Source organism: Anopheles bellator, chromosome 2 (genome assembly GCF_943735745.2).
Source record: "Anopheles bellator chromosome 2, idAnoBellAS_SP24_06.2, whole genome shotgun sequence".
In the NCBI taxonomy this organism is placed as follows: domain Eukaryota; kingdom Metazoa; phylum Arthropoda; class Insecta; order Diptera; family Culicidae; genus Anopheles; species Anopheles bellator.
In genome coordinates, this window is record NC_071286.1 from 12595911 (window position 1) to 12663298 (window position 67388).

Genomic DNA, 67388 nt, shown 5'->3' on the forward strand with positions numbered 1-67388 from the left:
GTACTTTCAGGAAAAAATAAGAACTAAACCGTGCTGGCTTAAGTTTGTGCGAATCTCGAAATTTTCTTCGAATACCTTTCATCGAGATTTCAATACTTCGTAGTCCTGGAGATTCACCATTTTATTGGGTCAGTGGGACGTCAATTTTGCAGCATTCCTGCCAAACTCACCGCTCAATGCGTTTTCAGTTTCCATTCTATGTTTCCATCTATGTTTGCCCAATACTTTAGGGTTGGGGAGAGATTTGTTGGTTTAATTCTTCGACGAGATTGACCCCATTCAAACGGTACCACAAATCGCTTTTAATTGTCCTAACTGAGGCGAACTGAGGGAACTTTACAATAAATCTGAGGATCTTCCTCTCGAGCGTGGCTAAGAGGGTTTGGTGAGTTTTTGGGCAGAGTCAGAGTTATGTCGGACTACTGGAAGTGTTAAGGTTCTGTAAAATTCGAAGCTTTGGTTACACAGCTTCAACTGTCTCCACACGAGATGTGATCGAAATAGTTTCCTCAGATTGTACGATGTTTGCTCCTAGCATCTTATCGTGAATCTCCTTCGATTTGTAAGCTTCGCTAATATCTAAAGCTGCTCACTTTGCGATAAATGCATACACATTTTGGTGTTCATTGTGTCAGGTCAGGTCCTACGAATCGTTGATGGACCTCAACTACGATCTGTGTCGAATCTCAGTACGGTGGCTTTACAATTTCCCTATCCAGTGTTTATTTATCAGATATCAATTTTATCCCCGTCAAAGTAGCCCCTATCTCAGAGACATCTGCCGATAGAATCGTTAATCTTTAAAGGAAATAATAATAAAAAATTGTTGGACATCAAGTGCAGGCGAAATCGGCACCGCACTGTACGCGTCTCACAAAAAGTGCTAATGGTCGCTTCCTTCTACCGTTTCCATCCGCACGATCTCCTGCCACTGCCAGGCGCTCAGGCGGATTATCCTCGTCGTTTGGAAGCATTCCCTCCGCAAAAACACACTCAGACACACACGAGCTCGCTAGTTGGGAGTGGAGTGCCCCACCCGTGCCGATGTCACTCGAGTGTCCATTTCATGCTCGATTGACAACATATTCACATCCTCGCATCCTTCGCTGCCATACTCTCGGTGTGCTTCGAAATTTGGTCTCCGTCCGTCGGGGACACTCCACTGCTCTGGACAACGGTCCAGTTCCTGCCTGGCCAGCCAGCCGGCCACTTTGTCGCCAAAGTTCTGTTCACTTTTCCTCGTGGACCGGTTTTTGCTGCCGCTTCGTTTTGGGGAAAGCGAAAGGTCGCTGGGTCGCGTGTGGAGTGGAAAATCTGTCATTCGCCGTGGGACCTGCCGTCAGGGAGATTGGCCGCGGTGCGCCCTACAGACATTAGGCCGGGCATGGGTAAACAAAAACGGCATGTACAATGCTATCCAGTGCCTGCCTATGTGTGCCTCCTGCACAATGGATGATAAATAGGAAGCGATAAAACGTGGCGGTTGGAATCATCAGTGTGGTGTGGCAGACCTTCGTTCGCACTTCAACAGTTGTTCGATGGAGCGCGCCCGTCGGTCGACCTACTCACCGTGCCATTCACACGGAAAAAAGGACCTGTCTCTGTAGAGCGTAGCGAGGCGAAGGCAAACGAAGGCACACAACCGAATCGTGTCTGCTGCCGAGCGCCGAATTTTCCAACGTCGGCCATCGGCCTTTCTATCTCTTTCGCTGGGGTTTCGCTCTCTCTTCTTTCCACAGCCTTTCACGTAACGAGGCTGTTGAATTGGATATCCTTTTTCTCATTTTGGATTCCATCTTGAGGGTGCGTGTTTTCCTTATGATTCTCGCTGTACAGTAGGCTCTGCGGTAACGGCTTTCCTTCTTCTCACTCGTCCAGTGTCAGCTCTGTAGAAACGTGTTGAATCGCTTTGAATCTTAGTAGACATGTCGTTCATTCATTCCGTTTCATTCGGCCCGCGACGGAGACTTTTATTTTTAGAGCCACCACCATCGGGAGCCGAGTAGCTCCATTAAGCGCACGGCTGGCGAGTCGCCCTTCGTGCCTCGCCATCATTATCATTACCTACAGGGCTGCCGGATCCTTATGGAAAATTGCGCCCGCAGCGAGTCTGGTCTGCCACTTGACACCGACGCGTTCCCTTGCCGGCGAGATGAGTTCCGGCCCGTCCGGGAAATGGATGGAAGAAAATGCAAAAAGAAAAACAAGCTGCACCATCCAACCACCAACACACACTAGCCGGCTGATTAGGGCAGTCTGATGTGAAAAAAGAGGAAAACGAAAACGCTGGGATGCGGGCAAAAAACAAACAGTGTGTATGCCAAACGAAGTCAAAAAGGTCTGCCCACAAAGTCGGACCCTGGCGGAGACGTGTGTGCCGGTGGGTGGACGCCGCGCGCTGGTACAAAGAATCATATTTACACCTACTCCGTCTCCTTCCCACACAGATACACACGGATGACGTCGGGAAACCACGCAGCGTAAGCAGCGCAGCCACGGGAAATTGTGTTCGAGCCAATTTCTTCCATTTCGAACCGAGGTTTTCCGTAATACTGATGATGCTCTCCTGCTCCTGGCTCGCTCCGCGCAGTCCTCGAGTGCTACTGGCAGGGGCTAGCAGCGGAAATGGCGCAAGGCACCGGAAGATGGATTACAGCATTGCGCCGCGACCACCACAGTGAGGACCACAACAGCGGATTACGCTCCATGCCTGCTGCGATTTGGCGAGCTGTTTTGGTGTCCATTTCGTTCTTCACTTTCCGCATTCCGCAAGTAACTGCCGTTTGTTTTTCTGAAACTTACAGAACTTTTGTGTCCTTCGGAAGGTTTTGTTTTTGAACCTCAAAAAATAACAAGAGACTATGCGACTACGAGACTATTGCAATTCGGAACACATACTTTTAGGCGCTGCTGCAAGTCCAGTATTTCGACTGTTAATGGCGATGTCCACGTTCTGCAAGTAATTTGAAGGTTTCGTGCAGCAACAGAAATCGAACCGCTGTGTGATCCCCGCGTAGCATAGTTACAGGAGTACCTCAACAGCTCCATGTGACGGCGAAAACGTGTGGCGCACTGTGTCCACCAAAGGGACCCTTGCAATGGGGAGGTTTATGTGTGTATGTGTGGTCCGTTTGAGAGTTGAGATTATCAGCAACGCCGCCAACGACGAGGATGAAGAGGCCCGAGAAGGTGGCAATGTGGCGGAAAAATTGTTTCCCGCTTTGCAACAAACATTCGGAATGTAGCAACTCACGCTCGCTCTCTCTCGCTCTCTCTCTGTGGGGGCTCTCTTTCTCGCTCTCGCTCTCCGACTTCCTGCATAGGGTCAGCGCGGGTTTTTTGGTGGCTACTATACTAACTACGCGTCAACGGACGGCACGTTAGTAGGCGACGGCGGCGGCACTAGGGCTCTAGTAGCTGTTGGACTGCTGCCAGCGCTGGAGCTCGTTCTCCATCCGCCGCCTCTCTCTCTGCCTGTCTCTCTCTCTCTCTCTCTCGTTCTGCCTTTCTCTTCGCTCTCTGTCACTCCACGCTTCGTTCGGTGTTGGGGTTTAGTGGCGCGCGTCCTGTGTGTATTACAATCGATTTTGTGAACAACCCAACAGTGTCCCGACCGGCATTCGTTCCCTTCGTTCGCTGTGTTATGAATTTTTGTGTGTTGTTTTTTTTTTAAATATCGCCAACCCCCTGTAGTTACACGTTCGGATTGAGTACTCGGCGCAAACAGTAGTAGTTACAGCAGCGTTCGGTTCGGCTTTCGCGCTCCTTCTCTCGCTCGTCTATCGCTCTCTCTCTCTCTCTCTCCCGTTCAAACTCCCGGTTGGCTACATTTGGCTCACTTTTGAGTGGCCCTCGTCTCGAATGTGTCCCCATTCGTGTGTGCGTGTGCGATAGAGAGACATCCGAAGAACCGCGGCTTCAACCCACCTGATGGCAGCAGTCAGGCGGCAGTCACTCGGTCGGTTGCGGCACACGGGTTGCAACTTTGCGTGATATAACTTTTCCGGCATCGGCCCGCGACTCGGCCCGTGTGGACAACATGTGTGGCCAACTTTGGCTGTTGGCTAAAAGTTAACAGGCTTGTTGTTTAGTGTGCCCCTCACGTGTGCTTGTGTGTTTACTTGTTATTCCGTGGACGCCCGGTTCGGTCCGTCCGATGGAGGTGCCCGGTACCTCGTAACCGATTTCCGGTGGTCCGTGTGCCGTTGCACGCCCACTTCCTCCAGGACCCGTATTTGTGTGCCATAAAAGTGTTCGTTAGTGTGGGGTCAGGGCTACACAAAATAATAAACCATTTGCGCCAAAGCACGTGCGCTTCCGGTTGAAGTGTTCAAGTGGCTTATCGCTTCTCTGTCGGCGGTGGCTGCTGTTGGGGGTTGCTGTGAAGGTATAAAAACGGGATAAAACAGGAACCGCCTGCTGGAATACCGGCCAGTGCCCTTTTGGCGTTATCCTAACCCTCGGTTCTGGACGACCAATTTGGGGCGTTGGATTTGGAAATTTGCTGGGTATGCAAAGCACCCTAGCAATCGCTGGTACTTCAGTGTCCTGCAGAAAGAAGCGCCACTCGTCTTCATGCTAATCCACTCAGCCAAGCACGGACCCGATCAATGAGCTGATTTGGCGGTCTCTGGGGCAGTAAATTGCAGAGATTGCTCTCCGAGAACCGAGAATGTTACTTCAACTGGAAGGATCCACCAGCGAGCGGGTTACGATGGTCGAGCGTTTGCAGAGCACGGGCCCCCACCGTGGAGTGGCCACCGGGGGGAGCAGCGTGTCCTACGAAGGCACGTCCGAGCCGAAGCCAATTTCGTCGAAATTGGGCACCCGGAATGAAGAGATCAGCCCGACGACGGCCGGTCGACCAGTTAACGGCACAACCCGGCTGCACGTTACTCTATCGCTGCCACACGCTGGTGGAGCCACTTCGCCAACACTCACCACCACCAGTGAGGCGCCGGCACGAAAGGTGGACATATTGATCTACCCAACAGGTGAGTTGTTGCCGGGCTCGTGTCCGCCCTTGAAAGGCTACCGTGCTTATCCGCTTGTTCGCCTTGGCCGACAGTCTCACCGGAAACGATCGTCGTCCCGATCCTGTCCTGCATCGTGGGCTTCCCCATCTTCGCGCTGCTGGTCATCTGCTGTCTGCGGCGCCGCGCGAAGATAGCGCGCGAACGTGACCGACGGCGGAACTTCGACCTGAAGGCGAACACCATCACGCTGGTGCGCTTCAACTCGCACCACCGTAAGTACCTGTGGCGTAGTGGTAAATTACGATGTCCTTGTCCTTGTTCTATTTTCTGCTTCCCCACTGCCGGCCGGTAACACTGACAAGTTGAAGGGAGTTGGCATCTCACGTGGGCCGAAGGGCGGTAGAAATTGTTCCGGCGCATAGTTTCTCCGTCGGATCCATCCCATCCGTCCCATCGGATGCCGGTGGCCCATTCCGGAGGCAACACAATTTATAGCTCCGCCTCGAGCGAGCGAATTCTTGAGACCGAATTTATAGACGCCATCGTCCAAGGCTGGCCGGAAGCTGCCAAAAGCGCGTTACGCAACAAACTTCCTGCCTTCAGTTTGGTGCGGGGGGGGCCGATAAGTTTCACACCATCACAGACTTTGCCTATGTGGACCTCAGAGAGAGAGCGAGAGAGAGACGCGACCGGGAAGCCGTGCGTGGCGGATGTGTGGCTTGTGGTGGTAACTCCTTCTAACCGTCGGCGTCGGCGTCGCCATCGGAAACACACTTTCGAGACGGCCAAAACTTTCGGCCACACTTTCGGGCGTCGAATGAAAATAATTAATTAAATTTGGCCACGACAAACTCGCTGCCTCGGCGAACTTTGCGCCATGGTTGAATCAATAGTTTCCGGACTTTTCGGCCGCATCAAGACGTCGGTCGGTCTTCGGTCTCTCGGAGGCGTCGAATTAGATGTCGCCCATTGTCACCAGTGTCGTCGTCGACTGCCTAAGCGACAGATTAGGTGTGGCCCCCCGATGCTTGAGATTGACGAAGGACACCCGACACGGCCCGCAACATGGTGCAGTGTGCTGCGCTCCACAAGCGACACCTTCTTGGCTGGCACCAGTTGGCGGGCGAAAAGGGTTAGTTTGAATATTGGGCCATGAATCACACTTAATGGTAGATAACTCAGCCGGGCCGGGGATTGTGTATTGTGTATTGAGATTTATTATCATGAGCCAACGGAGGAAGACCTTCTCGCTTCTGGTTGGATTAACACGGAGCCTCCCGGGGGCCATGTTTCTCGGTGGGGGTTGTCTGCTGTCGGTGCTAACGAACCCCACCCGAGTCATAAATTGCATAGGAGAAGCGGCCCACGACAAATGATCGGCCCGAGCAGTGCCCGGGCGGCACCTAATGAAGCCATTTGCGAGATGAGTGGTGGGCAAAACAATGTCGGCCAAGCCGAGCCTATAAATAGGATCGGGCAGGACGCACGACAGGACACTGCTGGGGGAGGCCGTCCGTTCACGTCCGTGATTGAAACGTTGCCGTGGCCCCGAATCGGGCCACATTTCCCGAGTTGCCGAGGCTTTCCAATTATAAACCACTTTGCCACCGGTCGACCGGCCGGCCGAGAAAGTTCCAGCAATCGCGCGGGCTAAAAGATGGTCCAGCGATGGTTGGTGTTTAGAAAATCAAGGACACCCTCGCGTTCTCCGTTTGGCGCTGGACGGCCGACCACACGCAGCGAAAACAGACGAGTAAAACAAAAGTCCACCATCTGGCAGAGGTCACCGTGCCGGGACCAACATAACACCGAATGTGCATTAGCGGATTAGAGTGATTCGATTTGGCGCTCAACACGCTCAACTCGTTCGAAGGACCGCCCCGGTCCGGGGCGAGTAAATAATCGTATCACCAAAACTTCGGCCACCGGCTTCTTCGGTATCGGTCGGTTCGGTCGGGGGTCCACTTTGAAGGATGCCAGAATCGTTTTCTCATTACCCCGGGAGGCAGGCAGACAGGCGGACAGGAGAAAAAAGTTGATCCTGGCCACTGGCGATCACACTTACGCTCCACTTGTGCTAACTGCTGGCCGGCCCAAATGAATTGATACTCGTTTCGGCGCGCTATGGCTTTCGACATTGCGCCCATTGCGGGTTGATTTATTGGAATTGTATCGTTTGTTTATTTATTGGGCCTGTGGCGAGTAACGCGAATCTGTGGTCGGCCCACTCCGGGGCGTTACTTTTAAGATAGCGATTCAGGCGATTGAAACTTTGTCAATTCGTTAACAGCGTGACTTTGTGTCCAAATCACACAGCGGTCGGGTCAACTCAAGCAGACAGGGTTCGGGTTCTCGAGTCAATTGGAAAGGTTGCAGAGTCGGGTCGTGACCAGAATAGTTCCAACAAAGCTTCTAAACAGTTTCAAATTCATTCGGATTTTTCGGCAGGAACTTATCTAATGCGACAGAGCTACCTTATTTGCCAAAGAAGGTCATCAGGGCATTTTTCTTCATTGCATTAAGCGAAAATTGCCACTTCGGAGAACACGTTTCGATAAGAAGAGAAGTGTAATGGTCTCAAAAAGGGATTATTTAAAAAGGAAAGAGAGATGTTGAATTTTTTTTTTGAATAATAGTAATTTTTATAAATTTCCAAAGGATCGAAAATACAGAGAGTGTGTCCTGCGAATCAAGATCCTATTCCCTTGTTAATGCAATTAACGCAAGTTTGTGAAAAATTTACATTTTAAGAGCAAAGTTTTCGAAAAACTTTGATGAATTTAAATGAGTAAATGACAAAAAGTAACGTTGAACTCAGAGAATTAAATATTGAGACATCAATAACTGACTTCAGGGATCAAATAAGGATTTTTGGATTAAGGAATTTCGAGGATTTTTCTGAATCCTTAGCCACCAACTGGCGATTGATCGGTGTAACCTTCATCGTCCAGCCTCCGCGAAGATCGCCTGGTAAAGAAGTAGCAAAAACCGCAAATTGAATCCATTACACAACAAATGTAATGATGGTACATTTGTCAAGATAGCTGAAATGAACCGTAGTTCCGTAGTCTGTGGTTTAAAAAAGAATGGGACAAAAGTTGCAATCACATCAAGAGAGACCTAGAAATCGGTTGTTACAAACCGATACTTTATACCCGTGACCGTGAGTCACACCTGTGATTTGTCTGATAAAGGCCCAAGCTTTCATGTTGTTCTTTCAATTCCGTCGCTTTTATATGCGCAATTTATGCGCCAGGCCTCTACGAGGGCTTCACACCCACCCATCAGTATCGTGGCCGTTGCGGGCTTCATGTGAGCCTGTTCGACAGGGAAAAGTGCTGCTCCCAGAGCCCGGCCCTCCTGAAGATGAATGTGTAAATAAATAAATAAATGAGTGTATAAATAAATAATTGATTCACGCTTCATTATGGCTGGCGCCGTTTGATGTGGCGCGAGTGGCCCCGCATAATAATAATGACAGCAATGATGATGAAGGAAAAACGCAGTCACGCAGTCACGATAGGCCGCGGAGGGCACGGGACACGCCAGCTCTGACAGCCTGCGGTACCGAAATGGCAATTACCGAGGCCACCGAGCACACTGCGGGCTGGCAGCAACAGCTGCAGTCGTTTAAGGTGCCGCTGACTCTCGCGAGGTCGAGGCGTCGCGGAGACCACATCAAGACACCCTCCGATCGGTCATGCTTTCTTCTGGGAACCCGGTGTGATTCGCGTTTGTGTTATTTACTCTCTTGGGCTTTCTTCCGCGGAAGCACCGCTATCAATAGTTCTGTGCCGCGTTAGTTGAGCAAATAAATAAATAGACAAATTAAAGACGAGCTGGGGCCGGCCAGCGGAAAGCGTGCGAAACGAGCTAGGCGTCCGAATGAGGTCGTGATTTGCGCCACATTTAGCGTCCTTTACGTGGTCAGAGGATTAAGCGCTTCGACCACAGAAGCCGTGACCGGAGTGGGTGTTATCGTTGTCTGGATGTAAATAGTAATTTCGTTTGGTCTTTGGCCCTCGCCAGGCAATTCGGGTGCTCTCGCCGGAGAATCGGAATGAGGCACGTTCGGAAAGATTAACAGTTTTCAACAAATCCCCGCCGTGGGAGGCGCAACCCAAATGTGGTCATTATTCATGGAGACTCTTCGTCGAAAAGTGGTGTCCGTGCGCCGAACGAAGACTTTTGGAAATGAGATGGAAATAATCCCTAACCAAGCAACTGATACGATTTCCTCGGCAGCGATTTGATTTCGCTTATTCTGCCCTTGCTGTGCGACGAGTTTTGCTTATCATAATCATTTATGCAAAAATGTACTCTGTGCTGAGTTTGCCGGTACGAGCACCGAGTATGGTAGGACCCATTCGCGCATCCGTTTTGTTAATATGACCGTTTTGCGGAGTGAGCAGAGTTGGAATAAACTGGATTTCTGAGGGAACGGCTCTGGAAACGGATGCAAAATGCTAGCAGCGAGGGTTTTTCGGCCGGATGCGAGAATAATTTATGGTGCGTTTATTTTTTTTCTCTTTTAATATGGAATTATGTTTCTGTATTTAAATTTTAGATTGAATTCCCGGAGGAAAAAGCCACCAAAAATAACAGGGAACTGTGTGCACCAAATGGAACGTAGATTGCCTACCTTTTGGCGCTCTGTGGGGATGAACGATAAGCGCCTGGGCCGCCACATTCTTCCGTTACCGTTTTCCGTCATTCCGATCAAAACCATTCATTCTAAAGCTTAGATAATACTGGTTTATGTGGTTTTACTGATGTCACGAACACCGACCCACCAGTATTGATTTTCCTTTTGTTTTCATTGATTTGTGGTCGGCCTTTTTTCGCGTGGCTTGAGTGCAAAAGTGCGCCATAAACAATGAAATCGATAATTCGCTAAAAATAAAAATCTGCGGTTCGCTCAAGTTCAATGATGGGTTTGAGTCGGCGCTCAGAACTGTAGAGGTTCATAAAATGAAATTGGAAACCAACCGATTATCTGGTTCGAGTAGAGGACAACCACATTTCCCGTATCCTAACCGTCATTTTACTTTTCTATCTGCCACATCAGCATTATGTTGGCAATTCGGTTACGGAATGTTGATTGGAGTCCGTTGGCTGGATGTTGACTCGGGCGCGCTCTTCACCCGCGACTCCCACGTGGCCACGGTGCCAAAGCAATGCAAACAACGCAACGCAAGGCCCGTGTTCGGGTCTGTTTGTGCCGAAGCCGCCTTGTTTACTCCATACAGGAGATTATTAGGATTCGAAGAACAAGATCGTCATTCGGTACGTGTTTTGACTCTACAAATTGGCGTGAGTGAAACCCTACACTCGAGGCCACGTTTGTTTGGCGTGTGTCGTTATTTTATGTTAAGCGTAATTTTATCAGGTTTCTTTTGCCTCCACAAACCAACTCTAGCATCAAAAGGTTGAACATGCGATCTAATCGAATTACAAGTAAATGGACTGGAAACCTTCTACTGGAAATCTCTAGCCCTGCCGTCCATTGATCATCCTTTTCAATGATTGATTGAATTTTCCCACAGTCAACAGCCAGCGGTCAATATTGCTGCAGTCCAGAGACAGTCTGAGCCGAGGGTATCCTTCCCTCGACCTCGACACAGTATACGAGGAAAGAAGTGACACGCACGGTAGCACTCAGGTAAGCCGCGTCTTCCTGCCAGCTCAGGTCTAGATTCTTGTTTGACGAAGTTTTCCACTTTCTCCTACTTCTCTTCAGCTCGACTCGCCCGCTGCCAAGATGCTGCTGACCGACTCGGCTCCGGAATCGGACACCGACCACTGCTAGCAGGACGAAAGTCCGATCCGGTTCCGCGGGGAGGAACTGGTCGGAGTGCTCGAACCGGCGCCCCACATCCGTAGGCCTGCCTCGATTAGAAGCTATACGAGCATCAGTGGAGCGATCAGTGTTTTGCCGCCACCACTCGGTAGCTATGGTAACGATCGGGACGACACGGTGCTGGATCTGGTGCGTGGCAAACGGAAACGATTCCGCAACACCAAACACAAACGGTTGGCCGTTTCACACAGCGAAACAAATCTCACTGGCCTGGGGCGACCCGGTGGTCAAACCGGTGAGACCGCCAGCAGCACCGAGGAACCGAAACGGACCTCCCGAACCGGCAGTTCGTTTAAGACGGGCGCGAAGCGTAAAACTCTGCAACGGCAGCGGGAAGTGTGCGACGGTATCCGGGCACCGCTCTGGACGACGCTGACCCACGCGCAGACAATAAGCGACTATGAAATTTAGACTCCTTCCGCCGACCGGACGTACCGGAAACGCCAACAAGAAATATTACACACCAAACAGCGGAGCGGGGCGCGACAGTGTCCTGATTTACGGTTTCGATTTCGACTGATACACGCTTAGGGTTTTGCTTGAACCGTGCCACGGAGGATGCGCCATGAAGTAACGACGTACGACGGGTGGTAGTGCTTTTGTACTCAACATACAGCATGCGGTTTCGGGCGTTCTGTTAGCTATATAAATAGAAAAAATGCTTTAGCTAAAGGTGTGCCAATTCTGATCAGTGTTGTAGCTAAAACGTGAACAGATGTGTAACGAATGTTTTCCAAAACGCAATAATAACGTGGAACGGGTTGCGAACGGTAGGTAAACAGTGTGTTAGACGGCGCTATACGGGCATATTTTAAACTGAAACATCAATGAGAGGCTAACATGGTGACGATGAGAACAGATAACCCTGTTAACGTACTGTACAATTATACATTTACATGTAGTAATTATATAGATATACATTTATCGTATTTACTTTTATCTTACCTAAACACTGTTGCTGTACACAAAATAACGGTTTTCATGTACGATTTGGCCGAGGCTTGTTGTTGATGAGTAAAACGTTACAAAATGATAACAAAAGTAGATATTTAAACCACAAAGCTAATAAATAATTGAGATTTTTTGCATTCATAAATAAACGGTCGTTGCAGCTAAAATATGAAATAAACTTAAAAAGGCGAGTCGTATAAACCAACAAAAAAGACTTGACCGGTGTTAGTTAGGACTCCACGTGGCGCAGCTGAGATGTCGGGTCCGATTGGGTTTCAGAGTGGCATACACGCGTACCGTGTTTTGCCGCCACACGCAACTATACCACCTGCCGGAAGCTAGTTTTACGGTGTGTCGATGTTCAACAAGAAGAAATTATATATACACTCTTGAATGTCTCATAAATGAAGTGTCCGTGTTCGATTAATCCGATTGTTTCATTTTTGAATCCGAAACAGTTTTAATGTAAATGAAATGATCTTTATTCAAACACAGTGAAAAAGAAAATTTATCAGTCCCACAGCTTGTGGAGAAAGTTTCAGACACTCTCCGACGGTTTACTTGTAGAACTCATGCTCAGTTTCATCCTTCTTGATGTTGTTCTTATATCCTTTTTCAAAGTCCTTTGCCAATACGATATACCTTTGGTGGGAAAGAACAAACGAAATTTAACATATTGATAGTCGAACCCCGCGCCAAACTCCTTTCGATACGCACCTATTTTCCCGAACCGCGTGCATTCCCGCTTCCTGGCAGATAGCGTTGATATCAGCACCGGAAATTTTATCCGGACGCGCCACGAAATCCTCCAGATCTACGTCCTCCGAGAGGTTCATCTTGGCGGTGATGGTGGAGAAGATCAGTCGCTTCTGGCGACGATCGGGCAGTGGGAACTCGATCTTTCGATCCAATCGTCCGGGACGTAGCAGCGCCGGATCGAGCGTATCGGCACGGTTGGTGGCCATGATCACCTTCACGTTCGTTGTCTGATCGAACCCGTCCATCTGGTTGAGGAGCTCAAGCAAGATACGCTGCACCTCTCGATCGGCACCGGTCTGAGCATCGAACCGTTTCGTGGCGATCGCATCGATCTCGTCGATAAAGATGATAGCGGGTGAGTTTTCTTTCGCCAGACGAAACACGTCGCGCACCATTCGTGGACCTTCGCCGAGGTACTTCTGCACGAACTCGGAGCCAACGACACTGTAACCGAATAAAGTGGAGCGGATAGGCATGAATTTTAACCTTCTTCTTCCGAACCACAACCGCATTGAACCTACCGAATGAAAGCTGCCGTCGTGTGATGAGCCACAGCTTTCGCAAGCATCGTTTTGCCACATCCGGGCGGTCCGTACATGAGCACACCGCGTGGTGGATCGATACCGATCTGCTTGTAGAGCTCGAAGTGTGTCAGCGGCAACTCAACGGCTTCTCGAATTTCTTGCTTCTGCATATCCATGCCACCGATGTCCGAGTACTGCACGTCCGGTTTCTCGTCCGGCTGCAGCATCGAGATTGAACTGTCCGCTTCCGGTGGTAAGACATCCACCAGCGCGTTGCTGTGTTTGTGCAGAGCGACACTGGCCGATGGTTTCAGCAGCTCCCGGTCGATCGTGGAAAGAATGCGCACGTAGTAATTGGACCCCGTCGTCGAACCCACGATTCCGGTGTTTTGATCGACGGCCTCCAGGAACTGGCCAATCACGAGCGGTACGGACTGGATGCGCTTCACTTCCTCCTGCGCGTGCAAATACTCTTTCTTCAAGTTACGCTGCTCATCCTTGATGTACTCTTCCTGCACCTCAAGGAACTCGAGCATTTTTTGCAGTTTCTGTTGAGCGCCAACAAAGGAAGTTCCAGGTCAATAAAATCTCGAAGCACATCCACCATGAGTGCGAAATTACCTTGTATTTGATGTAAAGGTCCTCTTCCAGCTGCTCCTCCAGTGGGTTTGCTGCGTCCTTCATTGTTCTCGTGTCGGACTCGTCCTATGTCGGTAGCAAAATGGATATCGATTAGCCATCGCAAGAGAAAAAACCTCTGTGACGCTCGGGCGCTTACCTTATCGGGAATAACGAGCTCACTGTCGATCATTTTTGCTACTTTTGCGTGGAGATTAAAAATGAAGACAACACAAGCGATGCAATGACTCGGGCGATTTTTGACAAACTCATCAAGCGCTAGCAACGATGACAGCTTCGCAGGAGTTTGGCAGCGCAAGGTTTATATACCAACAAAGCCGCAATTTTTTTAAATAAGTAAAATATTACGAATCATTTGGAGGAAATAGGAACAAGTGAACAATTAATTATTCAGCTGGAGTTAGATAAAGAAGTGGTAGCATTTATACGCTCGATATTACACACCATCGTTTTTTGTTTCGCTTCAATAGTACTGTTATGTCGACTTTGTCGACATAACCCGGCAGCAACCGGCATAGCTGTCAAACTAAAGCAAAACATTGAGCATGCCGAAACTCGTGTGGAATTGAATCTGTTTTCGCGATTCGTAAGCCCGTTTTGATCGTTATTGTAGTGTCGAGCTTTGTAAACCCATCAGCAAGATGGGGAAAAAGGTTTCCGGCGAGATGCTGGAGCGTTTGCAGGCGATAAACGATGAACTGGAATTCTATATGGCTCTGTTTCGGCTGCCGGAGTCCAACCCAGGTAAGCAACCATTGATAGTGCGGCACGTGCTTGTAGATTCCATGGCGTTCCGACTTTTAATGACTTTTATTCGTTTTCATTGTGGCATTTTGTCAGATGCCGAAGACTGCTCGGAATACCTGCTGGACGACAATGCTGACGAGCCCGTTAGCTTTCCCACGTACGGACCCAACAAACCGGCCGATACCGCTGAAGAGTTGGAAGCACGTGTAGAAGTGATGAAGAACAAAATTATGGCCAAACACTTGGCTCGCCAAAACAAACACACCACCGACTCGAGTAAATCGGAACGGAAGAAGCTAAAGAAGGAACAGATGATGAAGAAAAAGATGATGAGGATTAGTTTGATATCCGCAAAGCAGGAGCAAAAGCGGAATAAACTGATCGAACACAAACCGTTGGTGCTGAAGAAGGAGAAGAAACCGGCACCGACTTTCAATGCGGAGGGTAAAATCGTCTTCTCCAAGTTCCAGCTGGATGAACACGATAAACCGAAAAAAGGTACGGATGGTGACGGGTTCGGTGATAGATTCGAAATTGAAAACTCTCTTTTCGCGTAGGTGTGGAAACGGATAAGAAGAAGCTGCTGAAAAAGGTTATCGACAACAAGAAGCATCTGAACGAGCTGAAGGAATCGGGCGATTTAGAAAAATACGCCGAACTGAAGAAGAAACAAGCGTGGGACAGCGCCATGGCGAAAACCGTCGGCCAGAAGGTAGGTTTTAAATAGCCCACGCTCTTCAAGGTTACGGGTAACACATTCGCGCTTAATTATTTCCCAGGTACGAGACAATGCAGAGTTGCTGGTGAAGAAAATAAAGGAACGCAAGAAGCAGATCAAGAAATCGAAGGAACAGTGGAAAGAGCGCAAGGCCAAGGTCGAACAGCAGAAGGACAATCGGCAGAAGAAGCGGTCCGATAACATCAAGGAGCGTGCGAAGCAGAAGAAGAACAATAAGCTAAAAAAGATGGCCAAAAAGGGTCGCATCATACCAGGGTTCTAGAAATACACGTCTCATCACACTGTGTGGGCGCTAACAGGAACGATTTTTTGCACGTTTCTTTAAACACAGACAATCTTGCTCTCCGTATGAACCGTAGGTTGAATGAACTTTGAGCATATTTGCTTAGGCGTAGTATGTTTCATGTCCCACCCTTCCAACGCACGACTTCTGTCTACGTCATCCGGTTGAAACGCTTCACATGGCCATCACGGGAACGAACAGGTACTACCGGCCGTATCGTTAACTATCTAGAGCGACAAGTCCTACGCTGCTTGCGGTGACATTCCGCGATACCCGTCTTCCAGAGACCGGTTGGCATCTTGTTTGCTTTATATTTAGATAACAGTCTGGTCTGTTTTCCTTATTTATATTTAAAACTCAAAATGACGGCAACCACGGGGTAAACAACGGCGGCGCAGACGCTAGCGGGTGTCTATTTTTACTAGCAAATAGTTTTAAACGGACTCACACACAAAGACTTGGCCGCGACACGTAAATGCAGCAGACGAAGCAGCATGGAAAGATAAGCAAACAAAGCGAAACGTGCCCATACCAGTGCACTTTGCATCCACGGGCCACCGGGGAGCCACCGAATCCGGAAGCCCCGGCTCGACGGGAGAGACCCTACCCTCGGTTTGTCATCCTCCGAAACGCAGAGTCCCCGACTGAAAAGCCCCGCTCCGTTATCATGTTTGCTTTCCGCAGCCCAACGCCACCGTTACAGCAGCAGCATAGCGGAAGGCCGCTCTTTGTGTGTTTTACGCTGTCCGCTTACGTCAAACCGCGGCCGGGTACGGTGTGTACGGCATCGTGTGTACCGAGCGGATAGCGGATAGTGGTGCGCATGCTGCAACGTGTTACCGGCAGCCCGGCTTCGAGGGGAAGACGGCCAGTAATTTGAGCCATCGTCATAGCAGGCTCCGCTGGGCTCTGACGTCATCACGAGTCTCTTCGGCCGTACGGTTGCCTGCCTTGTCTTGCTCTATCGATTGCCAATGGCGACGCGGAAGAGAGAGAGAGAACATGAGAAAGAAACGAAATGAGAGAGAGAGAGAGCGAGGGTGAGAGGAACCATGCGTCTCCATCGTGGTCGGGGAGAATTTGTAGTTTAAAGGACGGAGAAGAAAGCATCACGTGGGAACCGAAGAAAGTAACAGAGCGGGAGATCGGTACGGTGTGTGAGAGAAAGAGAGCGAGACACCGCGCGAGAGGCCGATTGTAAAGTTGGCAGCGGCACGACACCAACACAGCCACGACACGCACATGAACGTGAGTTGAAAAGTTACCGGAAGTGTCTCGCGTTGGTCGAGCTGCCCTTTGGGAGAGATGCCCGTGAACACGGAACCAAAACTAGTTCCAGAGCCACTGGTCCGTGGTTCCGATGTGTTTAGTCGCCCCCGGATTACCATTTCGGTGTTTTGATTACAAAACCAGTTCTGCGCGTTACAGCGCCACGCGGCACCATCGTTCGTAAAATTCGCGCCCGGTACTCGGAATACAATCGTAATGTTTCAATCCGTCGAGCACGTACTTTTACGATAGTACAGCGGACATTATTCTGTCGTGGCCGTTGTGTGTGGGTGTGCGCGAGACTCGGGCGCTCTCTCGATCCTTTTGTTGTTCGCTCGCTGCGCTCTCGTTCGGTCCGCGGCGAAAATCCAGCCACCGTGAACGGCAGCTCCGGACTCAGTTCGCATTAAGCCGTCGGGGCTCGCGGGGAGATCGCAAAGTACTCGGTCCGGGACTCGGTCTGGCGTCTCGTGCTGGTTGTACCGCGCACCGTCCACCATCCGTGGTCCGCGCGTCGGGAGTGGTGGGGTCTCCGCTCTGGAGACTCCGGTGTGTCTGGGCTTCTGCCGACAAGCGGGTGGCCTCCCGTAACACAGACTCGCCCGTGGGTTGCCAGCGAGCCCTGCCCTTTCGTGACGTGTCAAAGTGAACAGCAAAAACCACCAAAAACACCAACAACAAGCGGTCTGCTGGTCTCGTTGTGGCAGTAACACAAAGCAAAGGTAATCCAACCGTGTGCCTATGTGATGTCCGTTCCGGACAATGTGTCTGGGCCAAATGGTTTCGTGTGTTCGGTGAAAAGCAAGTGCATGAAAACCGAGCCGCAATCGGGCAGAGAAAAGTGTGACGCCGGGAGTCTGTCCATGTCCGTGCGGGGCAGTGCCACCACAAAGAAGCCGACCGGACGGCTCGTCCAATTTTCCGTTCTTCGTTCGCTCAACAAGCGGCTCGCTGAACCGGATGGCTTCAACAGGATTGTACTGTTCGGTGGCCCACTAGAAGTCCGGGCCTTTTCCTTCTCTTCGAACCTTCCTAAGCCTTGCAGGCTGTTGTGCGCTTATCGCGAACTGACGGACGGCTCGAATTTCCACTCCAACAGTGTGGCCAGCCGTCGCCCGTTTTCAGCCCATCAGCCAGCCAGCCAGACCGCAGCGCGAGGAGCCGTCTCGACGAATCGGTAATCGATTTTTGCTCTACCACTCGGCAGCACCTGGAACATGGCTACCGTTGCGGGAAGGCAGGCTGGCTGTTTGGCTGGCAGGCTGGTTGGCTGGTACTCTACGGCTAATTCACGACAGCCCCAGAACGCTCTTTTTTCAATCAATTTTCGCTCTCGCTTCACCGTTCCGGGAAACGGTAGCATTACTGGTTCCCTGTCTCTCTCTGTCTATGTTTTTCTCTTCCTTCTAGTAGTATTCTCGCACTCTCTCCAACTGGGTCTCTTGGGCCGGGATATTGGCCACACCAGAACCGTTCCACTGCCGAGACCACCCTCTGCTGGGCTGGGTGAAATCAGGCATGATATGTTGTTACCGTGTATGTAGGCACCGGACGCCAAGAACGGAAGGCCACGCTGGAGGTTGCCCCGTTTCCCATTAACCTAACCACTTCGGCCGCCAGGTCCGCACTCTCGCCTGAATCACTCACCGGAATTCGTTGGCCCCCTGGTTTAGGTGGCTGGATCATGGAGCATCGTCATGGAGGTGCCTGGTGCCTCGTACCGAATCAGTGGAATATTCCAACCCCGGAGAGAAAGAGAGCACTAGAAAGATAGGCGGAGCGGACGAATGGTACGCCGACGTCGTGGACGTGATTGTTTGCAAATTTCTTCGGCGCGCCACCTATCCGGGACTCGCCACCGCCGTGGTATGCGTCAACAAGTTTAAACGCACAGCACGGCTTGTAACACGCTTCTTACGCGACGACTCCGGGAGGGATGAATTCCGGCCGGGCACGGGCTTCTTCGGGTAGAGCCAGCCCGCACGCAGTTATGCAACGTTTAATCGTGATCCGATTTCTTTCTCGTCTCGCGGTGCTTGTTTTCTAATGCAATTACCAAGCACTTGGCGGCAGCTTGGGGCGCCCTGAAAATGGCGTTTATTTCGTGGAAGTCGGCGCGCGAGATGCCCCACGAAAATGGCTTTTCGGAAAGGACCACCGATGGAAAAGCGATCGAAACGACAAAAAGAATCACCGGCTCAGCATCGACTGTCTGGAACGCTCTGACGCAAATGGCCGCACACCGCGCCAGAATTATCGTCCTGATCCGGTGCTCCACATTCTTTCTGCACTGCTCTCTCTTTCTCTCTCTCTCTTTGTCGCTCGACACACTCCGCTGCTGCATCGATCGAGTGATGTGATTGCGCTTACGGTGGACGCACGGCGACCACAGGACCCCACCGCTCCACACTTTACGAGCCCGACGGTGATTCCGGTGTCGGGAGGATGATAATTTACCGGCGATTTCATGCGACCGGCAACGAAACGTTCGGACGTCGACAGCGGCCATACGGATGGTCCGTGATCCGAGACGAAGAAAAAAAAGGAAAACATTACGGTGTACGAGCGTTCTGCCACAAGTCATGCGGTGTCCATACTCACCTACTGCGGGAGCTAAAAATGTGCGAATTTGACTGACCGAGAAAGGGGGCCAATCCAAGCTTCATGTTAACATAACCCAAAACCAACTACACCATGAATGTGTAATGTGACGCTGTCAATGGAGAGGGTAAAGCGCAGCTTGCTAAGAAATGTCTAAATGGAATGAAACTTTGAAATGTTCGCAATGCAAAGGAGGCCTTGAATGGAGCTGAAGAAAACATTCGAAAAACGCCCGTTACGGCACTTTTCAATCCACGTAGCACCATGAACCATGCCGGGTTGGGCCACGGTTTGTTGTCAGTTCCGTACGGCCTTTTTTCTCCACTGTCGATGTATGAAAGGTCGTCGAAAAAATTTGTCCTTTCCCGACACCACCCCCCGAGGCACGCCCCACGATAGAAATCCCATTTTGGGCCGTTCCGTATCCCCGCGCTCACCTCCCCTCGCCCACTGTATGCTTTCGGATCAATTTCCAATTTTCCCATCTCCGACTCCGACCGACCGGCTCTTTGATTGATCACTTTTGGCACCTTCTGGGGATCGGAGCCCCGCGGCTTGTCAATTGCGCCACACACGTGGGTGACGCGCGCGGCCAGTTTTGGGGCTATTTTCGGCCGCCCAACGGAAAGGGCACCCACACATACGCCCGCGCCAATTCCGCTTCCGGGCCAGACATCGGTGTGTGTTTTGTGCCCCTTGCCCCCTTGCTCGGCTCGTCCCGAGTGCTCTTGACACTCGTAATCGCTTCATCGCCGCACCATGCTTGCTGCCGCCCGTAACCTTTTCTCTCCCTCCCTCTCTCTCTCGCATGATTCGAGGAAGATCTTCGCTCTTTTTGCGCGCGCGGAGTCATTTAATCTATGCTTTGTTTACGCCGCTCCGACCGCGATGCCAACCGCAGAACACATCCGCGGTCTCCGTCCGACCCCGATGTCCACATTTCGGTGCCCCCGAACCACATAGCCCACCCGCCCTCCTGCCGGGTCTACCGTTTAAACTGTGGTGTCTGAGTGTGTGTTAGTGTGTGCGGGGGTTTGTGCGGCCAAAACGGATGCCGGGGGGATGCGCAGCGCGGCGCGGCCCAGCCCGTGACGCAGAGTGTGGCGAATGCTAAAATCGTTTACCTACGTCAATGGTGAAACGGTGACTGGCGACGTACGCGAAGTGCGCAAACGAAGTGCAGGGTGCGGGGTGGGCACCGGCACGCGGTCACATACACAGCGCGTGCACAACGCGGCCCGCTCCGCCGGTGACGTGTGCTCTCTCTCGCTCTCTCTCTCACTCTCGCGTGCGCGCTTGCGGAAGTACCCGGTGCATGTGTACATGGCGTGTGCGGCGCGCGCGGCGTAGGACGCGCGCGTTACTTGCGTATGAACCGCTCGCAAGAAGCAGTCCAGCTTCGACGCCGGCCCCAAACAAACCGAGAGAGAGCGTCAGTCCCTGACATTGCCGGTGCAAGGTGTGTGCGAGAAGTGCGCGGTGATCATCAGAATCCGGGGAGTTCGGTGTGGTGGAGCGAAGTGGCCCCCCCCGCCGGGCAGTGGTGTAAAGGGTCACCCCAGTGCGCGTCATCCATGCGGTGCGCCGACCCAAAGCAGCGAATGGAAAATGTGTCACCAAACAATAGAGGGTGAGGGCACCCCCCACAGAATGGTCCAAATTAAGAATGGATTTATTTTTGGCACCCACTTTTTGGGGTTCCATTTTTGGCGCCGTTCATTATCTGCTATCGCCCGGGGGGTGGGTGGGTGTGGGCGCCGCTGACATGACTGCATACAGGTGCCCCCGATGATGATGATGCGGGCTATCGCTCCGGGTGGGCTGGGTCAGACTCGTCCCGCGTCCGCGGCGTAATCGATATTTGATCTTTGGCTCACGCGCGCACAACCGCCGCGTGCCGCGTAACCGAAGGATCGCCGGTGGACTAGCTGCTTCGCCACGCTCGTCCCGTATCAGTTGCGGGCGAGGAGCTCCGGCAGCACCGCGCTGAACTACTTGACGCAAATGAATCGCAGACAGCTCACGCTGGATCGTGATGTTCTTTTTTTTCTGTTGGCCCGCCTCAGCAGCAGCATCACCCGCGGGGGTTGGCTCAAAATGTTGCGAACCCCCGCCTTGGTGTGAATTGTGTGCCCGCGTCAGACAGCGACCGTGTTAACGTAAACATCGGTCCACTTTTTTTGCGTGTGGGCACTGTGCTGCTTTTTGAACCCCCGGTTTGCTACCGTTTGGCTGTTAAATCAATGAAAATATGTGTAGGTACAGTGTTGTGAGTTATTCGGCCGAATGAGCTGTTCGCAGGTTCAGCATGGTGGGAAGTTAGTAACTAAAGAAATTCAAATTCTCCATCCAGTATTTGTTAAAACGAGCAGACCCGTATTAAACATAACTTACTAGTTGTGCAATCAAGTCGATGCACTCGATGGTCCAGGGTTGGAATTAAAGATGTACAGAAGAAACACGAGTAACGTCTTGAACGTAGTAAATGGCCTTTGCAATAATCATGTGAACCGAGGTTACAGCCCGCAGCACTTATCGCGTAGTAACGAGAGGACTGGCGAAAATTCAGTACGAGATACGTGAGCAGCCGTACAATTTGGAGTCATTGAGGTACTAGACTACACCGGCTGCCGATTAATCTTTACTCGTGTAAGACCAAGCTTGAAGTGAAATTCGGTCGACAGTCGAGAAACAAAATAGTGCGAATCCATTATGAATCCCACGAACGTGATGAAAGATTTGGGCCCATTTACTTAATTTGATTTTAACATAGGTGCATTATAGGTGCAGATCTTCCTCGAACGACAATGTTCGCCTTTCCAAAAATCACCTCTTTGGACGGAACGAAGTCAGGGGGGCACGGTATTAGCAGTATTCGAAGAATTGGAAGAATTGATTTATTTTTCAAGAGAATTCAAGAGCCATTTATTCCAAAAATTAAATTGAAACCGATGCTCCAGTGGGGCATTGTTGCTTTATTCGAGCTGATGTCTAAAACTTTATCTTACCAGCAATAATCTAGTCATCTTAGAGGTGCTCGACTAGAGAAGAATCGGTTTTACAGAACGGCAAGGAGCAGTAGAATTTTAAGCTTCTACAATTGCCGATTTTGTTTTTTAAGGATTTTTTGGATCTTTATTATACATAAATGCTTGGTTACATGAGGGTACAGACATATTCCACATTGGGATTGCAGCTATTTAATATTTCTAAGGTATCAAAATGATTGAAATGAAAATATTCTATTTAAATGAAATGAAAATATTCTATTTTCTTCTATTTAAATTACATGTTATGCCACGTGGCGTTGAGTCATTACAAATGCCGATTAATATTCGATAAACACACACGGTTACACTTTTTTTTCGAGACATTCCAGTTTTTCTCAAATTAAATTGAAAAACCAAAACACGATCCACCAAACTTATGGGTTGTGCTACCTAACCGCGAACAACGAAGAACAATCTAGTAACCATAGCGACATTCGATTAGCAGTCAGTTTGCCTCAAAGATTAAAACTTCTCCACTAAACCGCGCACCTGAACATTCATCTAGCTAGCTTCGAAAAATCGATTCCCCAAAGTTGCTCACAAGTGTTAAAATCGAACTCACGCCACTCAACCCGTGGCGCGACGAGGGCAACCGTCTGGGCGAAAAGTAAAGTCCCATCAGGTGCGAATCAGCCCCTGACCACACTGTAAAGCACCGTTTGCCTCGATAATTGCAAAACACCGCACGACGGTCGCAAGCCAATCCAGACGTTGTGTACTTACGCGGGACTACGCACGCCCCGTAACTGTTTGTACGGGGCGCGGGCGCGGTTCCCTGCCGGTGCCGGAGTGGGCCGTGGCCCTCCAACATGCCCACTGCTATTTTGGCCACCGTTATTGACTACTTTTCCATTCGCCTCACTCTCACCGATAAGATAAGCGGCTACAACAGCGGCTAACGTAGCGCGTGAAAGTCTGGCACACGAAGGCTCACGGCCGACGGCCGGGGTGTCTACAGCGAGATACTGCGCTGCACGATGATGACCCCCTCGGCCGGCAAACATCTCTTAAGCGCCAGACAGTTAGTGCCGGTGGCTGTCAGGGCAGCCCGAAGAGTCTCGGTACTTGTCGCGCCATTGGACGTTTGACATAATATCTGCGGGATGTTGATAAAAAAGCAGGTGATAACCACAAGATCCCGCGCGGCGACACAGTGACTCCCAAGGCCATCTTTAAGTTTGTCTCCCCGGCACCACCGATCGATCAATGTTTACTCACATTTTGGTTTTGCATTTTTTATCTCCCCGCACAGTCTAGAATGACCGGACTTGGTGCCGCATCAGTGGTGGCTAGCTCTTGAGCAACCGGTTTGTGGAATACCGCGTCGGCAACAAGAACTGGAACCGGACCTAAACTTTTGTCAATTTTCGTCAAACACGCTCCTCGCGAGCGAGTGAGTCAATAAAAGGGACCGTAGCCCGTAGACCGGGGCGTACCTCATACTCCGGACCGGACTTTTCGCCCCTCGATGGGAGAATATGGCACACTGGCCTCGAACAGCGTCACCGGCAACAGCAGCAGCAGCAGCACCACCACCACCAGCAACCGCAACAGCACGTCCTCGCCCACGTCAATTCTGATGCCGATGGCTATGTCGGTGGCAGCAGCAGCAGCACCTTGCAGCACGGTTCCAGCGATGTCGGTAACTGCCACAGTTAAGCCAACCTTGTCCTCTTCATCCGCGCCCGGAGCGCCCCCAGCATCGTCCTCCGTGTCTCCAGCGGCGGTTTCCGCCGGCAGCAACGTGTCGTGCGGCCACATCCTAGCCTCGGCGTCCTCGTCGTCCGTCGAATCTGACAGCTACCATCACAGTTTCTACCACAGCAAGGCCAGTGGCGGCGGCTCCGGTGGACCGACTGGCGCCAGTGCTTTACCCACCGCCCATCACAACGGAAAGGGGGGCGGCCGGTCAGTGGCGGCAGCAGCCATGGTGGGACACGATACACGCCCGTCGGTCGTCAGCAATGGATCCTCGGTGTCCGGTGGCAGCGGCAACGGTTCCACCGGCGGCACGGCCGGTGGCGGCGGCAGCAGCAGTACGCGCGTCAAGTGTAAGGACCCGATACGCGTTGGTTTCTATGAAATCGAGAAAACGATCGGCAAGGGCAACTTTGCCGTGGTTAAGCTGGCACGTCATCGAATTACGAAAAATGAGGTAAGTAGTCTCGACCGGCCCAATTGGCCATGCGAGAGCACAGCGATGGCTTCTCTTGCCCGGCGACACCGAAGAAAGTGAGTGAAAGTTTCCCCCGCGACGTTCGCTCCTTGAGTGCAGACTTTTCCGAGACTAATTAAATGGCAAAGGTACTTGGGGATTCCAAGAAGCACCAAAGAAAGGAACATTAGAATGGCAACTCGACTAGGCGGCTTACGGCGAACGGTGTGCCCCAGATCCTGGAACCTGGGCGGGGGTTGGTTGGCTTGGGGCTTCTCTTCTCTCGGTCCCCGAAACGGTTGGAAACCCGAAAGGTCAGGGACCATAATTAAGGGGTAGCTATTTTGGGCTGAATTTGAAGCAGTAACGCCCTTACCCGGGGGCATGTCCTTGCGTGGCAGGCCGTCCAAACCGTCGATCCGGTCGGCTGTTGTAGCCCAAAATGCAACAGTGCCATTATTACCCGGAATGTAGCACTGTCAAGAGCCATGCTCCGCTCGATTCGACCAGAACTTGGGGAAATTCACTCGAAATCGTTCTCGGCACACTCTAATTTCACTTCGGTCCGCTCCGCTATCACTTCGCAGGTTGCCATTAAAATTATCGATAAGTCTCAGCTCGATCCGGGCAACTTGCAGAAGGTGTACCGCGAGGTCGAGATTATGAAACGCTTAGATCACCCGCATGTAATAAAACTCTACCAGGTACGTTGTTGGCGTCGGCCCGTGCGGCCGAGCGCTCGGAGTCTCGGAGCAATCGATATGCAGCTAAACCATTCCCCCGTTTTGCAGGTTATGGAGACGCAGAGCATGATCTACATAGTCTCGGAATATGCTAGTCAAGGAGAAATTTTCGGTAAGTTCTGGCACGTAGCAGGGCCGCGGGAAATCGGCGATCAATAATGTCTGGCACAAACTGGATTTAATGGCAACATGTGCCACCACCGGCAGGGTCCAAAACTGTTAAAACCGTAATATATTCATTAATTCGAGCTCGAAATGCAGATCCGCGCGCATAAAGCGCTGCCGGGCAAGTTTTTGGACCTCTAGGTATTATACAGTTACATTTCCATTCGTAATATCCCAATGTGTCTGGCCGGGCCGCGTATCGATTGAGGCCAGACGACAAGGTGGCCAGGGATGCCCGTCAAAATCCGTCGGTTCCGAGTGCATTTTGAGGTTAATTGTCTCACCCCGGTTCTTCGGGTTGCTCGTTTCAGATTATATTGCAAAGTACGGGCGACTTAACGAGCGTGCCGCTAGGAATAAGTTTTGGCAGATCCTTTCCGCCGTAGAATATTGTCACAATAAGGGAATAGTACACAGAGATCTTAAGGTAAGCACTCCGTGGCACCATCGAGACCGCTCGTCGTCGTATTGTTTCCTAATCCCACTCCCGATGCTCGTTAGGCTGAGAATTTACTGTTGGATTCTAAGATGGACATCAAAATAGCTGACTTTGGGTTTTCGAACTTCTACAAGAAGGGCGAACTGTTGGCCACCTGGTGCGGTTCCCCGCCGTACGCTGCGCCGGAAGTGTTCGAAGGGAAACGCTATACCGGACCAGAGATCGACATTTGGGTAGGTGAATCGGGTGCACTGGCTGGCTGGCTGGGCTTGTAGCTGTAACGTTCCAATCTGTGTCTCCCACCGTCTAGTCGCTGGGTGTGGTGCTGTACGTGCTGGTCTGTGGAGCGCTTCCATTCGATGGTTCTACCCTGCAGTCGCTCCGGGACCGTGTGCTGTCGGGGCGTTTCAGGATTCCATTTTTCATGAGCTCAGGTAGGTAGGCAGGCATGGGTGTGGTGTGAGTGATCCGAGACGGAGAGGTTAACCGGTTACGATAATTCGATTGCAGACTGCGAGTCACTCATCCGGAAGATGCTGGTGCTCGATCCTTCGCGAAGGTTTTCGATCGATCAAATCAAGCGGCACCGCTGGATGATGGTGGAGCTGATGGATTCCCCGAAGATCAGCAGTATCGTGATCAATGGGAACACGAGCGACGTCAGTGCGCTAGAGACGGAACCGAACGAACAAATACTGAAGATCATGCAGAACTTGGGCATCGACATTCTCAAGACGCGGGAAAGCTTGAAGGTACGCTCGGGTTTCGTGCGGTTAGCTACCCGCAATGCCAGACTCTAATCCGCTTGATTTGTTCCTTTGCAGCTCCACAGCTACGATCACTACACGGCATTTTATCTACTGCTACTGGAAAGACTGAAGAGCCGCTCGGTTTCGCACGACGGTGCCAGTGCCGGTTGTGTGGTTCCGGCTGCCGGTGTAAAATCGCCCGGAATGCTCGAATCCCAACGCCGACGGCCCAGCAACGTTGCCGAGCAGGCGATGCGGAAGTTGGCCATCAGCTCGCAGCACAAGTATGGACAGCTAGCCTCGTCTCCGAGTTCCAATCAGTTCCGTAATTCCGGTTTTCCCTTTTGCCCATTCCACTTCTTCTCCGTAGAGCTGATCAGTCAAGTTCACCGAAGCATCAGCAAATATCGCCCGCTCTGCACGCGGGTCTGACCAACCAAAGTTCCGAGGCGTTGCACGGTCTGCTGACCGGTGGCTCAAGTGCACCGCCGGTCGCCCTGCCCACCATCGCGCCCGGCGTGATCATGCTGCGGGATACAAGCATCCGGGAGCAGCAGCCGGTCCTCAAGGACAGCTCGTATTTCCGGGGCGTTTCGTACACGTCCAGTTCGGGGTTCGCGGACGCTTCGCTCTACCAGCTGGCCGCGCTCCGTGAGCGGGACTGTAGCTCAACCTACCTGACCGGAACCGGCGGGACCGGGCTGCTACCCCCGACACTCTCCTCGAGTGTGGCCGGTGGTCGCGACACTGGCGCGATCGTACTGCGCGAGTCGGGCATCCTTTCGAACCGCATCTCCTCGACGCGGCTCCTGTCGAGCAACATTGACAAGCGCATCCTGCAGCAAAGCACCGAAGACTGCCGACGGTTGCTGCAGCAGGTGAGTCTACCAACGCTTTAAGGTGCCAGGACTTGCCGACCGTGCCGTGTGTGATCGGGGCGGGTGACCGTCGAGTGCCATTGATTGTGAAACTTCCACGAGCATCTAGGTCAGGGTTTAGGGTTTAGTGTTACGCCACGCACATTGTACCGTAGGTCAATTACACGCGTTTCTTTGTTTCATCAATCACCGAGGCCGAGCAGGAAGGAAATTTGCAATAAATCTTCATGGCACAATGTATACTTTCAACCCCTTTCTTATGAGTTCAAACACACTAACCCGGTTCGGTGGCGCAAGTCACGTGCATGCCCTCGACTAACCCCGAGTTGTCGGTTCAGCGTCAGGATAGTTTCACTTTTTGGTGTACGTTCACTCCGGCGCTTTACCGGCCGGAGAAGAATGTTTGTAACGCTGTCTAAGGATTCGTTTTTGTTATCTCCTCCGTTCCGTCCGTCAGGCTCGCCCTGTGTCGATGAGTGAGTCGAATCGGTACGCGAAACCACCGAGCCACTCGCCAGTGAACAGCGATCTCCACCAGCCGTCCCAAGGGGTGCAATCGGTGGTGTCGTCGGCACCAACGCCACCACCACCACCGGCTCCCCCGCAGTCGCAGCGTTACTCAGACCCACTGAACGGGTTCAGCAAGGAGTACCTATCAACCGCTGTATCGGGCGCGCCATCGAGCGAAACCCCATCGATCAGCGTGCCACCGTTCAAGGACTACATCAACAACATTCAAACCTACTCGTACCTTCAGCACTACGAGCCGGGGTTATCGGTGACGAGCGTGGGCCACCCGGCACCTTCAGCCACGTCCATCACGGCACAGTACAGCTCCAGCACCGACGAAGGCTGTGAGACGGATCTGGGAGGTAGGATCTGGGCTGCCTGTATGGCTTGAACTCATACTGACGGCTTTGCCGGTTTTGCAGACGAGGACGTGCAGCACTCGATCGACAAGTCCATCCAGCGGCTCAACTCGTTCGCCAGCTCCAGCTCGTCCAGTGGCGTCGTGACCAACATCCACCCGAAGAGCCTGAGCCAAAACCTGAGCTGCGATTCGTCGCGCAGCAATTTTTCGACCTTCGAAAGCCTGGATCTCAACCTGTCGGACTGCGCGGAACTGGCCGGCAGTCTGCCGTCGTGCACGGCTACCACCGAGGCGTACGAGAGTGCCGCAAAAGATGAAGGTAGTACGGGGTCCTGCACCCCTATTGCCGCTGGACCTTCTGCTAATGGACATCTTCTTTTTAGCTACGTTTCGTGCGGTCACGAGCTCGGTGTGCATCAACCAGCAGCAGTGTGTGTACGCCATGTCGGACAAGGTGGCCAGCTCGTTTTTGAGGGCGAACACCGTCTACCAGGATGTGCACAACGGTGACCATCGCAGTATTACTCGCTCGCCCGTGGATTTTCGGTAAGTGAACGGACGAACGGACGCCACGTGGCACGAATACTTAATGGCTTGTCTATCGTCTGTGGTGCCGCAGTGAAGGACGCCGTGCCAGCGATGGTCTGGTGACGCAGGGGTTGATAAATGCGGCCGACAATCCTCTCAACTCGCCGGTGGCCTTCAACAGCCAGCGCTTGAACGAGACGTGCAAAGCGAAGGGGGTGCTCGAGTTGCACCTGCTGCAGAAGGAGGCGGCCCAGCTGAAGGTGAAGTACCAGGCGAACGTGCCGCAGGACGAGATCAATGTGCGCCAGATGCAGCACAGCCAGTTCCGGGTGAACCCGCTCGAGAGTCTCATTCTCAAGCCGCTGTCGTCGCACGGTAGCGGCTGTCTGGAGCAGTCCAACGGCTCCGGCGGTGGTGGCTACTACAACAAGGTGGCCGACTACGTGGGCCTCCCGCTGGGCGTTAAGGCAGCGGCGGTGGCAGCAGCGGCAGCAGCAGCGGCCGCATCAGCTGGCGGCGCCGAGGCAGGCAAGCTCGATCCGGAGCAGCTACTGCTGCGGGCGGGCGTCGTGACCCGCTCGGATCAGCTGGCGGCGGCTGCGGTTGCTGTTGCCGCTGCCCAGCAGCAACAGCAGCTACAGCAGAAACCTCCGCTACAGCAGCAGCTGATGCAGCACCGGTTGCTGCAGCAGAAGCGGCAGATCCTGCAGAAGCAGGGCGCCATGGAGACCGGCCTGAGCCGCCGGCAAATGCTGCGCCAGCACAGCTACAAGATCGCACAGCAAACGCAAATCCTGCCGCCGCTACCGTACGGCGAGACGGACGCGGACGGCTACCCGACCCTGCAGCCCGTCCGCGAAACGGCCATCCTTGAAACGGAACCGTCGCCGGGCCATTACAATCACCTGCATCAGGATCCGCTCGAGCTGTACGCCCAGCTGCACACGCATCAACAGTTGCACCATCATCATCATCATCACCATCATCATCAGCAGCAGCAACAGCAGCCCGGTGTGAGCACCTCTTCCGATCGGACCCTCTGCTCGTGGAGCGCCCTGCCCAGCTCGATGAAGACGTGCCAGATCAGCGAGGGAGCGACTCCGTCGACCGACAGCCCCTGGAACGTGGCCGCACTCTACCACCAGGTACATACGACAGAGAAGTAGAGACAGACACGCGCGCTAGTGACGCCGCTGCCACCATCCGTGTGTCCGCGCTACCGCAACCATCATCCATCCATCCATCGCTTGTGTCCGTGGCCTGGTGCGTGGTGGCGTCTCCGGACACGTGCTCTCACTTCCATCCGCCGCCGCATGCATTTGCTTCAAGCTTCGAGCTGCGTAACGCCCAACGGAGCGTAGTATAGAAGGGGCCGTTCTGCCGTTCCTTGCCGACCAGATTGTAGTGGCCACGCCCGTGTACTAATTCCGATGCCTTTATGTTGTAACTAATGGTTTGGTCTCGTTTGAGGCGCTGTTTGTGTCTAGTGGTTGTCACCGAGTAGCACCATACGTACCGCAGTTTTTTACGCTCATTCATTCGTAAGTTGTCTGTAGAACCAGCTCTGTAGAGGGGACGAGTCGGACTCCACTAAGAGAATCGTTTGGCATCGCTGGGATTCAACTTTGTACGTTCGAGAGTAGTAGAGTAGAGGGGCCCGTGGGGCCAACTAGTATCAGTCACCTGTAAGCCACCAGATTCTGTAGTTTATACCAAGCGCGGAGAGCGGAGCGAGCGTTTGTTTGACTCCTTTACTAGACTTGGCCGATTTCTACTCCTAGTTGTAGTAGTTGACCAGATTCGGTTAGTTTTCTGTTGTGTTTGATCGTTTTCATTTTCATACCAATAGTTCATTTTGCTAGTTTCGTTTATGTGTTATATTTGTATTATGTTGTGTTGTGTTGTTAGAACAAGAACCGATCGTCGCGATCGTTTTGGTTTGCCTTCTTTTCGCGGTTGTTGTGCATTTTTGTTTCGTTTGCGCTAGTTAGCGATTGCCTAGCTCGTTCCATACGTGAATCCGCTTTTGGTGTGTTTTCGTTCGAATCAAAACAAGAACTCGGCATCTGCATCTCATACTCGCTTAGCCGCCTAGCGTAGCTCGTAAGAGGCCGTCCTTTGCGAAGCATATCGTGAGAATGATCATATCTCGCTCCACAGAACCTGCAGCCCGGTCCCTCGCTGTATCCGTCGCAGCACTGGATACCGTCGCACTCGGCGTCGATCCCTCACTCGATGCAGCTCCCGCTGAGCGAGAGCCCCATTCCGGAGCTGGCCGAGCAAATGGAGTCTATTTGAGAGGGGGATGAGCACTTCGAGCCGGGTGTCGTGATCCGGACGGAAGCCAGAGCCGAATGAGTTAGTCCGTTGGGAACAATCAGGGCGCGACCGAGCGATCATATAGGTGCGTTATAGAAGCAAAACCGTAGTTAAAATGGCGGTATAGCGAACGAATGGTTTTGTACGTTACGTCTACGTTGCAGTTCCGCCACGGGGCACCGAAAACATAGAGCAATACGATAACGGTTATCTTGATTCGTCCCGCAACGGCAGTGACAGTGCGGACCCGTGTGTCCGAGAGGTTGTTCGTGTAAAAGCTACATTACGCGCACTCCGTACAACGAGCTAACTTTATACTAAAGGTGGGGCCTAGTGTACTGAAGTAAGTCAAAGAGACTGGTCCAGGTCAATTTAGGGGTAGCCTGTGTAATGTGACTGTATTTCCGTACGATAACTTACGAACTCGCAACGTAACGTCAATCACCGCCAGAAGGAGCCGACCGACCGAGGGGTAAGCCTCCGTTTCGCAACATTACGAATTACGCCATTAAGTGTGTTGAAAGCCGCCGGAAGGATCGTCTACCGGGGGAAAGGCACTTGGGAATTTGTCGTATGCAGCAGTGCCATGTTTACTAGTCTCCACTACAGTTTTTTTCAATGACGCAACACTAATATTGATCGAGTAGAGAGTATCGAGAGTAGAAGTAAAACCGATAAACCGAAATAGCACGGAATTAAGTTATTGAAGCAAATCCGCGGCACGGCAAAAAGCAATCAACGCTTGTGTTCATCACCAACAAACATCGGAGTCAAATTAAATAATCCAAACAACTGTTACACGATAAACGTGGGCGCTGGTGGCCGGCTATAGGGATTGGGCAACACTACAGAGTGCAACAGCAACGGTCACGCATTCTTGCAGCTTGTTTTGCCACTTGTAGAAGTCACAGTTACGATTGAACGAGTCGCAGACTTTTGGCTCTCAATCTACACTAAAGTAGGACTGCGCGCGAGGGTCTCATTGGTTTGCTTGTTAGCGGAGTGAAAAGTATTGTACCTTAGAGCAGGTTGTAATAAGTTATTTGAATAATTATGTTCGATTTTATATGATTTTTATGAGTTTTATTCTGTCTAATAATAGTGTTGTTGAACTAACTTATAACACATTTACTTACGATACGTGCGGCTGATCTAGTTTCCTAGCAACACAGCATCAGCAACAAAGTAATCGATTAAAGGTTTTCGGGCGTAAGTTTGTTCACAGTAGGCCTAGTGGCGGGATTGCGCCGCAACACTAATTCCAATTGCGACGTCGGCGAGCCGAAAAGGGACGGGAAAAGGTGGGATGCTTTCGGTAACTTTCAGCTAAGTGGCTAAAGCTCCAATGAATGCCTTTAGAAGCTGTACACAATTCCATACTACCGACCGTAGCAAGGTAACGAACCAACTGCCAAGCAAATAGCATAAAACCTAACGGTTACAACCGGCTCTGGACGGAACGGGAGCAGTTCATGTTGTCGCGGCCGTTTGGGCTGCGCTTCTAAATTCGTGAAACTAGAACATCGACTTCAAAGAGTGTAGCAACTTTTTTCTAACATCGAACAACACGTTTACCACTATACGGTAAGCCAGGTCGGATTCGTTTGCTGCAGTAGAACCAGCGCGGGAAAGGTGTAGTTTAAACAGGGGACAAAGACAAACATAATATCCAACAATATGGAGTAGCGACCATGTAAAAAAAGGCACCACGTGGAGAGCGAATAGATGCGAAAGAAAAAACGCTTTCAATCGCTACAGGCACTGACGGAGCATAGTGAAGTTGAGAAACACGCCAATTTATAACTCTAGTCATATCAGTCGTACACCTGCACATTTACATTAGACAAGCGTGGAAAATCACACATACACCCAAAAACAGACTTTACTATCCGTAGAACATATTCAGAAGCCAGAGGTCGGGGCCACAGGGCAGGGCAGGAAGATTGATTTCACCGTCATAGTTCGATAGAATGAGTTCGTCCGTACTAGTCATACGCTAAGTAGAACAAGAAAGAACCATTTCAACAGCGCTGGATCACGCAATCGCAACAGACACGTAAAAATAATTAGTATAAATTTGGAACAAATTAAAGTATTGTCGCGGAAAGTGCGCCACAGGGCACCCTCTAGCATCTAGAGCAGAGTACAGGCGCGAATCGAGGAAGATAACGAGAATCGGATCACTAAGAACGTTTGCAATGCAGACTGGCGTCGAGCGAAAGTAAACGAGGGAACGGCACACTTTGGAACGGATTGTTGGAAGAGTTGACGATGCAGCACGCAGCCAGTTCACTGTGCAGCCTGACCATGCGCCTCCATTCGGCGGCCCGTGAGGCACTTGGGCCCGTGGGGCACTTGGGCCCGTGTGCTGCCACCAACCAGCCAGTTGGGAAAGATTGGAACCGGTGAACGTTAGTGTGTTCTTTGTCGCGCAATAATAGGGGCTTTGGTCGATCGTAACATGGGTGTGCTGAGAAGAGATTGATTGTAATTGATGAACGAAAATGCGGAACCACGAGAGTGAGGATACATTTTGCCACATTTTGGAGAGGCCGCAAATCAGTGACCAGTGGGGCAGCCCTTTTATTGGCTACCACTCAGGGTACTGAGTTGTCGGTGGAGTTCAAGTTCTCTGCGTCCCGTTAACAAATTATTACATACCGCATAGCTAAAGCGAATTTAAGCTACAGGAATCGTTCGTGTCTAAGTAACTTTCTTTTCCCCAATTCAGTAGGCTTAGCGCACCACACTGCAGACAGTGGAAAACAATTGGAACCGCGGAGTGTGGCGCGCATTGTCGAATTAATTAGCATGTGGTGCGGGACAGTTGACTGCGTGTAGAACAATTAGCGAAACCCACAGTAAGTTAAAACGTAGCCAAGACTATAGTTCGACACACCTAAAGTAGACTAATTCGAATAATATCCAGCGTAGTAGCAGGCGATGCACTAGACGAATGTTGGGTGTTGTCATGATCATTGACGTTTCAATTCGCGTACCGGGCGAACGGTCGTGACACGAATAGACGATCAAATAGAGCTCCCTTTTCGCGGAGCACTAGCAAACAATATTACTATATATCCGCTGCCATAGCTAATGCCGCCTATATACATAATATTCAGCGTAAACACTTTCAAACCATAAAGGCATCTCTTCCTCACTTTCCACGTACGAATAGCCGAATCGAAGTTTGCGAAACGAGACACGACACAGAATATGGTTCCGTGCTAGTAAACATCTGAAAATAATCAAATAAATAGCAAAATTACGCGAGTAGTGTTTGTATAGTGCGTTTTGGGCCAGAAATTCGATTCGGCGGGCGCAACAGGTTCATGTAACAGAAGACGGAAACGGAAAACAGACACAAACACACGAAACCAATTCACTGATATCCCTCTACAAACTGTCAATCGGATCGAGGTGTCGTAAGACGGCACACCGGAACTACCTTTTGGAGGTTAGCAATAGTGCTACGAACATGAACCAAACACACACTAACTCGTAAACGGAGAGGGTGTACCAACAACACCCGCTTGGGAGAGTGCCGAAACCGGGTGGCTTTTGGCTCAGGCAGGAGAGTTGATGGCAGAACACTACAAACGAATGTGAACGAACACATATTGGTTATTTAGTAACATTACATTTACAGGAAACGAAAACAATAACATTATTAGATCATGTTTTTAAGAAACAATGAGAAAAAAATACAATTAAACCGTAGACTAGTCGTAATTACTTGATATACATTTTTTCACAAAAACCAATTATACTGATTAACACGGACAAATAAAGAAACATTGTGACAGGAAACGGAACTCTGGCGCCGGAGGGAGTGTTTGGGAGGCACGCAGTCGAACGCTGACGCATTTGCGGTTCGCTTGTTTTCCTTTTTATACACGTTTATTTATCCCCGTTTCCGCATTCTACTGTGTTTTCCGTACGGATACATTTACGTTTACGGTGGAACTACAAAACACGACGTACCACCACCACAGTCCCCGCCCGGGTCTGTTGTTTGTGCGCATCACGTTGAGTACACTTTTGTTTAGGTTATGATTCCTGCCCGTTTTTTTTCTATCACGTTCGAAAATTCCTGTATTGTTGTATATAACATCTAAAATTGTCAACAAAAAAGCTTTTAGAACCCTCGATCTGTTACGCGATGAAGTTTTTTTCTCTCCTTTTTTCGTTTTGGCCATGTTGAGGATGGTTTCGGTGGAATGTGGTGCGGGTGTAGTAGGGTGAAAGAAAGAAGCATCAAATATTGCAGATGTTTTACGAGCGTCCGGCAGTTGCATTAAAAGAGAGATTCTAGGTGAGATGGGCAATACTTATCCATAAAATACCTTACAATGGTTCAAACGGGCATGGCGAGTTTGGCACAATCAGATCTGCAGCCGAATCGAAGGTACACAACGACGGCTCGTCGCTATCGCTAATGCGGCTACTAAATAGCTTACGTTAAAACTAAGGAGCGTAACCTACACGATCAATAGATCCACACGCGGTCCAAGCAGCTACGTTCTAAGACAATGCAACACAGTACACAATTATATCGATACGCGCTAGCGATAAGTAACTGGGTGGTCGAGGAGGAGCCGACTATGCAAGCGGCCGCCGTTTGGCTGGCGTACGTAAGGTAAGGTAGGTTGGTTACGTTGGAATGATACGCAGTAAGGAATGAAATGGTTATGAGCGAATTCTCTCCTTCGCCACCGCCTTAGACAATGTTCATCTCAATCTTGATTACCACCACGTTGTCGCTATCCATGAACTTGGTCAATATGTCCTTGATCTTCGCAAACTCCAAAAACCCGAAACCACGAGGGCTGATCTCCTGGCTTGGCCGGTGGAAGGCGAGAATTTCGGGCTTCGACATGATCGTATCGTGCTGCGATCGTTCCGGATTACGCACGTTGAGCAGCGTTATCTTGATCCGCCCCTTGAACGGCCACTCGAGATGGTAATCGTTTTCCGACTGCATCAGGTGCACGTGCAGCCCGATAAACTCCTTCGTGCGGGGCGAGACATTGATGCGGGCACAAAACTTGTAGCCGTGCGGTGAGGTGTACGCTTCGCCGCTATAAAACATGCAGTTGCTGTTGCCGAGCATCGTATCGACCTTGCTGCTAAAATCGTCCATCTTCCACAGGAGCACTCCGGCGCTGTAGCGCGGATCGATCTCTTTGTGCACCTTCGCCAGTTGTGTGTCCTGCTTCGACAGCTTGATGGTGAGGATGTGCAGCTCCTGCTCGAGGATCACGATCCGTTCGTACATCGAGCGGACCAGGTCATTGGTGCTCATTTCGGGAGCAATATTTTTATCTGGTGGATCCCACAACCGATAACGGTCGCCGCTGCCCGTGTGCGATTCCAGAAGGAGCTGCCGTAAAAGAAAGCAGGACGTGTTAGCTTAGGTATGGGGCCCAGACGGGTCGTTCTCTTCTCACCTGAAGGTGCCGCTGGCAGTCGGTGGCCAGGTGCTCGTTCAGGGTGATTTCGTTGGGAGCCACAAATTTGCACCGTACCCGTGCGAACGGGCACGCCTGGCTCTGGCTGGACATGGCGAACCGGCACTGCTGCTGGTGGGAGTCGATTTCGGTGGGTGAGAGTTGGTCCGCACAGCCGCGCTCCCAGTTCGGGCACGGTTTCTTGATCTGCGAAATTTCGCGCCGCGTACAATTGTCCGGAAAGATGTCGCTGTCGATGTCGAGCGGCTCGTTGTCCAGCGGACAGATGGAGTTCTTCTCGCTGCTCGAACCCGGCAAAGAAAGCAAAGCAAACTCACAACATTGATGGTTTACGCTCGACGGGCACGGTGGTACTCACTTGAGCCAGTACGTGATGCATTTACGGCAGAAACGGTGGCCACATTTCGTCAGAATTGGCTCGTTAAGCCAGCAGTAGCAAATGGGACACTCGTAGCGTGCCTCGGGCAGATACACCTGTTGGGTGGCCAACGGGAAAACGGGTTAACGTTGAAGGATAACCACAGAGCGTAGATTCTCGAGCTCAAGAGGAAGTGGCGCGTAGTGGCACTAGAAAACGAGCCACTTACCTGTAAACAATTTTCTTCCGCCGATCCTTCCCTTTTCACAAAACTACTCATTTTGCAGACATGCTCCGTGGGCACGGACAAACAAAACTGAACAAATTGCGGAAGACAATTTCTGCGTCTGATTGCGCTGCTGCTGCTGTATTGATCATCAACTAGTCATCGGTCAAAGGAATGTAAATGTTTTCGCTGTTCGTGTCGCTGACTTCTCACGGCCAACAACAAAGCGCATGACTGCGTGTTCGTGTGTGTGTTGAGAGTTTTGGATTTGGCTGAGTATGATAAAATATTGTTTTTTTTATAAATTTCGTTCTAGTTCACGTAAATTTTAAAAATAATTTCAATAAAATGATTATTTGTTTTCGACTAGCACGGCAATCATAGCACACTTTGACATTGGTGAACCCCTCGGAGCAAATGTCATCGTCGCTGGCAACTGTCACAGGAGACGTGTACAAAACGATATCGGCAATCCGCAATCCGTGGCCTGCTCAGTGGTTCGGTGTTTCGATCGTTTGTTTAAAATCTTGTCCCACTCCGGAGCAGGGATCTGCTACGTCTTTTCCGGTTTTTGTTAGACAGTGAAACCCACACGAACAATGGCAAAGGCACTCACGACCGAGGAAAAGGAATCTCTCATCACGCGCAACCTGCAAGAGGTGCTGGGACAGGATAACATGCGGGCCGTCCTTAAGGAGCGTGACCTAAAAATATACTGGGGCACGGCCACCACCGGCAAACCGCACATTGCTTACTTCGTGCCGATGTCAAAGATTGCCGACTTTCTGAAGGCCGGCTGTGAGGTGAGTTGGTTGTTTTGGTGCTCCGCAATCCGTTTACCCATGTGCAATCCGCAATCTCGGCATGTGATTGATCGATGGTCGTACGCAGGTCACGATCCTATTTGCAGATCTGCACGCGTACCTTGACAACATGAAGGCACCGTGGTCGTTGCTGCAGGAGCGCACCAAGTACTATGAGGCCGTGATCAAAGCGATGCTTACTTCGCTCGGTGTCCCGCTGGACAAATTGCGGTTCGTGCGCGGCACCGACTATCAGCTATCGAAGGAATACACGCTGGACGTGTACCGGCTGTCGTCGGTCGTAACGCAGCACGATGCGAAAAAGGCCGGAGCAGAAGTCGTGAAGCAGGTGGAACACCCGTTGATGTCCGGTATCCTCTATCCCGGACTGCAGGCTCTGGACGAGGAGTATCTTAAGGTGGACGCCCAGTTCGGTGGTGTCGATCAGCGTAAGATCTTTACCTTCGCCGAAAAGTACCTTCCCCAACTGGGCTACGCGAAGCGTATTCATCTGATGAACCCCATGATTCCGGGGCTGGCGGGTGGCAAAATGTCATCGAGCGAGGAGGACTCGAAGATCGATCTGCTCGACAGTGCGGCGAAGGTGAAGAACAAGATCAAGAAAGCGTTCTGCGAGCCGGGCAACATCGAGGACAACGGATTGCTAAAGTTCCTGAAGCACGTCATCTACCCTATGTTTAAAGACGGCGAAACGCTCGTCATTCACCGGAAGCAGGAGTTTGGAGGGGATCTCGTCTTTGCCGAGTACGAGAAGCTAGAGGAAAGCTTCGCAGCGCATGACCTTCATCCGGGTGATCTGAAAGCCGCGGTCGAAGTATACATTAACCGACTGCTGGACCCGATTCGCAAGTCGTTTGATAGTGATTTCTATCGGGAGCTTACTGAACGTGCCTATCCGCAGCCGGGGAAGGCCACTGCGAAAGCGTCCGCCAAGTCGGCACCCAATGTTGGTTCCGTTCCGATTGGTGAAACTACTCCCGACAAGCTAGAGCTAAAGGTTGGACAAATTCTGGACGCAATCAAGCATCCGGACGCGGATAGTTTGTGCGTGCTGACGGTGGACATTGGCGGTGGCGAACGAAAATCCATCGTCAGCAATCTACTTGCTCACTATGGGCTCGATCAGCTTCGCGAGAAGCTGGTGGTGGTGTTGACGAACATGAAGGCATCGAAGATTCGTGGCGTAGAAAGCGAAGGTCTGGTGTTGTACGCGGCCGGTGCCGACAAAAGTGAATCGCTGGCCGTCCCTGAGGGGTCGAAGGTTGGGGAGCGCATCATTGTGGAAGGGTTCGACAATACCAACAATCCGGTGCCACAGCTCAACCCTAAGAAGAAGGTGTGGGACAAGATCCAGGCCGAGCTGCACACGGGCAGTGATGGCGAGGCGCTGTGGAAGGAGTTTTCACTTATGACCCTAAACGGCGATCGTGTCACGTGTACGCTGCCGGGATGTAGCATCAAGTAGGGGCTGCCAATGACTGACTGAGAATGGCGCAATTGCTGCTGATTACGTGTTACGATTGCATTTCATTTTTGTTGCTGCAGCTCAGCGACTGGAAGACATCCGACGAATTTTGATCATAAAGAAACGTTCTATTTTTTGTACTTGTTTGTATGTGTTTACAGAAAATGCCCCAGTGATTTATTGAATTACATTGCCATGCGGTAGGGCGAAGCAATTTACTGTATAGCTTTACAACAATCCGAAATGATAGAGATGCAAAAACAAGTTTGCTGTTTCGGAAAATGGCTCGAAATTCGTTTGCAAAAGAACGTTTAACGTTAGGAAAAGAAATGTAAAGAAAAAAATAAATAATGTGTCCCCTGGCAACACTGCTTAAAATGCACGCAGCATTCTTTGACCCAACTGTCAAACCGCTTTTCCAGTTCAAACCGTGAAACGGTCAATGCGCGTCGATTACGATAGTGCAATCCTCACTAAAGCAATAAATCACCACATAAGGCCATTTTATTGAATTGTGATTCGTTTGAAGAGAATGACGAAGTGAAATAATACTTTAGATGCGAATAACTCCGGAGCAAACCGTGTGCAAGCGAAGTGCTGGTAAACAAACAACTTTCGCACTGATTCGGAACTCTACTCACGCTTTGTTTATGCGGCGAGTTGCCCAAAAAAACAACGCCATGAGCGATTGCTTGGACTAGAGTGATGATAAGTTGTTTTACGTTTGAACGAAAAAGATAACAGAGATGAACAACACACCCGCAGTATCGATGGACAATCCGGAGGCGATGCTGCAGGCCTACAACAAGCTTAAACAGCGTTACAACGAGCTTAGCAACGAGAACCAGCAATTGTGCCAAGAGAACTATGATCTCAAGCGTAACCTGCAAGCGGCGAATCAGACGAATAGTTTCCTGTCGACCGAAGTGGAATCCGTAGTCAGTGAATGGCGCGGCAAGATGGAAAGCGAGCGGGCCACTGTCAGCAAACTAGCCGCAGAATTGCAGTCCGAGAAGACGCGTTCGAAGCTCGAAATCGAGGGTCTCGAGGAGCATTGCGCTCGAATGCGAAAAAGGATCGAAAAGCTCGAGCAAGACCTCAAGCAGGCCGAAGAATATGACGGAGCCGTACAGAGTGGTCCAACGGCCTTGCACAGCGATTCGTTGCAGATGGAGAACTTGGAGCTCTTAGAAGAGGTCGAATCGTTGAAGGAGACACTGGAGCGGGTGAATTTGTGCCTACAGCAGGCGAACGGAGAAATTGCTCGACTGACCAACGACAACACTGAGACCAGTGAGCGCTACAGTTCGTTACGCTGTAATTATGAAAGCAAAAAGCAGGAAGTGGAAGAGCTGAACACTTTGCTGGAGGTGGCACAGGAACAAGCGGCTCTGTTGACCGCCGAAATTACCTCCATGCGTGCCAACCCTGATAACGATTTGAGTAGGTCCATCAATATTTGGCGCACCAATTAAACGCACCGATATTTTGTCTGGTTTGCTTAACTGATTCTGTGATTTCAGACAAAAAGGGCAATTCTCTGTTCGCCGAGGTCGATGATCAAAGGAAAAAGCTGATGAGCATCATTTCCACGGTCAAGCAGCGCTACAATGAACTGAAAACGGAGCATCGTAACTGTCCCGCCAAAATTCGCCAGTTGAAAAACATGAACGATAGCTTATCTCGCGATCTGCTCCCGTATGTGAGTATGTTCCGGCAGGCTGAGAACCGCTTTCGGGAAGCGCTGCTCGAGCAGATCAACGATGTGAGCACGCAGCTTCAGAAGACCACCGAACGGAATAAATACCTGGAACAGCAGTTGCGTGGCCAAAGTGCCGAATGGGTCAGTTCACTGACGTCTTACTACAAGTAAGTGGAGACAAAAGCGCGCTATTGCTTGTGCACCACTAATAACGCGTTGTTTCTCATTTGTAGGGCTCAAACGGACAGTTTGGAGGCACGATTGAAAGTGTTCCAGCTAAAGCATCGCCTTGCCGAAGAGGACCACTGGTTGGCGAAGAAGGATCTATGCAAGTGGCGCATGGAGGCGCTCCATTTGCAGCAGATGAAGTGCATTCAACAGCTGCAAAAGCTCGACGAAAGTGATGCAGCAGAAGAATGTAACGGAGATAGTGTGATGATCAAAACGGAGATGGATCAAAAAGGCTATCAAGCGGTGCGGCAAGAAGTTGTTCCTTTGGTTGCAGCCGTTGTGAAAGCGGAACCAGACGCGTTCGATTTGAGCTGCATCAAAAAAGAACTTTCTTCAGAGGGCGAAAGTTTCGAGGAAATTGAGTGCAGCGTGAAAATCATTTCAAACACTAAAGCTGAGAATCTCAGTGATCAGTCACTCGAAGCCGACCTGCCAGTGGATGACAAAGAGACAACGACAAAGAGCGCTATCCGGATTGCCAAATCTCCCGAAATCTCTGTGTGGGCTAGTGCCTTGCTATCGGGTCCGAATGTGGACGGTGTTGACAAAGAAAACGAAACCATTGCGGAACAAATCTCGAATCAAAAAGTCGCCAGCAACACGCAAACGATCAAGTCGGGTGCCGTCATCATAAAGCGCTTCAAAATTGGTTCGAAAATGCAAGAGAGTGGAAATGTAAATGTTTAAAAATGTCATAATGATGCTTGTCTGCAGTTGCTCATTCAAACACAAAGAGCAGGGCAGTGCAAATCTCACACTTATGGAAAGAAATAAAAATTCATTGATTCGTACGCCATTGAATTGTCTCTGATAATATCCACCTCGGGAACTGGCAGCACTGCGCGTCTTCACGGAACAATGCAAAGGTAAACAAAAACATAAGCACGTGCGTCTTCGCGTTGTCAATTTGTCAAAAAACAGCTGCTCTGTGATCATCACGGATTTCGTGGTTCGTGGACAAATGTGATAAGTTGTGTGGCGAAACATGTTGCGTGTAGAGTTAGGGACACTCCAACTGCTCCAGACGGAGGCCAGCCGAGTGCGCAATATTTGTATCCTGGCGCACGTGGACCACGGGAAGACGACACTGGCCGACAGTTTGATCGCTAGCAATGGAATCATCTCGAGCCGGCTGGCGGGAAAACTGCGCTACATGGACAGCCGACCGGACGAGCAGGAGCGCCAGATTACGATGAAAAGCAGCAGCATCGCGCTGCTCTACCGGGAACTGGGACCACCGGTGGAAGATTATTTGATCAATCTGATAGATTCGCCGGGACACGTTGATTTTAGCAGCGAAGTATCGACCGCCATTCGACTGTGCGACGGTGCGATCATCGTGGTCGACGTGGTCGAGGGCGTTTGTCCGCAGACTCGTGTCTGTTTGCAGCAGGCGTACGACGAGCAGTTATCGACGGTGCTTCTACTGAACAAGATTGACCGTTTGGTGCTGGAGAAACGCTTGGAGCCCCTGGAAGCCTACCGGCACTTGGGGCAGGTACTGGAGCAGGTTAACGCTGTGGTTGGCAATCTGTTCGCGTCGGACGTGCTGGCACGGGAGCAGATCGGTTCGGGAGACGATCAAACGTCGGCCTTGGAGGATGCGGACGACTCGGTGCTTTACTACAGCCCGCAGCAGGGAAACGTTCTATTCGGATCCGCTCTCGATGGATGGGCGTTCGATTTGGCAACGTTCGCCCGGTTGTACCAAGGGAAACTGGACGGTGTAACGGATTTTGTCGCGCTGCTGAATGGTCTGTGGGGAGACTTTTTCTACAGCCCACGGCGGAAGGCGATCGAACCGGGTGCGACAGAGAAGGGTCGCAAACCGTTGTTCGTGCAGCTTGTGCTCGACAACCTGTGGAACATTTACGGGCTGGTGGAAGATCGTGACGAGGCCAAGCTGCGATCGATCTCGGAACGGTGTGGTGTCGTACAGAACGCAAGGGATCTCAAACATGCCGATGGGCGTATTCCGGTGAGAAATCTTCTGTCCGGCTGGTTGCCGATCGAACGATCGCTGCTCGGTGCAGTGTGCCGTACCGTTCCAAACCCAACCGGCGTCAGTGAGGCCAAGGCGGAGAAATTGCTGTGTTCGCGATTGTCCGACTTCGGTTCGTACCCGGCGGAAACACGTGAACTAAAGCAGGACATAATGCGTTGTGATGCGGTCAGTGATCGGTTGATTGTTTTCGTTTCGAAAATGTTTCCAATTGAGCGTGGGGCGCTCGCCGGAGCCAGGGACACGTTGGAACGACTGACAAAGAATCTCTCCCTCGGTGCCGACGATGAAAGTGTGGACGAAGGAGAAATCTTTCTAGCTTTTGCCCGCGTGTACAGTGGAACGCTGCGGCGAGGTGCACGTGTTTTTGTGATCGGACCCAAGTACGATCCACGGACGATGGCGGCTAAGGATCCTGCGGAACCGAGCACGAATCCGCATCTTGCGGAAGTAGAAATCGATAGTTTGTTTGTGTTGATGGGTCGCCAGTTGGCCTCGGTTGAAAGTGTTCCGGCGGGGAACATCGTGGGCATTGGGGGGTTGCAGAATGTCGTACTGAAGACGGCAACGCTCAGCAACAGCCGCTACTGTCCACCGTTCGTCGATCTACCCTTAATCGCCACACCGATCCTGCGTGTTGCAGTAGAACCCCGGGACATTCAAAATATGCCACGATTGGTGCGCGGTTTGAAACTCCTAAATCAGGCCGATGCCTGTGTGGAGGTACGAGTGCAGGAGAGCGGCGAACACGTCCTGCTAACGCTTGGCGAGGTGCACCTTGAGCGGTGCATCAAAGATCTTCAGGAAACGTACGCCCGAATCGAGCTGAACGTGTCGAAACCGATCGTACCGTTCAAGGAAACGATCGTCCCGTTCGTGCCGACGTCGGAAGACAATCCGGAAGAGGAGATTGCAAAGGATCGCGAAAAGGACAAGACCGTAACGTTGCAGACCCCGAATCGGCAGTGCACGGTGAAACTTGTGGCAGTCCCGCTACCACCGGAAGTGGTGACACTTTTAATCGACAACGAGGCGGTGTTGAAAGCATACTTTCATCATCACGAAGCAGAACACTCGATCTGTCCGCAGGTGTTACTCGATTCGATCGGCGAGCTGAAAGCAAACTTGAAAAAGTTACTGCCGGAAACTGTACCATTCGAGCGAATCTGGTCGTTTGGACCGAAGAAGTGTGGCACCAATTTGCTGGTGAACCGTACGGACTTTGTGCACAGCTCGGTTTGGCATGAACCCGGTTCGTCCCCGGAGAACGATACGTTGCAAGCTGATCCTCGGGCGCAATATGAATCGTCGTTTGTGAACGGATTTCAAATGGCCAGCCTCGCTGGACCCCTGTGCGACGAACCGATGCAAGGTGTGTGTTTCGTAGTGGAACGGTGGGAGCTGGATATGAGTGTTGGCATCGACCTGGCATCGGTTGCGTCTCATGGACCGCTTTCAGGCAAGTCAAACGGATGGATATACCAGAATTACTGAAGAAGATTACTTTAATATTTAATATCTTCTTTCAGGACAAATTATGTCCGCGGTTAAGGAAGGCTGCAAAAAGGCGTTTCAAAACCAACCTCAGCGTTTGGTTCATCCGATGTACAGTTGCAGTATTACAGTAAACTCGGATGTTCTTGGTAAGTCCGTTTTTGCTTCTTCATACGATTTCATAACATTGCTTTATACATGTTGAGTCATCATAATATAAATATTTGATTTGATTTCTGAGGTTCGTTTCGTTTCGAAATGTTGCTTATAGTTCAAAATCGTTTCCCTGGCAACACTGTCAAATTCGATTTGTTTTCGTTCGCGTTGCTGTCATCGCTTTGACAGATCGAGCACATGGTTTGTTGACGGGTACGAATTGTGTACCACGCGCCGATAGGAAAGTGCGCCGGGTTTTCGTGTAAAAAGTGCTGTTAAATTACCACCAATTCCTGGTTGTACAAAAACGCATTGTTTTGTGCTGTGATAAACCTTTCGCACGTTCAATCAAAATGGGTAAAAAGGGAAAAGTAGGGAAGGATCGGAAAGATAAGTTCTACAAGCTAGCCAAGGAGTCCGGCTACCGGTCGCGTGCCGCCTTCAAGTTGATTCAGCTGAACCGGCGGTTTGGCTTTCTGCAGCAATCGCAAGTATGCCTCGATCTGTGCGCTGCCCCGGGTGGCTGGATGCAGGTGGCCAAGCAGAACATGCCGGTGTCGAGCATCGTGATCGGTGTCGATCTATACCCGATCAAGGGCGTGCCCGGGTGCATCAGTCTGGTGGGAGACATTACGAGTGACAAAACAAAGTCCGATTTGGCGAAGGAGCTTAAAACGTGGAAAGCGGACGTGGTGCTGAACGACGGGGCACCGAACGTTGGTAAGAACTGGCTGCACGATGCGTACCAGCAGGTTTGCTTGACTTTGAGCGCGGTCAAGCTGGCGACGCAGTTCCTGCGTCCGGGCGGGTGGTTCGTCACGAAGGTGTTCCGCTCGAAGGACTACAATGCGCTGATGTGGGTGCTAAAACAATTGTTCAAGAAGGTACACGCCACGAAACCATCTGCGTCACGCAAAGAGTCGGCGGAAATATTTGTCGTCTGCCAGCACTACAGGGCCCCGGATAAGATCGATCCGCGCTTCCTCGACTCGAAGTACGTGTTCGAGGAGCTGGACATTGAGTCGAAGGACGGTGCCACGGCCAACATTCTGAAGGAGCTCGAAAAGAGTACGACCAAAAAACCGAAAGTCGAAGGCTACGATGGGACGGACGTGCGAAAGATCGTGACGGCCCGGGAGTTCCTGCAAAGCGACAAGCCCCTGCCGCTCTTGAGTCGCATTACCGAGATTCAGTTCACGCAGACCGATGCTGAGATTGCGAACCACCCGGACACGACAGCGGAACTGAAGGAGTGCTGCAAGGACATAAAGATTCTGGGTCGAAAGGATCTGAAAGAGTTGCTCCGATGGCACAAGCTGTTGAGTGCGAAATTTGGTGCACCGGAAGTGGCAGCCGAAGCGGACGGGCAGGAAAAGACGAAGAAACAGAAGAAACAAAAGCAGGAAAATGCCGACGGCGAAGACGGTGAGGAGAGTGAAGATGAAACCGATGAGGACATGGTGGAACTCCGTCAGTTGGATAAGGAAATTGCGGGCCTGCGTGACGAACAGATGCGCGAAACGAAGCGTATGCGCAAGAAGGTGAACAAGGAGCGCGCGAAGCTGAACGAAAGACTAAGTCTTAAGATGGTAATCAAGGGCGATGCAGGACCGACCGAGCTGGCGTCCGATATGATTTTTACGCTAAAGGATGTGGCCAGCAAGCAAGAGCTGGAAAACATTCTCGACCAACCGCCGGATCTTCCTGCCGAGGATGAGGCTGCTTCGGAAGACGAGGCAGCACGCAGGAAGCGAAAGTACATTCGGTACGATCCCGAAACGAAGGGTGATCTTTTCGAAGATGAGCAGCTGCTGGCGGGAGAAGCAGAAGATTCCGTTTCCGATGTGGATTCGGAGTTCGAATCGAAAGGTTTGGACCTCCACTCGGATGACGGTGTGTTGAGCTTCGAGGAAGACGAAGATCGTGTCGATCCATCGGATGATGAGAATTGTAATCCTTTGATCACCGATCTGGACGATCGCAGCAAAGCGGACAAACGGTTGCAGCGGGCCAAGCTGTGGTACGAACAGGAAGCATTCAAGAAGCACAATATCGAAAGCAACGACCAGGAGCTGGATTACGATATTGATCGGATGATCGAGGCGTACCAAAAAAGGGGCGTAAAGGTGCTCGGTGCCGAGCGTGACAAGGAGGATCGGGAAAACTTGCCACTCGGCAAGAAAGCGCGTCGCCGAGCACGGCACAGTACAAACGATGGGGACATTTCCAGCGACGATAGCTCGTCAGACGATGAGGCTGCCGGTGGTGGTGGCGCGGCGGAAAGCGAAGGCCCCGCGCAGCATAAAACGATAGAGACAGTGCCCGGGCAGGATGGTGGGTTTGAGATCGTTTCGGCGGAAGCGACCCGAAAGCCGAAAAAGATTAAGCTCAATGAGCAAGAGCTCGCCCTCGGGCAGCTGCTGGTGTCGGGGAAGAAGATGCGCCGCGATATCACGGATGCGGCCTGGAATCGGTACATGTTTAACGATTCGCACCTTCCCGATTGGTTCGTTGAAGATGAAGCGAAAACGATGCGCCGCCAGCTGCCGGTGCCGGACGACGTGGTCGAACGGTACCGGAAGGCGAAGGATGAGTTTAACGTGCGCACGATCAAGAAGGTGATGGAGGCCAAGACGCGCAAGAAGCGGCACGCCAAGAAGCGGCTAGAGAAGATCAAGAAGAAGGCGGAGCTGATTATGGAAAACGTCGACAACACCAACCAGGAGAAGATTCGTCTCCTCAAGAGGTAAGTGTGCTGTCTGACACCGTCTTTGGGGTTTGTTTCTCTGAGTTCAGTACGTAACCTGTGTTGTTTTTGTTACAGATTGTACAAAAAGGCCGACGCCAAGAAGAAGGAGGTTACGTACGTCGTGGCGAAGAAGTCGGGCGTCAGCGGCAAGAAGGTGCGCCGCCCGAAGGGTGTCGAGGGTCGGTTCCGGGTGGTAGATCCGCGCATGAAGAAGGACCGGCGGGGAGAAGTGACAAAAGAAAAGCGCACCAGTAAGCACGGCGGCGGCAAAGGGAAGGGCAAGGGCAACAAGGCTGGTGGCCGCAAGGCGAAGGTCGGTGGCAAGAAGTAGCGATCGTGAGGAGCAGAACCGTGAAGCCGTTTGTTGCTGCAAACAAATTGGTCAACATCAATTTAAATTTATAAATAAACATATTGTTGCGAAGGTTTGAAAACGATAGTAATCTAGTTGTTGCTAGTAATAGTTGTTGCTTCAATCAACGGAAATATTTATTTGAAAAGAATAAGGGCTTTCGCAATCACAAGATACATTATCAGTAAACTGGTAGGGGCGGAAGCATTCGAATGTGATTCCAAACTGGCCGTGGGTTGAGTGGTTGTGTCACTATTTAGCGCTCTGGTGAAAGGAAATCTCTTCCTCAAGGTTACCGGCAGTTCCGATGTGGTGGTAGCATTGGCAGCATTGACGAAGCTTCCGTTTCGCGCACCGTTCGGTGTGCCAACTGTCGTCGTTCCCGTACAGCCACCAGAGGTCGTCGTTGTGGCCAGTCTAGATGCTGGGCTGCTTGAACACTGGTTGTGCACCTTCCATCCATCACAAAAGTGGCTACCAGCGTACGTACATCCCATCTGATAGTTCCAAGTATCCTGCACGGTGTAGTTAACCCGGAAGCAGTGGAACGCCGCTGCCGGTCCTGGAGCTTCCGCTTGGAGCGACGGGTTGTGTGGTGCCAGCAGAAGGTTGGTTACCTGCACTAGAGCATCCGAGCAAACGACGTTAGTAGCCATGTCGAGACATTTTTCATAGCTGCCAACGGATTGACACAACGTGCAGCTGGAATCGGGCACTGGAAGAGAATCAGGGTTTTGAACTAGAACGATCAGGCAGCTGAGCTACCAATGGCGAGTACCTTCACTGCCAAAAGTCCCAAAAAGAATTGCTCCGAAGAATACGGTCCACCACGTCGTGCTGTGCCACATTTTCATGATCCACTTTCAGTTAGTCACCGAGCAATACTGCAATGCCAATTACGAGAGCACTACCAATTGAAGGGGATCGCCAACGTTTCAACCGCGGACGAAGAAACAATCAGCTTCGTTGTGCGCAATTTTTGGGCAACTTGGCACAGCGCGATCGTGGTACGTTCGGGTGGAGCACCACTTACTACTACTACTACTACTTCTGTGACAATGCCTTCTTTTGTGCACGATCGAGAAGAGAAACACACAGAAGCCAGGTTGTTATCTTTTGTCGTTTTCTTTTATTAGTTCTGCCATTAAACATTATGCTTCTCATCGCAGTGTGTGTTTTTTCCCTTTACTCGCAGTTAAATGGTTCCATACTGGGGCGGAAGAGTTTCTTATTCGATGATTTGCTTGAATTTAAGTTAGTAGCTTCTTCTTTCCGTTTATTCAAATTAACATACACTTACTGGTAGAAAATGTCAGAGTAAAATCCTGCCTCGGTCGGTGCCATCAATTCTGATTTACTTTACTCCACGACACACGCTATGCGATCGCTATGTGATCGTAGAATGTGTGCCCACACTTGCGCACACGTTCCGCTTCGGTTCTTCGGTTCCGGTTTCAGGGGGCCCACCGACGTTCGTCGCCGCCCTTCCGTTTAAATACTATTTACAAAAACGAAAAAGAAAATTCTTTCACCGATTCGGCTCTCGGCAGTCCTTACTACGTATCTTGCTTCCCTATATAGCAGCAAACCAATATTGTGTCTGTGTGTCGGTAGTAGTATAAATAATATGTTAAAAATCGGCCCAAGGTCTAACGGCGCAACTCCGTCGGTAGGAAGACGATCGTGCTCGAATTGCTCCTAGTAAATATCGCTTCCCGCGGAACTCTCGGAACCATTACCATTACTGGATGTGTGTGGTGCGTTTCTGTGGTTTGCCATTAAAACAAAAAAAGATCTCGTAATAAATAGATAGACGACGTTAATAAATAAGTTACGTTAGTAGCGATGTAAAAATACGGGGAACGATTTAGGGTTTTTTTTCTCTCTCGATCCGCGATCCCCGTGTGCTTCTGTTCGTCGCCGTCGCCGCGCTGTCGCTTTGCTCGCACGTGCATCCGGTTCTCGTTCTTTCCATCACTGATGGCCTGATCTGATGGATGTCTGGTTTCGCTAAAATTTGGGCCACCTGTCAAGGGCGTTCCCTTGGTTTCTGAGGATCCGGATATTTGTGCCGACACCTTGCCTGCCTGGCGCAGTAGCGATGAAAAGAAAAAGGCACCGTGACGCCGTGCTTATGTGCGACCCGTGCGCTTCCGGGGACTTTGTTCGAGTTCGATTTCGTCGCGGGGATTCAGAAAGCCTCCCTCTGGTTTCCACTGGCGAATGGAAAACGGTTCCCTGGATGACGACCGTTCGCGCTCCGTGCGTACGTTCGCGATCCGGGACCGTTTGTCCGGCTCCGCTGTGTGCCGCGTTCTGCATGATGTCGCCGGCTTGCAGTTTAAAATAATAATTCATTTAATCGGTTGTGGATGCGTTAGTGTAGTCGATCAGCCGGCATCGGAACCGGTTGGCCGACGGTTCTAGTTACTATAAATACAGGGCAATAAATAAATGATGCGAAAGTGTAAAGGTGGTCTAGGTCCCGGCTTTGGGATGATCGTACTGGCGGAAGAAACATCGTATCGGATCTAGTAGACAGAGACGAAGGGCGGATGGATGGGCGAGCCTTCCACAGTGCCGGGTCATAATACGCAGACCGCAGCACTGTTGTGGAACAATTTAGGACCCTAGCCGGAGTCGTGTCCTAGGGATGCTCGGCTACTCTTCGCTGCTCGCTACCGTGACGCCGTCCGTCGAGTTCTGGTACGTCCGCGATTCAGTCTCCTCGGTCTCCGCTTCGACGGTGGCACCGGCAGCGCTACCACGGTACGAAGACACCGGCTGCCGGGATGGGAGCTTCCACTTGTTGTACACGTTGGCGGGTGTCTTGGCCGGCTTCGACGCGTAGTAGCTGGAAGTTTCCGGCGGCACGCACAGCATACCGTACACGTTGATTCCGGGCAGCCCGGCGTAGGTGGGCTGATCGTGCGCCAACGGTCCCTCTGTGGAGAGTGGGTTGAAAGGTTAACAAATCGTGGCAGACGGTGGCGGTGGGGTTGCTGCTGGGGCGTACCGAGCCGGTAGTGCGGTGGGCACTTGCAGATGACCAGATAGTGCGACTTGCCGGTCCGGGTGTTTTGCAGCGCCAGAATGGACCAATCCTTCGGCGCACGGCAGTCGCGCAGCTCGTTCGTGTTCTCGCACGTCTTCGCCAGCGTGATCGCTCGCTTCTGCTGGTTTCCAACGAGTTTGATCGTGTGGTTATCGTCCTCGTTCAGGCTGGCCGAGCACGGGTCACGGTACCTGTGATCGGAGCGGGAGAGATACAAATAATTACTATACTTCTGCTGCACAGCACTCTGTGGCACTCTGGACGGGACTGGCAAAAGATTGATCGAGCGCTCGAAGCTCGACCCGTGTAATAACGGCCCGGTAATGAGCGGTGCGCCTGCCTGGTGAGGGCCATTTGTTTTCCCTATCGAAAGCTTTAATTGAAAATAGGTCTTTTGTCGCCGATCGACAGGCACCTTTCCAGGTTCCAAGTAGACGTCCCTATCGATTTATCGGCGCTTGTCTGTGATTGATCGCCGTGGCAATGAGCTGAGAGAGCTCTACGACGACCATCAGGCCTGTGGGAAGCAAATAACCCATTTGTAACCGTCACAATCAACAGACGATGGGGGTATATAGCTTGGGAACTGTTACCTGGCTCAGGTCTTAGTCACGGGCTAAACTGTAGAAATGTCGTCGTATGTTTTGCGGATGATTAACCGTATTTGCCCAAAACTGCTGTTCAAACAACCCTTTTTTGGAGATATTGGTGAGAAGGTATGCCGACCCCAAGTGACGGTCCCGGTGCCGGAGTATTTTAGTTTTTTAGAAGATGTCGAACAGACAGTACCGACTCCGCGAAAGGGACGTGTCTGCGGTGCGCTTTTTTGTGTGTCTCCTCGTAGGCCTGTGCCTCGTTGGCAGTGGTTCGTACAGCTCACCTTGAACCCCGTTGGTTCTGAGCACACGTATTCACTCTCTCCCTCGGGTGCAGGTCTTGCGCTGCAGTGCAAACTGTGCCAATCGACGGGCGACTACCGGAAGTGCCTCCAGAGTCCGTTGGTCGAGTGCACGCCATCGCTAGTCAACACGACGCACCTTTTGCTGGCCTCAGCCAACCCTAGCCTACGCCATGCCGGTTACCCACTGGGGCTGCTCCAGTTTCAGTGCTTTCAGGTGAACTACACCGTGGCTGGCCTGTGGAACTACCAGATGGGATGTACCTACATGACGACTAAAATATGCGAAGGTTGGCACAACGCCAGCAAGTGTCGGACGGACGGTGCCGGATCGGTGCTGGTGCCGGGTTTCGTCGTACCGGGCAATCGACCCCGAATTGCGGACTACAATCCCCGCGGCTCGGTGGACGTGTTGTTCCCGCACCGGAACCAAACGATCGTGCATCACGTCGTCCCGGGTGCGGCGGCCGCACCAGCGGTTGTGGTGATGGCACGAGATTTCAAATCGGAGGCCGGAAGTGGGATGCTGCTCAGTACGCTGACAAGCGTGGGGTGTCTTCTGCTCGTGATCGTCCGATCCATCATCGCTTCTAATTCTTTGTAGTGACTATCTTGTAACTTCTCTTAGTGTGGGAAGTCTCCTCGTGAAGATGATGCCGATACTGAATAAACTTTCATTCACAACATTTGACCAACGCAATCGTAGATTTCCTTCCCTCGGTAGCTGCCTCAGAGATCTCTCGATTGGAGACCGCCTCGATCCAAAGACCGATCGATACTATTTCTTCCGCGGCTAAATGGCATCTGAAACTTGTTGGCACTTTGAAACAGAAGCAACGCCATCGTTTGGTGGGATCAGCTGGGAGTTGTCCATTACGAACGCTACGGACTTCTACGAAACGAACACCGTATCGTCCCCCGGTCACCCTTTCAGTTTTGGGCCTGGCCACATTGGCTCGAGGTTTTTTGTCGGACCCTTAATAGGGTTTTTTTTTTCGATAAATTGATAACCGCAATTACAGGCTTCATTGGGCCGCCATGATACGATGCATCTGGTCTGGGTCTGATTTCGACCGGCACAGCCACGCATTCCAGGTCAACGGAACTGGCCGCCAGCCCGGCTATAAACCACACGCATCCGGAACGCACACCAGGGTTTCGGCGTCATCCGGCGCCGGTTTAATCAGTGCCACCACACGATCAGGTGCACCATTATTTTTCGGCGCACTGCTTCTGAAGGGGCCGACCCGGAAAAGTTTCTCTCCTCACCCAACAGAGAGAGAGAGAGAGAGAGAGAGAGAGAGAGAGAAACAATCGAAATCACATCGAACACTCGACGAAAGCGCATCATTTGGGTGCTGTGGGTCCGCGGCCAACCAGCCAGCCTGCTAGCCTACCCACGGAGGAGCCCAGTGACCCGGAATGGTGGTGGACCGATTAAAAGCAATTTCCGGCCAGCCCGCCAACCCGCCTTCGAAACCTCAATTTTGGCAACCCGCGGCGGCGGCGGCGGCGTCGGCCCCTCTAGTTGGGCGTGCGCGAGAGAAATTTTGCATACCCACCAGACGATCAGCTCGTAGCCGGAGCCGGAAGCTATCGACTCGATAAAGGTAAATTGCCGCCTCCGGGGGGCCTCCGATAAGTGAGTGCGCCTTTTATCGGATCGCCTAATGGCTCTGTTGGGGTCGATCGGATCGGATCGGAATTGAATCACCAGCGCCCGCGCGCCTCCCCGGCTCTCCATCGTGGGCCATATGTCGAGCGGGCGTTTCGCGGTGAATGCTGAAGCCAACGTATCGAGAAAGTCCGCGAGCGACATCGGAAGGATTGCCCCCTCCGCCCTAAACGTGCGGTACGTATGGTGCGCCTCCAAAAATTGGTCGATGGGCTGGAGAGTGATAGGAGGGCGGTAGGTCCGCCTTCCAAGAATCGTCCGTTCCAACGGAGGCGCCAATTGACCAATAGTGTTCCGCAACCACCGAGACCCTCGCGCGCGCGAAGTAATGAGTTTCTATGGCGCCCGGAGCGAGGAAATTAATGTTCAACTAGGAGCAGCAACAAAAGTAACCCACAAGGGGGGAAGGCCGATCGATAGAGAAAGTTCCCCGCCATCCAGTAGGGCCGCGATGGCCATTACTGACGCGAACTCCCCGGCCCAAGAGGACCCTCTAATTGTGTTGATTATTTTAACTTAATCATTTTTACAACACCGTGGTGGTCTCTCTCGGTAATAAATTCCCCGCGCGGTGATGGTCGGACCCAGGATATAGGAAACGCAACATAAAGGCCGTGCCAACCCATCAGCACGCTCCGGGGGGGGCCACTATTGGCGATGCACCAGCCAGCCAGCCTGCCTGCAAGTTGATCGATGGTTGATGCCGTTTTCAGCGCTCGCTCAGGACGCCGACTGGGACGTCAATTAAGAGCGGCCTAATGTGGGAATCGCAGACGTCGACCCACTGGCTGGCCGGCCCGGTAATGACCCCGGGGCGATGGGTGCCGTTCCGAAACGCTGTTTGCTTTTCTCTCCGCTTCTCTCCTTAATTGATTGGCAGCGGGCGGCTTTCCCCACGTTAGTCGAATCGTTCAATAATGTTGTGCCTAAAACTCGAGTCACACTTTTCACCACTCGCGGTGGCGTCGATGAGTGCGTGGCTGGCGGATTAAATCTTCCCCTTCCCCGTCTACCGAGGGCGCACATGTCCCGATCTGCCCGGTCCAATTATTCACAATTATGCACGATCCGCAGCACGCGATACGCGTGCGAATGAAGGATTGAGTGATCAATCCGCACCTCGACCGCGATCCGCGCGATCCACACTGTGACCGCCGTGTGTGTGCCGTTTTTGCATAATTGTTCGATGCAAAATGGCTGATTACGGGATTACGGCATCGCTCGAATTAATGGATCTAGCGGCGAGTGGCGAGTGGCGGCGAGAGCCGAATCCGCGCCGTGTGCCCGGAGACGAGGAGAGCATACTTTTTTTGCGAGTTCACGACGTACAGACGGGGGACATGCTCGGAACACGTATCACGATTACCCCGAACACAACCAGCAGTCAGCGGTCCAGGTCCCGGTCGGTCCGGCGAGGTTCTGGTCGTCCCAGAGAGACGCCTTCCCCAATATGTGTGCCGCGCTTGGCGAGGGCCAACCGATATATGCTAATAGCGAGCATATATTTACACAATCGATCGGTGGGCCGGACCCCCGGCTCATGCTCTCGGTCCCGGTCGACCGTTCCGCGCGGACATCACGTGGAGTTCGAAGAAGCCAACGATGACTGTAATCAGTGGTAGCGAATGCCACTTTGCGGATTGGAGGTCGCCGCCAGGCCAGGAGCGCCACCATCTCGCGAATGGCGTGGGAATTGAGGCTACCCTCTGGGCGGGTGTTGTTTGGGTTGTGTGTGTGTTGTTGGCGGAAGTTTCCGCACAGGCTTTTCATTATCTCCTGTGGAGCGTTCCGAGGCGTCCAGAGTTTGCATACCCGGCCTCCAGGCCTTCAGGTCCTACCGCGGCTCTGATCGTGTTCTTATCCGTGTTTTTATTTTGTCGTGCACGTTGTCCCGTGGTCCACGACGCTGGTGCCCCAACGGGGCGGGACACCGGGAGGACACAGAGTTCTGCATATTACATAAACATTAGCGTACAATAAGCCCTCCGATGGCTAGCCGGCCTGCCGTATTGTTGGCGGATTTACAATTTTTCGCCTCACGCGAGCGGCTCAAGTTGTGCTCGTGAAGCGTGTGCTCAAGTCTGGCCCTCTGGTGCTCCGGCAACCACCGGGGTGACCCCTTTAGAGGCTATTTGTAATCCTCAGCCCCTTCCGCAGGATGTTCGTCCCGAAATATCGTTTTAACGGGACTCGCCAACATGACTCCCTTCATCGAGTGGCCACCCACCAAAAGGACCCACCACTCGTTGCGTCGTCGTCGTCGCCGGCGTCGTGTCGTGTTAGGCGGTGATTTAATTAGATACGTGATCACCTCCAACCTCCAACAGTCGGAGGTCCGCCCGGGTCCCGCGCACCGGATTGGGTTAGAGCCGAGTGGATGCTACGAAGCTGTCTGGCTGGCTGGCGCTGTACGGTCACGGGCGATCGGTCGAGCGGTAATATTAATAAACATTTCCACTTAGGACCGAAAGTGCTTTTCCTTGCCACGGACTTCTCCTCACGGGTATTGCGCACGCAAAAGCGGAGCAACCGATCGGTCGGTCGACAATTTATGCAAATGCATTATGCCCCGGTGGCCGCGGGACCTGTGGAGACGAATTATGGGGCGTACAACAAGTGTATTGTTATGTACTGTAAATTAATAGCACGAACATATCAACGTGACACTGAGTGCCACTGGTGGGCGCTTACATTGCTTCGCGAGACTCCAACGGCCGGATTGTGGGAATAATTCTGGTAATTGAACGCAATTTGGGGCACAAAACACGGAATGGTTGGAATCGAACTGTCACTTGTTGTTATTATCGTTTGAGAGATATTTTGAATCGAACTGTCACCTTACACCAACTGTCACTGTGCCGCATGTTTACTAGATGAAATTCCTCCGGTAACTTGATCCAGTTAAGTGGGCTGTGAAAATTACATCGCCAAGGGTTGGGTTCAATCACTTCTCGCACTAATGCATGTCTTATTAATTTATGTTCCATTTTGCACCCTCTCGTCGTAACACAATTCCGGTCTGATGCGTAAAGGTTCGTTCGGACATTCCGCAGCGCGCAACACCACGGCGGACAGTGTAATGGCAGGAGGGGATCCACTTGCACCCAGCACACCTAGATTCGATTAGCGATTTATGGCGGCGGAGGCAGGCCACAGTCGGTCGTCCCGCGGGCGACATCCAAGACAACAGACATTCAATAAACCCTAACCAGCCCGCTGGCCGCCTTTCGGACAGAGGCACACGGCCAGACCGGGGTCAGCCGCCACACCGGATCCCCAAGCACACGTCGGTACCTGTCATACATCATGTTCAGCAGCTTGTTTAGCAGGCATAATGAGACGCGCGCGCACTACAACGGGTTTAATGCGGCGGAGCGGGGCCCTTAAACGTGTAGTTACCACCGGCGAAGGGCCACAGGGGCCGAACACCACCAAGCAGACCGCTCGCCGTTGTTACCGTGGAAACCTCCGAAGCATGATTGATGAGGGTAATTGTGTGTTTCCCCGTGATCGCCATCCGCGGCCGTAACCCATCCAGCGGCGTGTCCATCGACCCGGCCCGGCGTCCGTTGGCCGTTTTGTGTCTTCGCTAGCGCGGGCGGCTGATAAGCCGGTGTCCGGGGGCCCCCACTCCGTAAATCGGCCACGGCGATCGATGGACCGACCGACCGTCTCTGTCTGCGTGCTCAAAGTTGGCCACATTGGCCACGGTCATGGCTTTTCGGTGCGGAAAGTGAAAACCAATTACTCCGGTCGCTTCCCACTCGCGTGGGCCAGTCATCCGCTAGTCATCCCGAACGCATCCCGCCGCTGTTGTCTGGGCTTCGAACTTTAACTCGTGGGACATCCAGCCCGACTGGTGATCCTTCCGACTTTTGACCGACTGTCTGCAGCTACCGACTGTATGTCGAATGTCGATTCGCCGCACACCGGCCGCCAAATTCGGGGAAGCCCCACCCCGGTCAATGACATTGTGGCCACGCAGTAAACCTTACGCTTCCCGGTGACCTTGCGCCGTTCGTTCTCTTTTAGAACGGCAGAACCAAGCGAAACAGCCGGCCGGGGGTGTTCCGGCACCGGAACGATGGCGAAGCAATCCACCTGATCCAGTGGAAGGCACCCCGCGCCGGCGGGTCATTGCGCTGTGCTCCGTGGGAGCCTCCGTGCAGCGGCAGCAACCACGAAAATACTCCCCAAAAACCCGAAAACTAGCCCAGTCATGTCAATTAATGTTTGGCTTTCGATGGGGGCATTCGGAGCTGCGGCCCTCGTTACTGATTAGAAAGAAGCCCTAATGGCGACGACCGGCCGACACCCAAACTCCCGAACTTCTCTGGTAAACTGTTGAGCATGAAGGTCCACCGCTGCGATCTGGAACCGGGTGGGAGTTTCTGGGACCTCTTACCTGGGCGGACAGGCGCACAGTGGCTGGGTGTAGTTCAGGCGCACGTAGACCGCATTGCAGACCTGAGCGGGTGGCGGCGTGAAACGAAACGAAAGAGGGGAATTCAACATTGAGCATTGATCGCACTGGCTCGTGTTGGCGTGGCGATCGGACGAGCGATGTGTAACGGGTCCGTTTCCGCGGCCGGTTCCTACCTGCTGGATGGCGCACTCCGGCAGGAAGTAGATATGCTGATTGTGCGGGTAGTAGTGGTACTTCGTCGGAGCCAGCCCGGTCTGCAATGGAGCGAAGCAAAAAGAATTGGGGTGGGGTTAGTCCGATTATGGCGCCTTCCATTTGCTGCTGGTGCGATGATGGGGCTTTCCGAAATCTGTATCGCTGCCCTCGGCTGCATATGCTGCCTGGGATGCAGATGAGACCACCGGAGAACCCGCTGCCTACCACCGGAGCGGAGTGTGTTCTCAAGTGTGAGAAACTTTTGAACGTTTTAACCACGATGGCGCCCGGAGATTGTAGCGCGTTCTGGCTCGGGGCGTGGTTTTCTTCTTGGTCGGTAGCTTGTTGTACTAAAATAGTGTTGCTTTTTGCTTGGGGGGCGGGAGATCTGCTTACGGCACGGCGAAAGTGAACGAAAAGTATTCCCATATAATAACTGGCTCCAATTAATGATTCATTCCTCTGTTCGCAGGCAAGCTGTACGCCGTGATCGGCCGTCGACACGGCCGGATCCAGTCGGCCGATCTGATCGAAGGCAGCGGCCAGTTCGACGTGACCGCCGCCATACCGGTGATCGAGTCGTTCAACTTTGCCACCGAAATACGCAAGCAAACGTCGGGCCTGGCGATGCCGCAGCTAGTGTTCAGCCACTGGGAGACGGTCGACATCGATCCGCACTGGGTTCCGTCGACGGAGGAGGAGTACCTCCAGTACGGCGACAAGGCGGACTTTACGAACGTGGCCCGGGTGTACATGGACGCGATCCGCGAGCGGAAGGGGCTGCCGGTCGAGAAGAAGTTGGTCGAGTTTGCCGAGAAGCAGCGCACCCTGTCCAAGAACAAGTGATTGAAGCCTGACCATCAAGATCATCTAAATACAGGACAGTTTTGCTGGTCCCCGAAAAGTGTTGTTTCTTCTCTCACCGACTCGTCCGAAAGCCTTCAAGCGTGGTCTGAGGTCCTGTGCACTTGTACTAGTTTGAACCTGGACGTATCATTACCGATAACGCTGAGTACAGGAATGAGTAAGCGACGCCGGGGCTACACTTTCTCCAATTCTAGATCACCAGAGTATCACGTGGCACAGTGTTTATGAATTAGTGACAGGTAGATCGCCAGGGATCGCCAATCCAGTTCGCGTCATTCGATCTCCGGCCGGTGACTCCGTAAGCCGAGGCGTAAAAAATGGACCACGCCTCGGCTTACCGAACTTGTGCGCCGCCTGTGCTCCCAATGCCGATCTCCCTCCCTGCCCCGCCGCCTTCGGTGCTGGCCCATTCGGATATTCGACTCAGTAGGGCACCCTCGGTGGCGGTGACCCAAAAACGGCAAGATATAATCCCCGCTCGCCGGGCCGGGACTTGGTCACCACAACAACCAGCACCGCCTGGCGTTCGGTGTTTGTGTTGCGGTTGATTTGGCGCCGGTTTGTGGGGTGCCCCGATCGCAACGAGTACACGCGCGCCCTGGTGTCTCCCAGGCGCGCATCACATTTTCACGAGAGACACAACTTTCCCCCATCGGAAACGGGGGGCGGCTCGGAAAATCGGACGAAGATTCGCTTTCGGGGCCCTGCGGTCTCCGGTGTCTGCCGGTGGTTTGTTCTGTGATTAGAAACTCTGGTATGTTTCGTGCGGGGCGCGCACAATCTGGTTTCAGCGATTGAATCTGGTTAATTACAGGGCACCAACCGGCGGAGGAGCCAGCGAAGGGATCGCAGCGCGATGGTCTGTCATCGCACGGTCGGTGGCGGCTGTGCCATGGTTTGGGCGATGACAATTAGCACGACCGCGAAGAGATTGGGTTCCAGCAGTGGCACCACCGTCAAGTGGGCAGACCGGCGATTCCCACACGCAGCCCACGGCAGAAGCGCGGCCATTTTTCCCACCACACCCGATCGGGTCCCACCGGCACAACCACCACACGCCGTGGGACGGTGGCCGAGGCCGCGCTTTTCGCTGATTGGTTTCACTTTCACGTATCGATATTAGCATGCACCAAGACGACGACGACGACGACGAACGGGTTCGTGCGGGTTCAGGTAGGTCAGGACTCACTCGCCGGGTCCCGGTGCGGTGCGGGAATGTTCATCCGATGCATGGTTTTGCTTTCGTTCCAGGTTTAGCTTTTCGCCGTCGTCGTCCGGATCTCTGACGTGGGGGGTCGGAGAGAAGATTGCTAGGCTTCGATATGCGCCGCTGACGCCGCCGTCACCGTGAACCTGAGGCTCATGACAGGCGTTTGGAGGACGCGTATCATCAGCAGTGTGTACGGTGTGTCCCAGTCCGCGAAATCCTCACAAATCATGATCGCCGCATGGCGCGCGGTGCCAGTTTGGGAAACACACGGCGAGGAGCGAAAGTTACAAAAGCGCCGGCTGGAAAACACGGCAAAATGACAACCGTAACCCAGGAGTCATTCCGCACCGTCATGCGGCAAACCGCTGGGTAACGGACCTGGGACCCCGGGAGAACCCGTGGAATGCGTGGAATACGCACGGGGGACACTGACGCACGGTGGTTTCGCCGGTGCTGGGAGTGAAGCCAATTAACGGTCGCCCGCTCTACGGACCAGGGATGGCGGCCAGGGTAGCGCGGGCTGACCGCTGCCGTGCAGCGGTAGTGTGGCATGTTTTGGCTAATTAATAAGCGGCATAATTGGGTGTAGGTTTCATGTCGGTCCGGGTGTACAATTCCCGCAACTTCCCGCAACCGAAGAAGGAAGTACGGGCACCCCGTGCTCTGGGTCGCGCGCTGTTCGGCGATACCATCCACAGTTATGGCTATTAGAGGGCTGTAAGAATTCGCAGGAAATGGCCAGATTGAAGAGGACTGTGGACGTGCGCAGAACACCAAGTAGACCCCTGGTAAGGGTTGTGACGTCGCTTTCTTTTACTTTCATTGAAACCCGGCTTCCTGCAGACGGCTCAGCGACGTGTTTCAATTCTATTCTTATGTACCGATCAAAGACGGATGGTGGATAAAAAACGAAAACCCAGATAGAATTCAGGAAGGCCAAATTAATTCGTTCCCTGGCACGAGATCCAGATGCGCCCGGCAGGGTTCGAAATGTCTCCGGCTATCAAGCGGTGGAAAATTACAAATTTCACGCTCCCGACCAGATCATGCCTCCGGCGGCTCGCTGGACGGACTGACCCCGGTGGATCGTGACTGGCCACCCCATCCATCCGGACGGTGGCAGAATCGTTCCGAGCGGTGGGCACCGTGACCAACCGGTGGGGTCCCTGCGCAGCCGGGTTCGCACGACCATCGGGAATGAGGTCTTCCCATTGAGGTAGCCTCCGAATGGGTGCAGCGTGATCATCGTGACGACAGTGACAGTGATTGGCAGTGGCGCAGTGACCACCAGACGCCCCCGGGGGACGGCGGACTACCACGGGACCAGAGCTTGACGGGGCGCTGCGATTAGTGATTGATTTTTACCGCCTCCCATTACCGGCGACCGGTGGCCGTTAATCCAGCTGGAGGAGCCGCAGCTTGACGTTTAATTAATTAGCCCCCACCCCCACACACAAGGGGGCGATCGATCGCCGCCGGCCGTTTGTCAGGAAGCGGCGTTCGTGTCATAATGACAGATCGTTAACCAATTATTATATTAGCGATCGACAGGACCGGATCCGCGGTGCGGTGCGCACTTTTTGCGCGTGCGCAGAAACGCAGAGGTGAATGAAAGTTTTTTGTTCGCGATCGCTTCGAGCTGTGGTTTCCCATTGTCCCAGTGAACCAGTATTTTGTAGACGCGACGAACTGGGGCACGCTGCGTGGTGGGAACCCCCCGGGGGGGGGTGGAACTGAAACCGATGCTCACGATCGATTGCACGAGAAAGGGTGGCAGATTCGCTGCGGATGATCTGCGGTGGGCTGTGGTTACCTTGATGGGGAATGGCACACCCGAACCGTGGTCGGTCCAATGGGCAAAAAATCGGAACACTCGCCCGGTGACAGAGCCGGGGCTTTCTACTTCGCTGGAAAGCAACACGGTGTCGCCTCTCGGAAGTTCGTTGTGCCAGTTCGCTGGGGACTGCGATGTGAACTATTGGAACCTTCCCGGGTTCACGGCTGGTCCGCTGGGTGGTGAGAAAATTCCCCACAGGCAGATAATGGCGCCCCGAGCCCCGAGCCCTCCAGTCAGCTTCATCACCTGTCGCATTAGCATCACGCGCGCTGCCAACGACCCGACACCTTCCTGGACCATGGCAGCCGGATGGGCGGGGAATCATTTGCAATCAAAGGGCTGCCTTTTTGGACTCGGTGAGAGCCTGAGAACTCTCGCCACTCTCCTCGACAGCACGGGGACAGGTGACAAACCAACCGGCAGCCGCCCACGGTGAACTCGCCAAGTGAAGAAGAAAGTTGTTAAGCAGAACGTAGCCACGTTTCACATCCAATTAGGTGCCCGAGAGGGAGAGTTTTCCACGCTCGAACCGAAATCTGGCCTTGTGACGGCGTGCGTGCGGCTTGTTCCCCGTGTGCTGCAACAGTTCTCGTGGCGGGGGCTTCAGACTCTTATCAAGATTCCGGTGGGAAATCAGTGCCCTGGCCTCGGGCAAACTTTCCATTTCCGCTGCGTGCTGGTGTGAAATGGCCATAAATCATACGAGACTCTGTCCCGCCCAGGGGTGATAAACTGATGGACGATAGCGCACAGATTATTCCGTTAAAGTTCTCAGCTCGAAGGCGTTTCCGTCGTTCAGAAAGGAGATGATCTCTGCGAGTCGTCGTTGAAGTTTGCCACGATTATGATCGGCAAATAAGGGGCGAATAAAAGAAGTTCTGCCCCTAATCAAGTTAATGCTATGCTAAGTGGTAACAAATCTAAAGCTCCCTCCAGGATCGGTTTTAGGAACATCGTTCCGTTTGAAGAAACCGTCTCAAGTGTTCGGGTTTCTTTGGCGCAACTCTTGGCCGCAGGTTGATCCCTCGCTACGCCTTTCTAATTCGAAACGAGGTTCTGTTCCCGGGCCTGGTCCTGTTTCGTTGTTTTTACAAATCGCGCGCGCCCGCTGAATGGTAGAAAAAGGTTGCACAACTCATGTTTCGATAATTGGCCGAGGGTCGTTGGATGTTTTGTGTTGTTTCGCATCCGTTCTCCGGGTTGTCCCGCTTTGCGATGGGGCCGCTCCGGGTGTTCCGGGCGGCCCGATGGAGCCTAGGTGGTGAGCCAAATTACACCGATGTTTGCACATGGCGCAAAAAATAATAGGCTCTGCGGCTTCGGCTGCCAGGACGGATTAGACAGACCAACGCTGGCGCGCGGAGAAAGGACAATTTATGCGGTTCAATTTTCAATTACAACCATTACCATCGGCGGACTTTCCCAGCGGCCAAACTCGGGTCGGCCGTCTCTCTGTGTGTGGGTCAAGGTCTGGCACATGATTTAGGGTCCTCTTTTTTCTCACTCTCTCCCCGTAGGAATCTCCGCCAAATCGAGGCGAGGCGAGGTCCAACGGCAAAACCACGAGACAGTCCGCTGAGCCCATCGTGGAGCCACAATTTATGACCCGTCCGAGTACACCACGTTGCAATTGGCGTCCCTTTCTCGTGTTCGGAGCGCTTCGACATGGAAGGGTTTGTTGTGGTTCCCCGATCGCAGCCGATCGAAAGGTCAGATGCACGCCCGTGGGATACGCTCGTGTTTTGCATGGGCACGCTGCGTTTGGCCCGAAGAGCGAGAGTAAAGCCCAATCAAAAATGCAACACTGCAATTGATTTGTGGACTCATCAGCCGCCGTGGGCCGACGGCACAACGGTGTCCCGGTCCCGGTCCCGGTCCGGTTTGTTGATCCCGTGCGCGAGGCCAATGTTCCACCGATCGGCGGAGGATAACGGGGCACCCGCGCTCAGCTCGCGTAATGTTGCAGAACACCACGACGCCCCGGTGCCAAAGCGAGAACATTCTTGGCCATTTCAGCTCCGGCGCTCCACCGCTGCACCTCGGTGTGGCCGGTGGATGGTGAAATTTGTAATTCTAATTTTTACAACGTGGCTTGCAGCGATGGCCCCAGCATTCCGTAATAATATTAATTATGGAAATAAAAAAGAACGTGCTCATCGGCCGCCGGCTTGGCCCCCGGGGGCCGGGTTAGTTGACTGCGGCGCGCAGTTTTAATTACTTTTCCGCGAGCTCAGAACGGCGAACCGTTCTGGGCTCGGGTGGGGGACTTCACGTTCTTGACCACGGCGGAGGTCCATCGTATCGGGAGCACGGGTACTTATGTTCAGCGCGCAGCACCGCTTCGCTTGGCCAAGTGAGATAACCTTGAGCGAGATATTTTTAGTTACATTAGAGTAATGAGCTTCCCTTTTTTCAATTTTAGCTAAATTAGGAGAGTCACTCCTGGAGCAACGTGAAAGCGCAGCCATGGAATCTCCCTTCTGGCGGGTTTCGGTTCCTTTCCAAACCCCGAAGGAGGGGGCAAATATCTGGACAGCCCGATCTCACCACTCGGCCGAATAGAACCGGGGAACCCGGGAGGAATGTCCCGACGTGGAAGTGTTGCTGTGAGCGACGCGACGCCACAAACAAGGCGTATCTAATGCGGGGAACGGTGTCTGGTGGTAACTGATAGCGTCCGGGCGACACTCGGAATGGCCGTGGACACACAGAGGGCCCTTAACGAGAGAGAGCCCTTCCAGTGGACCCACGGCCCACGAATCCGTTTTCTTTCGTTGCTTTCCCGCCCGACATGCGATGATTACGGTGGCGATAGCCCACTCGGTACGATCGCCCGGCCGCCGTCACAGGATCGGTGGGAATGGGCATGAAATTATTAATTAACTCGCAACGCGATCGCGCCTCGCCAGTACTCGCTGGTTCGTGCGATCATTGGCAAGAGCGAAAAAATGATTGTGAACCAAAGAGGGGTACCGGTCAATTACGGGTATTATCGACTCGATTATCGTCATATCGGATCGAATGTCGTTCTGTGTGTGCCGACACATTGGCCACACATTGTTACGCGGAAAGGAAAGGGCCATTTTTGGGATGGGACGTGGTACCCTGTTTGTTGTCCCTTCGAGCGTGGAGTGACGTTCGGCGAGATTGATGCACCGCAAACTCTCCTGTCGGGAGCGGGGGGCGGCACCGCCAGCACCGGGAATGCAAATTTCAATCGAACATAAATCATTATTTGCTTTCTCATGGTTTAGGGGTTACGGCCAAGCGAGGGCTGCAACAAATTTGTCGAGAAGAGTTGTACTTTTCCCCCTCGCGCCCTCGCTGGCGGTTGACCTAGAATCGAATCTCGGCGTCCGGATCGCAAGCGCGGGCACTAAGGGGGAAGTCATAAATCAAACATTGTAACCGCCTCCGTACGGTCGGGCACGGCCCGCCGTCTCCCCGTAGGATCTGGCAGCTGGGTGAATGCAGGTCGGGATGGGCGAGCGTGATCACGTAATGAAAATCTGCCATTGCACGCGGAGACATTGAGCCACCGACGATCGGGCGCTCTCTCTCCTTCGGACCCACTGAACTTCGAACCGCAGTCAAGCGCAGTCGCTTCGCGATCGCACTTCTGCTCTCGAGCGACTCGAGGGAAGGCGGCGGGAAAGGGGGCCGACCAATAAGTGGAATCAAATGTCACGATCGTCGCCGGAGCCGGGTCGGACGTTTATGGTGGGTCGATTCCCTCTGTCATTTTTTCGCTTCCCTCGTTTTTCGTTCTTCCGCGAAGCGGTTCGTCGTCTAATCGATCGCGCACTTCTTTCGCCGTGATTGAGGGGGAAATGAGGGGCGGTCCGGAACATTATTATTTCTCGTCGAACACAACCGAAACATTGCACGGAACGATAGCGCCACGCCGGCCCAGGCCGGATGACGGGGCTCCAGCTCCAGATGGCCTGTGCTGCTGGGTAAGCTGGTTGGCTGATCGTCTGCGCGATTTAAAAGCCGCAGCCTCGTCCACTTCGTCCGTGTAGCCCAAAGGCGCAAAAGGCCCCCTAGGCGAACCCGCTTGGATAACCGAAACCGGAAAAGGTAGTGCCGCGGGCCCGGCAATCTCCGGCAGAGATTGTATTTGCCACTGCGCACGATCCTTCGCGGGAGATGCTGTTGTTTTTTTTGCTAATGAACTTCGACATTGACACTGACACCGTGACATTGGTTTGTTTGCGAGAAGGGCATTTGCCGGAAGGGCCATTGTGCCCCGCAGCCATTTGGCGAGATTATGGCATTTCGGTGGGTGGGTGTTTCGTGTCCGTCGTAAAGGGGCAAAGGTTCGGTCGGTGTTGGAATGATGCATTACCGTTACAGGTCTTAAGGCGTGTGGAAGGCGCTGTCAGAGGGGCGGCGACAGAGCCTGGCAAATGATGGTCTCGTCGTCGAGAGATCGTCGATAGTCGTGCCATCCGGCCGGTCGCGGCGGGAATGAGTGGCCGCGATGTGCCCTGAGAAGATGGGACGGGTCCGTAATGGATGTCGCATTGCCGTGCCCGGGAAGAGCCATTGTGTCCGTTATGCAAGATCGATTCATGACCGACGCTTCGATATTCACTCAGATATTGTACGGGATTATTGCATTCCCTCGTTAACGTTTCTGGTGTGTGGCTCCCGTGGAAGTGGCTTGTTACGGAAGCTGGTGTGGAAAATGGAGTTTCATGCAACTTCCTAATTGAATCTTCTTCAGAGAATTGAAACGCTTCCCTAATTACGACGGTAATTAGAGTGCGTGTCACTGCCAGCTGCCCCACATACGCGCCGGTTCATCGCGGGCCAATTAGCGACAACGTTCACCTGTTTCACTTTCATTCGCAGGCCCGCCCGCAGGCCACCGATCCAGTTAATGAGCAAGCAAAAAGGAAACTCGAAACGGATTACTTTCGCTGCTCATGTCACTATCATCCGAAC

General features: G+C 52.4%; 9 protein-coding genes across 11 annotated transcripts; 7 read left to right on the plus strand and 2 right to left on the minus strand.

Annotated features, from left to right (window-relative positions):
- The first annotated feature begins 4714 nt into the window (after window positions 1-4714).
- LOC131207010 (uncharacterized) lies at window positions 4715-11418 on the plus strand. Its single transcript, XM_058199616.1, has 4 exons — window positions 4715-4994; window positions 5069-5248; window positions 10523-10638; window positions 10717-11418. Exons 1-4 carry the CDS (start codon window positions 4715-4717, stop codon window positions 10783-10785), a joined length of 645 nt encoding a protein of 214 aa, XP_058055599.1. The 3' UTR covers window positions 10786-11418.
- An 827-nt stretch (window positions 11419-12245) lies between these two features.
- On the minus strand, window positions 12246-13952 carry LOC131208387 (26S proteasome regulatory subunit 6B). Its single transcript, XM_058201122.1, has 5 exons — window positions 13849-13952; window positions 13692-13775; window positions 13068-13618; window positions 12505-12990; window positions 12246-12429 (listed from the first exon to the last, which is right to left on the minus strand). The coding sequence occupies exons 1-5, from the start codon at window positions 13879-13881 to the stop codon at window positions 12345-12347; spliced, it is 1239 nt and encodes a 412-aa protein (XP_058057105.1). The 5' UTR covers window positions 13882-13952; the 3' UTR covers window positions 12246-12344.
- A 300-nt stretch (window positions 13953-14252) lies between these two features.
- On the plus strand, window positions 14253-15489 carry LOC131210338 (surfeit locus protein 6 homolog). Its single transcript, XM_058203570.1, has 4 exons — window positions 14253-14453; window positions 14550-14954; window positions 15014-15168; window positions 15236-15489. The coding sequence occupies exons 1-4, from the start codon at window positions 14351-14353 to the stop codon at window positions 15455-15457; spliced, it is 885 nt and encodes a 294-aa protein (XP_058059553.1). The 5' UTR covers window positions 14253-14350; the 3' UTR covers window positions 15458-15489.
- A 1700-nt stretch (window positions 15490-17189) lies between these two features.
- LOC131211141 (serine/threonine-protein kinase par-1) lies at window positions 17190-32267 on the plus strand. Its single transcript, XM_058204507.1, has 15 exons — window positions 17190-17469; window positions 23651-24553; window positions 25141-25257; window positions 25345-25408; window positions 25773-25888; window positions 25963-26133; window positions 26211-26334; window positions 26411-26652; window positions 26725-26933; window positions 27020-27527; window positions 27985-28399; window positions 28460-28717; window positions 28782-28944; window positions 29018-30071; window positions 31087-32267. The coding sequence occupies exons 2-15, from the start codon at window positions 23867-23869 to the stop codon at window positions 31222-31224; spliced, it is 4266 nt and encodes a 1421-aa protein (XP_058060490.1). The 5' UTR covers window positions 17190-17469; window positions 23651-23866; the 3' UTR covers window positions 31225-32267.
- Window positions 32268-35058: 2791 nt separating this feature from the next.
- Window positions 35059-37434, minus strand: LOC131209550 (TNF receptor-associated factor 6). Of its 2 annotated transcripts, none has more exons than XM_058202641.1 (4): window positions 37304-37434; window positions 37075-37190; window positions 36696-36996; window positions 35059-36628 (listed from the first exon to the last, which is right to left on the minus strand). In XM_058202641.1, the coding sequence occupies exons 1-4, from the start codon at window positions 37352-37354 to the stop codon at window positions 35966-35968; spliced, it is 1131 nt and encodes a 376-aa protein (XP_058058624.1). In that variant the 5' UTR covers window positions 37355-37434; the 3' UTR covers window positions 35059-35965. The 2 variants fall into 2 exon arrangements, with proteins under 2 accessions (XP_058058624.1, XP_058058622.1); XM_058202639.1 differs by having other exon boundaries at window positions 36696-36999.
- A 338-nt stretch (window positions 37435-37772) lies between these two features.
- Window positions 37773-40030, plus strand: LOC131212840 (tyrosine--tRNA ligase, cytoplasmic). The gene is made up of 2 exons (XM_058206884.1): window positions 37773-38103; window positions 38192-40030. Exons 1-2 carry the CDS (start codon window positions 37900-37902, stop codon window positions 39587-39589), a joined length of 1602 nt encoding a protein of 533 aa, XP_058062867.1. The 5' UTR covers window positions 37773-37899; the 3' UTR covers window positions 39590-40030.
- LOC131212839 (protein Spindly) lies at window positions 40031-42272 on the plus strand. The gene is made up of 3 exons (XM_058206883.1): window positions 40031-41032; window positions 41113-41458; window positions 41525-42272. The coding sequence occupies exons 1-3, from the start codon at window positions 40336-40338 to the stop codon at window positions 42207-42209; spliced, it is 1728 nt and encodes a 575-aa protein (XP_058062866.1). The 5' UTR covers window positions 40031-40335; the 3' UTR covers window positions 42210-42272.
- Window positions 42273-42507: 235 nt separating this feature from the next.
- LOC131208124 (elongation factor-like GTPase 1) lies at window positions 42508-59370 on the plus strand. Its single transcript, XM_058200773.1, has 3 exons — window positions 42508-44983; window positions 45054-45167; window positions 58997-59370. The coding sequence occupies exons 1-3, from the start codon at window positions 42508-42510 to the stop codon at window positions 59368-59370; spliced, it is 2964 nt and encodes a 987-aa protein (XP_058056756.1).
- Window positions 45528-48271, plus strand: LOC131208125 (pre-rRNA 2'-O-ribose RNA methyltransferase FTSJ3). Of its 2 annotated transcripts, XM_058200775.1 has the most exons (3): window positions 45528-47436; window positions 47488-47920; window positions 47999-48271. In XM_058200775.1, the coding sequence occupies exons 1-3, from the start codon at window positions 45528-45530 to the stop codon at window positions 48252-48254; spliced, it is 2598 nt and encodes an 865-aa protein (XP_058056758.1). In that variant the 3' UTR covers window positions 48255-48271. The 2 variants fall into 2 exon arrangements, with proteins under 2 accessions (XP_058056758.1, XP_058056757.1); XM_058200774.1 differs by having other exon boundaries at window positions 45528-47920.
- Window positions 59371-67388: the final 8018 nt, after the last annotated feature.

Bases quoted from the DNA above. Each gene is read 5' to 3' on its own strand.
- LOC131207010 (XM_058199616.1), top strand. From the start codon at position 4,715: ATGGTCGAGCGTTTGCAGAGCACGGGCCCCCACCGTGGAGTGGCCACC. The intron at 4,995-5,068 runs GTGAGTTGTTGC...CTTGGCCGACAG, and splicing joins CATATTGATCTACCCAACAG to TCTCACCGGAAACGATCGTC. The intron at 10,639-10,716 runs GTAAGCCGCGTC...ACTTCTCTTCAG, and splicing joins ACACGCACGGTAGCACTCAG to CTCGACTCGCCCGCTGCCAA.
- LOC131208387 (XM_058201122.1), bottom strand. From the start codon at position 13,881: ATGATCGACAGTGAGCTCGTTATTCCCGATAAG. The intron at 13,619-13,691 runs GTAATTTCGCAC...GGCGCTCAACAG, and splicing joins ACCTTTACATCAAATACAAG to AAACTGCAAAAAATGCTCGA. The intron at 12,430-12,504 runs GTGCGTATCGAA...TTCCCACCAAAG, and splicing joins CACGCGGTTCGGGAAAATAG to GTATATCGTATTGGCAAAGG.
- LOC131210338 (XM_058203570.1), top strand. From the start codon at position 14,351: ATGGGGAAAAAGGTTTCCGGCGAGATGCTGGAGCGTTTGCAGGCGATA. The intron at 14,454-14,549 runs GTAAGCAACCAT...GCATTTTGTCAG, and splicing joins GCTGCCGGAGTCCAACCCAG to ATGCCGAAGACTGCTCGGAA. The intron at 15,169-15,235 runs GTAGGTTTTAAA...ATTATTTCCCAG, and splicing joins CGAAAACCGTCGGCCAGAAG to GTACGAGACAATGCAGAGTT.
- LOC131211141 (XM_058204507.1), top strand. From the start codon at position 23,867: ATGGGAGAATATGGCACACTGGCCTCGAACAGCGTCACCGGCAACAGC. The intron at 24,554-25,140 runs GTAAGTAGTCTC...ATCACTTCGCAG, and splicing joins ATCGAATTACGAAAAATGAG to GTTGCCATTAAAATTATCGA. The intron at 25,258-25,344 runs GTACGTTGTTGG...CCCGTTTTGCAG, and splicing joins ATGTAATAAAACTCTACCAG to GTTATGGAGACGCAGAGCAT.
- LOC131209550 (XM_058202639.1), bottom strand. From the start codon at position 37,354: ATGAGTAGTTTTGTGAAAAGGGAAGGATCGGCGGAAGAAAATTGTTTA. The intron at 37,191-37,303 runs GTAAGTGGCTCG...GCCACCCAACAG, and splicing joins CGGAAGAAAATTGTTTACAG to GTGTATCTGCCCGAGGCACG. The intron at 36,629-36,695 runs GTGAGAAGAGAA...CTTTTACGGCAG, and splicing joins ACTGCCAGCGGCACCTTCAG to CTCCTTCTGGAATCGCACAC.
- LOC131212840 (XM_058206884.1), top strand. From the start codon at position 37,900: ATGGCAAAGGCACTCACGACCGAGGAAAAGGAATCTCTCATCACGCGC. The intron at 38,104-38,191 runs GTGAGTTGGTTG...GGTCGTACGCAG, and splicing joins TTCTGAAGGCCGGCTGTGAG to GTCACGATCCTATTTGCAGA.
- LOC131212839 (XM_058206883.1), top strand. From the start codon at position 40,336: ATGAACAACACACCCGCAGTATCGATGGACAATCCGGAGGCGATGCTG. The intron at 41,033-41,112 runs GTAGGTCCATCA...CTGTGATTTCAG, and splicing joins CAACCCTGATAACGATTTGA to ACAAAAAGGGCAATTCTCTG. The intron at 41,459-41,524 runs GTAAGTGGAGAC...TCTCATTTGTAG, and splicing joins TCACTGACGTCTTACTACAA to GGCTCAAACGGACAGTTTGG.
- LOC131208124 (XM_058200773.1), top strand. From the start codon at position 42,508: ATGTTGCGTGTAGAGTTAGGGACACTCCAACTGCTCCAGACGGAGGCC. The intron at 44,984-45,053 runs GCAAGTCAAACG...ATCTTCTTTCAG, and splicing joins GTCTCATGGACCGCTTTCAG to GACAAATTATGTCCGCGGTT. The intron at 45,168-58,996 runs GTAAGTCCGTTT...CTCTGTTCGCAG, and splicing joins AGTAAACTCGGATGTTCTTG to GCAAGCTGTACGCCGTGATC.
- LOC131208125 (XM_058200774.1), top strand. From the start codon at position 45,528: ATGGGTAAAAAGGGAAAAGTAGGGAAGGATCGGAAAGATAAGTTCTAC. The intron at 47,921-47,998 runs GTAAGTGTGCTG...TTTTTGTTACAG, and splicing joins AAGATTCGTCTCCTCAAGAG to ATTGTACAAAAAGGCCGACG.